This window comes from Setaria viridis, chromosome 3 (assembly GCF_005286985.2).
Source record: "Setaria viridis chromosome 3, Setaria_viridis_v4.0, whole genome shotgun sequence".
Classification (NCBI taxonomy): domain Eukaryota; kingdom Viridiplantae; phylum Streptophyta; class Magnoliopsida; order Poales; family Poaceae; genus Setaria; species Setaria viridis.
Window position 1 is genome coordinate 12,885,790 of NC_048265.2, and position 72,089 is coordinate 12,957,878.

The following is a 72,089-nucleotide window of genomic DNA, read 5'->3' on the forward strand; positions in this document are numbered from 1 at the left end:
ACTTTATTGTATAAATTTTGGTTAAACTTGAGATGCTTTGACTCTCCAAGAAACTTATAATTTGGAACAGTGAGAGTATGATATTTTGGACCAGATAGGAAATGGTCTTATTTTATTTTTGTAATTTTTAGCAACTCTTTTATTTATTGTTTCGCAAAAAAGCTCTTTCGTTTAGTATTGCACGAATGAATTCATTTTTTTAGCACTACACGAATGAATTCCTGGGCCAACCCAGCGAGACTGGGCTGCGATCCCCTCACAGTATTGGGCTCAGGTTTCCCAATCTGCACCTAAACGGAAACTGGCCCACCCGATATCCAATGTGGTTCCGCCTCTATACTGGGCCTCTCCGGTTTCTGACATCAATTAATTTCTGTGCGGCTGTCATCGCTCCATCCATGCGCGCACACAAGGACGGTGTCGGCCGTCGACATGGGCACGCACAGCCGCCCAGGCAAGCAAGAAGCTGCATGGGCACGGGGACAAGATGTGCATCAGCACACTCGCTGCATTTATCGCTTTCGGCTGCTGCGTTGCAATTGCAAGGTTCCAGGTTCCAGCCATCTCGATCTGAAAGCGATCGATCAGCACACGCTCGCTCGCTGCATTGCCTCTGCTGGCTGCTTCTCCCACACACGTTCCTCATCCCTGCATTGGCGCACGTGATGGTCCATTAATCGCCGATCATTCTGATCATGTGACGTGATTGTGAATTTCTGTCGACGACGGTGCTCCGGCTATGTTCATATTACTGAATTATTAGGCTATGCCGGCAACGATCCTGGAAGGCCTATGGAGGGAATCCCAAAGTAAGAGTGTATGCCATTCAACAATCCCATACTACTAATTTGAGTTGGTGAATCTCTCACTTCTTTGAATTTGTAACTAAAGAAGAGAATGAGGCTTGGGTTACACGACGCGCACGCGTATTCGTTAACCAACCGTGTGACTTGTGACCTGCAATGCAGCGAGCAGCCAAGCAAGTTTATGTAAACCTTTTGCCATTTGTGTGTAACATTTAACAACTGTCATTAGAGGTGATAAGCACACAGTCAATGCATTAATCCTGAATTAATTGAGCAAAGCGGGGACATTTTATAGCGGAAACAGTCAGCAGAGGGCTGTCGTCTCCTCTATAAGAAGTCCTAGAGACGTCCAGGAACAATACACGCGAAAAACCCAGGAACTCCTTCTCTCTTATTTTCCATCTTGTGATTTGTGTTGTGGTACCGAGTTGCTGAATCTCGCCGTATCTTCTTCTTGGCGTGCACCGAGGAGGAGGGTGAGCAGTATCTCTGAGTTGTTGTTGTCGAGAAGCCTACACGAGGGGCGCCAGTAAGGTTTCTGGGCAGCGCAACTACGCGATCGCTCGAATCGATCAACTACGTTTTGCGCTGCCACATCTTCGATCTGCACTGCATTGCGTAATCCTCCAGCGAGTCTACACGAGGACGAAGCGCTAATTTGTAAGTCCATAGATTGGTTTCTTACAGTTGTGGGTTACGCAAAATCCAGAGTGGTTACATTCTGTCATGGGTTACATGATGTTATATATGGTTACACTTCCTTTGCGTACACTGCTTTTACGTACCGTTTACTTGTTACGGTTACGTCTGTCCGTTTAAAATTAGAATTAGGTAACATAGCAGTAGCAATGATTTACATAATATGCTTTATGTTTAAATCTAGTAGATGTAAACGCATATTTCCAACAAATAATGCTAGCTCGAAATGGCAATCAAAAGCGGTGGACATTGTGTAGGAGTAAGAATTGATTCAGCACGAGATAGCTTTAGAGGATTCGGAATTATTTCTCGCCACCTTGCAGATACAAGTTCTTCAAAATATCTAACTCCTAAGCTACGCCTATCTAAAGAGATGTATTTTGCATTGCACATGGTGTGCCCTGCCAACCCATAAGCCACCCCAGAGCAGATAAATCAAGCCAAGCAGAAGTCCTCCGATGCTGCACACCACAAATCCGGCCGCCGCCGCCGAGGTCCAGCAGGGCAGCACTGACGATAAGCAGTCATTGCTGGATGCCAGCTCGAGTTCTGGCACCACACCTTCGGCTACGTCAAGTCCATGGCCCTCAAAGCCGCACTGGACCTCCGCATTGCCGACGCTATCCACCGCCACGGCGGCACCGCCATGCTCGCCCAGATAGCCACCAGGGCCACGCTCCGACCCTCCAAGCTCCCCTGCCTGCGCCTCCTCATGCGCGTGCTCACCGTCACCGGCGTCTTCAGCAGCTGTATCCGACGACCGTCGGTCGACGATGGGGACGAAGACGAACGTGCTTACTACTACGGTCTCACGCTGGCGTCCCGCCTCCTGGTCGGGTTGCCGAGCGTGACCCTGTTGGGGAAGAGGACTTCGCACAGCACCCCCTCCCGCTTTTCGAGATTTTGCAATGGGCTAACGTAACGGGTTCGTGGAGAAGTGTTGTGGTTTATCACGTGCAGGAACGAAGAGCTGGTGTGGAGGAATGACTTCGCCATCTCAGTGACCGGTCAAGGCAGCGAAAGGACTTTGGGCTCGAGTGGGACTCACGAGCTAGGGTGGAGCGAGAGCAGTGAAGTCGTCAGCTGGCGATGGAGACCCGGGAGGCTACTCGAAATTTCAGCAACCAGCGAAGTGGTGATGACATCTTCGTCATGCTGGCCCACACAAACCCAGCTGTAAAGTGATGAGTTGTAAAAGAGTGTGGTAAAAGTGGCATAATGTTACTGTAATACCCTTGGATATGCTTTGCATAAAGTGATAAAGGAGGGCGATGGGTTGTAAAGTGTAAAAATTACTGTTGACGCTAGATTTTGACACGTATGGATCGGCGTCAAGGGAAGAAAGGATTGGCCGATGCGGCAGATTAAAAGGTCACGACTGGGAATCGGCCGATTGGTGCTACAGTTGGGGATCGGCCGATTGGCGCTACAGTGTTTTGGCGGATGGAGTTGGTGGAGGTCGGCCGATTGGAAGGCTGGAGCGATTGGGCCAATATGGGCTTAAAGTAGGTCAGAGGAAGAAGGTGGAGAAAGATTGGCCCGTGGGAGTATAATAACCAACTTCGATATGAGTTGTGTTTGTAAATATTCATTTTCGTTTAAGATTAGAGATAGATCCTAGTCGGTTAGGAAATTGGTTGTAACAGGCTATAAATAGCCATCTTCAGAGATTTGTAAACAACACATCAATCAATACAAACAAATCTACTTTTTCATCATACTTTACTTTCAAGTCAGCGACTTCGCCAATACTTTTCTTCTTCGTTTAGATTTATTCACCAGTTATCAGTATTTACTAGAATTATAGGTTTTATCTATCGTTCTAGTTTTATCACCAGTTATCCAGCTTGAAATTTGAACTGTCGGCTTTATTACTGTTATTTTCATTCATCATTATCGCATAGCCGATTAGATCTATTTCAAGTGTTGCCTTCGCAACCTTGTCTAGTTTACTCTAGTAGTTTTCTTCGTAATCGCTACGTGATTGTCGGCTGTATCATAGCCGATTATCTTTTTATAGCAAATCAGCCGATTCGTTGATACGCTTTTCGAGATCGGAACCTTAGCCGATCGGAACCCCTGGAATTTGACACATTTTCTTCCTTGCCAATCAACAGGTCAGATTAGCTGGCACGCCGCGCGAACCGCACCAGGGCGATCACCCGAACAGGAGTTAAGTAGATTCTCCCGGGTCGTGTGTCCGACGCTGAGGGTCAATCGGCTGACTTTTAGCGCCAACACACTTTTGGCACGCCCGGTGGGACCACTTCAACATCCACCATGTCAAAACCTGCCGAGATCTCCGAAGACAACATCATCGAGGTCACGGAAGCAGATCTCAAGGACGACCAGAAAGAAGAGTTGGCAAAGCAAATGGAACAATACAAGAAAACATGCTTGCAATCTTTCAGTCGTACCAGGAGCGGGGAGACCGTCAAGAAAGCTCCCTTGCAATCTTGCCATATCTCATGACACAAACGAATGCAAAATCTTCCGTCAGCAAATACGGTCGGCCATTGAGTAAGGCAGACTCAAATTCGAGGTTCCGGTGAAGCCAGTGAAGCCAATGAAGATCGATCAGCATCCCTTCCCCACTAACATGGTTGACACGGGAAGGAACGCGCTTCGAACCAAGGTACTGATGTCAGAATCGGCTGAAAGGAACGGCGCTGTGGACCCCAGAAATCAAGCTATGGTCGAAGATGTCAAGGAGAAAAGACGAGTCGAAGACAAAGGTGAAGGTTCGGGGAGACCGCGTAGACCCATCACCTCCCAATTCTTACTCAGCAAGTACCAGCGGCAGCAAGAAAGTTTGAGACATCAAGAGGAGATGATGTGACGACACGAAGATCATTGGCGATGTCCTTTCTTCATCCACTGCTGGGAAAATAACCTTAGGGTACCATCGGTCGATAATTGCCCGGAGTGCAGCGGTCCGTATCGCGACAATCGCCCGTTTAAGAGGTCCTGCTCCAGAGACAGAGGATCAGAGCCAATCAGCAGAAATTGGCGCGAACAGAAGGATCGGCGCCTTTTAGTGCGTGATTGGCTGGGGGGCAGAGTTGACTGGTATGATCGGCCAAGGGGCAGACTTGAACAGTGTGATCGGCCGGGGGGCAAGATTGACCAGCACAAGCGCCCGGGGGGCAGAGTCAGCGCACACGATCGACTGGAGGAGATGGCTGATGCCAGGGTGTCAGATGAAAACCTTCTAGGATGGGAACCGGACTGGGAACGTGCCAGACCGTTGGCCAAACTGGTGAACCCCAGGTGGTGCCCTGATGGATTGACCAAATCTCAAAAATGAAGGATCCAACGTCTACGCTAATGGGAACAACAAGAAGAAGAACAGAGACAGATGCTGGATAAGAAAGATGACAGGTCTCAAGTCTGGCGCCCTAAAAGAAACAACAATGAAGAAGGTGACAATCAGGAATCGGCAGCTGACGTCAGCATGGTTTTCATCTTGCCGATGGAGTTCATGGCTCCTGTCAATCGGGACGACACGACAAAGATGGAAGAGCAGATGGCGCAATTGGCTTTGGAGCCAATGACAGCCACTTTTGAGAAGCCCAAAGATGATAAACGGCAACACCTCAAGACCCTATTCCTCAAAGGACACGTCAATGGGCGACCTGTCACAAGGCTACTGGTGGACGGAGGCGCTGCAGTCAACATCATGCCGTATGCCATGTTTCAAAAATTGGGCAAGAGCGACGAAGATCTGACCAGGACGGACATGATGCTCAAGGACTTCGAAGGCAACGTGTCTCCCGCCCGCGGGGCGCTCTGCGTCGACCTCACCATCGGCCGTAAGACCCTCCCCACCACTTTCTTTATTATTAATGGCAAAATGTCCTACAATATGTTGCTCGGTCGCGATTGGATACACACGAATTGCTGCATCCCGTCTAAAATGCACCAATGCCTCGTACAATGGGTCGGCGATAACATCGAGATAGTCACCGCCGATTCCGCCTACAGTGTTGCTGCGGCCGATATGCAGCAGTGGAGCTGCAAACACGTCAAGTGCATATCCGGAAGAACTTGGGACACTGATTTTCTGAGAGTGTCCGATTTTGGCCTACAGCCGATCCGAGTAGTCGGCTCAGAAAATTCAGATTAAATGGATCAATTCGTCCGAGAAGATGGGAAGCTGGGGCACGGGTTTACGTCGGCCTATTCATTGGAGATGGTAGATTTAGGTGATGGCACCAAACCAAGGCCGACGTACATTAGTGCTAACCTGGATCCCGAGTATAAGTGTAAATTGACAAATTTATTAAAATAATTCAAAGATTATTTTTCTTGGGAATACCATGAGATGCCTGGTCTAGACCGGTCCATTGTTGAACACCGGTTGCCTATAATGCCAGGATATCGACCATATCAGCAGCCCGCATGACGATGCAATCCTAAAATTCTACCTGATATAAAGGTCGAGATTACAAGACTGATTGAAGCAAAATTTGTTCGACAGTGCCGTTATGCCGAGTGGATCTCTAATATTGTACCCGTATACAAGAAAAACAGAAAACTGTGCGTATGCATTGACTTCAGGAACCTTAATCAGGCTACGCCGATGGATGGGTATCCAATGCCGACAGCCGATGTGTTGATAGATGCCGCCGCAAGACATAAAGTCATCAGTTTTATGGACGGTGATGCTGGGTACAATCAGATATTAATGGCCGAAGAAGACATTTCAAAAATGACTTTCAGGTGTCTGGGCCACCTCAGTTTATTCGAATGGGTAGTAATGACCTTCGGATTAAAGAACGCCGGCGCTACATATCAACGGGCTATGAATTACATCTTCCACAAGCCCATTGGTGCCTTGGTGGAAATCTACATTGATGACGTCGTGGTCAAATCAAAAGGACATCAGGAACATCTGGCCGATTTGCGAGAGGTGTTGGAGTGCACGAGGAAGCACGGTTTGAAAATGAACCCGAACAAGTGTGCATTCGGCGTGTTGGCTAGGCAATTCCTAGGATTCATGGTACACGAGCGTGGAATAGAAGTCAACCGGAAGATCATAGCCGCCATCAATAAAGTTGTAGCCTCGCAGAACAAAACTGAACTGCAGTCCCTAATCGGCAAGGTCAACTTCATCAGAAGATTTATATCCAATTTGTCCGGACGTATTCAAGCTTTCACTTCTCTATTGAAGTTAAAACCCGATCAGGAATTCGTGTGGGGAGAAGAATAGCAAAAAGCATTGGAAGACATCAAGCAATATCTGATTTCGCCAGCAATATTAGTCTCGCCGCAAGCTGACAAGCCATTCAGACTATACCTATTGGCCGATGAGTGGGCTATCGGATCGGCGCTGGTACATGAATTCGAAGGAAAGGAACGGGTAATATATTACGTCAGCAGAAGACTTCTGGACGCCGAAACAAGATATTCCCCAGTGGAGCGGCTATGCCTATGTCTATATTTCTCATGTACCAAGCTCAGGCACTACCTGTTATCGGCAGAGTGCATAGTCGTATGCAAGGATGACGTGGTAAAGTACATGCTGTCATTGCTGATTCTGAAAGGACGAATCGGAAAGTGGATCCTAGCTCTGTCAGAATTTGACCTGAGGTCCGAGTCAGCTAAAGCTGTCAAATGTCAAGTCATAGCCGATTTCTTGGCTCAGCACTGCGGACCGGAAATCGCTGTTGTTGAACCAGTTCCATGGGCTCTATACTTCGATGGTTCTTCGTGTGGGGCCAGGTCAGGAATCGGCTGTAGGGATACGAGGTAGGCTACACTAGCGCAAAACAAAATTTCTACCGCGTATAACCAGGAAGAACTGCCGTATAAGGATCACGGGATTACCACTCGACGCACTACTGGTGCGGAAGATGTAGATGTGCGTCGATGCAGTGAAGACGATCACGTAGTCGTACGTAGTCGATCAACGTAGCCGTACGTAGTCGATCTCGTCATGTCCAGTAGCTCCTCAGCAGCTCGTCCACGTGCAGCAAGATCGCCTCCGGTGTCGCGGCTCGTCGTCGGCTCGTCGTGGCTCGTCGGCGGCTCATCGATGGCTCGTCCAAGTGCTGCAGGCGCAACACCTCCAAGGTATCCACACGTGCAGGGAGGAAGCGTCGCAAGCCGGACTGCTAGATCCGCGAGTTGCAACAGGCGAGGGCGTGGGAGGTGCGGCAGGTGTGTTTTGTCAAAAGGTGTAAACCCTAGGGCGCCCCCACCCCTCTATTTATAGAGGTTCCTGACGGGCCTCTGGGTCCGAGGCCCATTAGTACTTCTAAACCTAATCCAACTCGGATCAGATCCGAATTTGGGCTTCCAGCCCCTTAAGTGTGTGACCCTATGGGTTCGGATACGTATAGACATGGCCCGAGTACTCCTATTCGGCCCAATAGTCGGTAGCGGCCTCTAGCAAGACGTGCCAACTCCTATACGCACACGAAGATCATATCAGACGAACCATCACAACATAATATACATGCTATTCCCTTTGCCTCACGATATTTGGTCTAGCTTCAAGCCGACCGCTCTTTCTCGATCCTGTGATTCGGAATCCCTTTGTAGGTTAACTCTTAACTGTACGTAGCATGGCCATGCATTTTCGGATCCGATCACTCGAGGGGCCCAAAGATATCACTCTCAATCAGAGAGGGGCAAATCCCATCTTGATTGACCATGTCTCATAGCATGCTTCTTGACAAACCCAAAAGCTATCTTTATAACTACCCTGTTACGGCGTAGCGTTTGATAGCCCCTAAGTAGGTCGATCCACATCTAGAATACATGCGACAATCTCAGGTCTAAGGACAAAGCGTATATGTTGTTTAAAGAGAGAACTACTTCTCGTGTTGGGTCAGTCCCAGCACAGGTCTCCACATGTGTCCACATTATTAGTTCAACATCTCCATGTCCATGACTTGTGAAACATAGTCATCAACTAATACATGTGCTAGTCTAATATTCATGTGTGTCCTCACATGAACTCCGACTAGGGACAACTTTAGAATAACCATACAAGTAAAGAGTTTCACATACAATTCACATAATTGCAAATCAATTCAAATAGCCTTTAATGGATATTCAATGAACACAATATACAAATCATGGATACAAATGGAATATCATCATCTCTATGATTGCCTCTAGGGCATACCTCCAACAGTCTCCCACTTGCACTAGAGTCAATCTAGAAGGTACCTAATACCCATAGCTCTTACATGCGCATCATGCTTAGCCTGCGGGAGTGGTTTTGTCAACGGATCAGAAATGTTCAGATCCGTGTGTATTTTGCATATCTTGATCTCACCCCGGTTAACGAAGTCTCGAATGAGATGAAATCGCCGCATTACGTGTTTGTTCTTCTGGTGGTTCCTTGGCTCCTTTGCTTGCGCAATTGCCCCATTATTATCACAGTAGAGATTCAATGGGCTGGACGCATTCGGGAACACACCAAGCTCAATGAGGAAATTCCTTATCCAAACACCTTCCTTCGCGGCTTCCGAAGCCGCGATGTACTCGGCTTCTGTCGTAGAATCGGCCACCGTCTCCTGCTTGGAACTCTTCCAACTAACAGCACCACCATTCAATGTGAACACAAATTCTGATTGTGACTTTGAATCATCTCTGTCAGTTTGGAAACTAGCATCGGTGTAACCTGTTACAACGAGCTCCTCCTCACCTCCATAGACGAGGAACATATCTTTAGTCCTTCTCAAGTACTTAAGAATGTTTTTCACCGCTGTCCAGTGACTCTCACCTGAATCAGATTGGTGTCTGCTTGTCATACTTAGCGCATATGAAACATCTGGGCGAGTACTTATCATTGCATACATGATAGATCCAATAGCCGAGGCATATGGCACTCTACTCATGCGATCCCGCTCATCAGCAGTCAAAGGACACTGAGTCTTGCTGAGATGTATGCCATGTGACATAGGCAAGAACCCTTTTTTTGCCTCTTCCATGCTGAACCGCTTCAACACTTTGTCAATGTAAGTATCTTGGCTTAAACCTATAAGCCTTCTCGATCTATCTCTATAGATCTTAATGCCCAGAATATATGCCGCTTCCCCTAAGTCCTTCATCGAAAAACTATTTTTCAGTGAAGTCTTTACGGACTCAAGCATAGGAATGTTATTTCCAATCAGTAATATGTCATCCACATATAAGATTAGAAATACTACAGAGCTCCCACTAACCTTCTTGTAAACACAAGACTCTTCTTCGTTCTTGGTGAAGTCAAACCCTTTGACCACTTCATCAAAACGAATGTTCCAACTCCTAGATGCTTGCTTCAATCCATAAATGGATCTCTGAAGCTTGCATACCTTTCCAGCATTTTTCGGATCGACAAAACCCTCGGGCTGTATCATATACACGTCCTCAGCTAGGTTTCCATTCAGGAAAGCTGTCTTAACATCCATCTGCCATATCTCATAGTCGAAATATGCAGCTATAGCTAGAATAATCCGAATGGACTTAAGCATCACTACGGGGGAGAAGGTCTCGTCGTAGTCAACTCCTTGAACTTGTCGAAAACCTTTTGCGACAAGTCGTGCTTTATAGATGTGAATATTTCCATCCATGTCCTTTTTCTTCTTATAGATCCACTTGCACTCTATGGCTTTAACACCATCAGGCGGGTCAACCAAGTTCCAAACTTGATTGTCTCCCATGGACTCTATTTCGGATTGCATGGCACTCTGCCATTTTTCAGAGTCTGGGTCCATCATTGCTTCTGCATATGTCGCAGGCTCATCATTGTCCAACAATAATATTTCCCGCATTTCGCGGAGCCTTGCTGACCTTCGTGGTTGTGGCGGTGCTTCTCTTGCCATGGGTATCTCAACTTGTTCTGCTACATTAGCATCACTCATTGGTTCTTGCCCGATCGGCTCATCTTGAACTTCTTCAAGATGCACTGTCTTTCCACTCTTTTCTTCTTTGAGAAACTCTTTCTCTAGGAAAACCCCGTTCCGAGCGACAAACACTTTGCCTTCTGATCGGTTGTAGAAATAATATCCCAAAGTTTCCTTTGGATATCCCACGAAAATGCACTTATCCGACTTGGGTGTGATCTTGTCCGACTGAAGTCGCTTGACGAAGACTTCACATCCCCAAATCTTTAGAAAAGACAAACTAGGAACCTTTCCAGTCCATATCTCATATGGTGTCTTAACTACGGATTTAGATGGTACCCTATTAAGTGTGAAAGCTGCTGTTTCTAGAGCGTATCCCCAAAATGACAACGGTAGGTCCGACTGGCTCATCATTGATCGAACCATGTCTAACAAAGTTTGATTACGTCGCTCGGATACACCGTTTCTCTGAGGTGTTCCAGGCGGCGTAAGTTGTGGAACAATTCCGCAACTCTTTAGATGATTGCTAAACTCGTGGCTCAAATACTCGCCTCCACGATCAGATCGTAAGGCCTTAATTTTCTTGCCACGCTGATTTTCAACTTCATTCTGAAATTCCTTGAACTTTTCAAAGGTTTCAGACTTGTGCCTCATCAAGTAGATATAGCCATATCTACTAAAATCATCAGTGAAAGTTATGAAGTATTGGAATCCTTCTCTAGCTGTCGTGCTCATTGGTCCGCATACATCACTATGTACGAGTTCCAACAAGTCTACTGCTCTCTCAGGAAATCCTGTGAAAGGCGTCTTGGTCATCTTGCCTAGCAAGCAAGCCTCACATGTCTCGTATGATTCAAAATCAAACGAAGTTAGAAGTCCATCAGAATGGAGCTTCTTCATGCACTTTTCACTTATATGACCCAAATGACAATGCCACAAGTAGGTAGGACTCAAATCATTAGGCCGAGGCCTTTTAGCACTTACGTTACAGACAGGTGAACCATCAAGATTTAAAACAAATAATCCATTCACAATGGGTGCAAAAGCCATAAACATATCATTCTTAGAGATCACACAACCATTGTTTTCACTCGCAAATGAGTAACCATCCTTCATCAAGCATGAAGGAGACAAAATGTTTCGACTTAAACTAGGAACGAAATAACAATTATTCAACTCCATAATAAATCCTGACGGGAGGTGGAGTTGCATCGTCCCGACGGTCAACGCAGCAACTCTTGCATTATTGCCCACGCGGAAATCAACTTCTCCTCTTTCCACGCTTCTACTTCTTATCATTCCCTGCATCGAATTGCAAATATGAGCAACCGATCCGGTATCAAATACCCAAGAATTAATAATTGTATCAGCGAGAAATATGTTGTCTATAACATTAACAACAAGCGTACCTGAGGTAGAAGTACTCTTACTTCCGCCATTCTTCAAGGAAGCTAGGTACTGCTTGCAGTTTCTCTTCCAGTGACCAAGTTCATGACAGTAAAAGCACTCTTTGTCTGGAGCAGGTCCAGGTCCAGCTTTAACCTTGGGCGGTGGGTTTGGCTTGGACGTTCCAGCCTTGCCCTTCTTCTTCCAAGAATTGCCCTTCTTCTTAAAGCTAGGCTTGTTTTGTATAGCCATCACATGGCTGGTACTAGCGCTTTTCTTGATGTCAGCCTCTGCTGTTTTAAGCATGCCACAAGCTCATTCAAACCCTTCTCCGTCCCATGCATATGGTAGTTCGAGATGAAGTTCACATAGCTAGGCGGAAGAGACGAAAGAATGAAATCAGTGGCCAACTCTTGGCCCAGTGGGAAGCCCAACTTCTCCAACCGTTGAGTGTAACCAACCATCTTGATTACGTGTGGTCCTACTGCTGCGCCTTCTGCTAGCTTGCTCTCAACAAAGGCCTTAGACACATTGAATCTTTCAGTCCTGGCCTGTGTTTGGAACATGTCTCTAAGCGCCACGATCATATCGTGCGCCTCATGGTTTGTTTCAAACTGCATCTGCAGCTCGGGTTCCATGCAAGCAAGCATAAGGCAGCTTACTTCAAGGTTAGCATCACATGCTTTCTTGTAAGCATTCTTAGCAGCAGCGGGTGCATCATCAGCAGGTTCTTCTGGTAGTGGGTTGTCTAGAACATCTTCCTTTTTCTCAGCCCTGAGAACAATTCTCAGGTTACGGATCCAATCCGAGTAATTTGTTCCATTCAACTTGTCCTTCTCAAGGACCGAACGCAAAGCAAACGGTGTAGTGCTGCTAGGTGCCATTTAATCTACAACAAAGTAATGCAAAATACACTAAGACAAACGTATCCATGATAGAGTAAATCATATTAAACTATTTTAACAGAATCTACTCCCACTAAAATCAATATCCCTCTATTGAAACTTAGTGATTCAGGATCCACAACTAACAAGTCTACTAGTGAGCTTTAGCATCACCGCTAGCAAACGAGGTAGATCGGTAAGCAACTTTTGCTAATCATATCACATATGACTCCTGTTGTTGGGTGACATCTCTATGTCTCGGCGCCCAACCTTTATGCCCCAAGGTCCTTAACCGTTAAGATAACCTTGTTAAGCAAACCAACCCTTATGCGTGTAAGTGTCCGACACAAACCCGTCTAGTCAAGGAAAACTAGTGGCACCCTAATTTCATAGACCCACCACTAATTGTACAAGACATGGGACGGTGCAAGTTTTAGTTGGGAGGGCATACTAACTTAAACTTTGTGAGGGATCGTTCTACTTCTAACATCACAGCATGCAGAAAGTAAAACATAAACAGAATAGCATTCACACAGTTGTGACACAGTATGACCCATTTTCATATGGCGATCTCCATCTCCATAGAATCTGTTCACCATGGTGATCTCCATCTCCATGTTCCATGTGCGCCATCCTTCTGGTGATGAGTCCTCCAAGAACTAGAACATGCTATTACGCCTAATAGCTAGTAAGGAAGCTAGTAATGAAGATTACATAGTTGCTTGGATCATCACAGAATTGTACGCAGACCATTAAATACATTAAGGTGACAACACTTATGGCTCCTGCCGTGTTGCCGTACGCGCGACACGCAGGTCACGAATGAGTTACACACATGCATCACATACACAAAGGGGCCATACTGATCACAAGATACATACATCCTGCAAAACAGAGTTAGGCGTTCTAACGTTCCAAACTTCAGAGGCCCGAAACTCCATCTTAGAGGCCGAATTTGGGAAATCTAATTTCGCCAAAACTGACAAAGTCAGTTGTAATCACGTCTAACTTTTTCTGTAGATCAATTTTCATATACAATTTGCCTCAATCCGAGATCGTACCGAAAAGTTACGGCTATTTTACCGAAGCACATGCACACGGCAAAATTCCGACCCCGGTAGTAGATCCCATCTACTATTGCACATCTCATGCGCCTGGCGTATGAACCTGGATTTCGATTCAACCAATCACATTGATCTTTGCTCACTACAACTGGAATTACGTGTATCACTTAACTCCGATGGCGGAAACCGACCGGTAGGAGTATGTCGTTACACTACCATTGCAGCAAGGGCACGAAACCAGGACATAGATCAAACGGAAAACTCGCATATCTCCATATGCACACATCCCGAATCCAAAACTAAGCAGCTACGGCTCTTGATACCACTGTAGGGATACGAGGTAGGCTACACTAGCGCAAAACAAAATTTCTACCGCGTATAACCAGGAAGAACTGCCGTATAAGGATCACGGGATTACCACTCGACGCACTACTGGTGCGGAAGATGTAGATGTGCGTCGATGCAGTGAAGACGATCACGTAGTCGTACGTAGTCGATCAACGTAGCCGTACGTAGTCGATCTCGTCACGTCCAGCAGCTCCTCAGCAGCTCGTCCACGTGAAGCAAGATCGCCTCCGGTGCCGCGGCTCGTCGTCAGCTCATCGTGGCTCGTCGGCGGCTCGTCGATGGCTCGTCCAAGTGCTGCAGGCGCAACACCTCCAAGGTATCCACACGTGCAGGGAGGAAGCGTCACAAGCCGGACTGCTAGATCCGTGAGTTGCAACAGGCGAGGGCATGGGAGGCGCGGCAGGTGTGTTTTGTCAAAAGGTGTAAACCCTAGGGCGCCCCCACCCCTCTATTTATAGAGGTTCCTGATGGGCCTCTGGGTCCGAGGCCCATTAGTACTTCTAAACCTAATCCAACTCGGATCAGATCCAAATTTGGGCTTCCAGCCCCTTAAGTGTGTGACCCTATGGGTTCGGATACGTATAGACATGGCCCGAGTACTCCTATTCGGCCCAATAGTCGGTAGCGGCCTCTAGCAAGACGTGCCAACTCCTATACGCACACGAAGATCATATCAGACGAACCATCACAACATAATATACATGCTATTCCCTTTGCCTCACGATATTTGGTCTAGCTTCAAGCCGACCGCTCTTTCTCGATCCTGTGATTCGGAATCCCTTTGTAGGTTAACTCTTAACTGTACGTAGCATGGCCATGCATTTTCGGATCTGATCACTCGAGGGGCCCAGAGATATCACTCTCAATCAGAGAGGGGCAAATCCCATCTTGATTGACCATGTCTCATAGCATGCTTCTTGACAAACCCGAAAGCTACCTTTATAACTACCCTGTTACGGCGTAGCGTTTGATAGCCCCTAAGTAGGTCGATCCACATCTAGAATACATGCGACAATCTCAGGTCTAAGGACAAAGCGTATATGTTGTTTAAAGAGAGAACTACTTCTCGTGTTGGGTCAGTCCCAGCACAGGTCTCCACATGTGTCCACATTATTAGTTCAACATCTCCATGTCCATGACTTGTGAAACATAGTCATCAACTAATACATGTGCTAGTCTAATATTCATGTGTGTCCTCACATGAACTCCGACTAGGGACAACTTTAGAATAACCATACAAGTAAAGAGTTTCACATACAATTCACATAATTGCAAATCAATTCAAGTAGCCTTTAATGGATATTCAATGAACACAATATACAAATCATGGATACAAATGGAATATCATCATCTCTATGATTGCCTCTAGGGCATACCTCCAACATCGGCATCATCCTCATATCGCCTCGGGGGGTAAGTTATGATTTCTCTCTGCCGATAGAAACATCCGCAACCAATAATCAAGCAGAGTACCGAGCCATCTTAAAGGGCATTCAATTATTGAGAGAGATCAAAGCCGACGCTGTGGAGATTTTTGGGGATTCCATACTCATTGTAGACCAGTTAACAGGAAGATCTGAATGTAAAGACGACGTCCTGAGGATTTACTATGAAGATTGCCTCTAACTTTTAAAAGAATTCAAGTCCGCGGTTATCGAGCATATTCCTAGAAACTATAATGAAGAGGTCAATAGGCTAGCCTAACACGCGTCTGGGTATCGGCCGATTCAAGGCACTATGGCTCTGGAACTCACGGCCGACGACTGGCGAAAGGAAATCGCCGATTACTTGAAGGATCCATCCAAGAAAGTGGATCGGCGAGTGCGCTTTCAAGCCACAAAGTATGTACTACTCGAAGATGATTTGTTTTACCGAACGATTGGTGGAGTTCTGCTCAAATGCCTGGGGACGGAAGAGGCGAAGATCCTGATGGGAGAAATCCATGAAGGCATGTGCGGAGCTCACCAATCGGGTCATAAAATGAAGTGGATGATTAGAAACAACGGGTATTATTGGCCGATGATACTCAAAGACTGCTTTAAATATTATAAAGGGTGTCAGGACTGTCAGAAGTTTGGCAAGGTGCAACGTGCGCCAACATCGGCCATGAATCTGATAATCAAGCCATGACCATTCAGGGGTTGGGGAATAGACCTCGTCGGACAAATTTATCCTGCATCAAGTAAGGGACACAAGTTCATATTAGTAGCCAGCGATTATTTCACCAAGTGGGAGGAGGCAATCCCATTAAAGGCCGTGATATCGGCCACTATGGTCGATTTCGTAAGGGACCACATTGTCTATCGTTTTGGTATTCCTCAAACCATCACAACCGATCAAGGGACGATGTTCACTTCAGGAGAGTTTGAGGAGTTCATCGCCGATATGGGAATTAAGTTGTTGAATTCTTCTCCGTATTACGCTCAAACTAACGGTCAAGCCGAATCGTCCAATAAGGGGATAATCAAGTTGATCAAGAGGAAGATAGAAGAACAACCTAAAAAATGGCATTTGTGTTTGACCGAGGCTTTATGGGCTTACAGGATGGCCTGGCACGGGGCCACTAAAATATCTTCTTATCAATTGGTATATGGTCACGAGGCAGTTTTGCCTTGGGAGTTTAGGATGGGGTCAAGACGCACATCGCTTCAAGATCAGTTGACGGCCGACGACTATTCCCTCCTCATGAAAGGAGAGCTTGATGATTTGGTAGGTCAACGACTGAGGGCCCTGATCAGCATTGAGGAGAACAAGAAGAGGGTGGCCAGGTGGTACGACAAGAAGGTCAAGGTCAAGCAATTCTCCCAAGGAGATTTGGTATGGAAGTTGGTGTTGCCAATAGGGTCTAAGGATCCCAAGTTCAGTAAATGGTCGCCCACTTGGGAAGGGCCGTATAGAATCGGCCGGTGCGCTCCGGGAAACACATATATACTTGAAACGATCGAAGGAGAGGAGTTTACAAGGGCTTTGAATGGAAGATATCTAAAGAGGTACTATCCTAGTATATGGGTCGATGCATAACTAATAATAGGGTGTATCAAGACAATGTGGCCAACTCCTATTGGCTCTTATAGCCGATGCAAAGATAACATTGCCTTGAGAATAGAATACTTGTCGGATCTGGCCGATTTGTTATTCGGTACGAATGACAGGGTACATGGCCGACATGGTACAAGTCGCCCTTAGAACAAAAAAGTACCAACACATCTATTGACCACGCTTTTTCTTAATCTCCCTCTCTACCCGACCTAATTCTATCAAGAGGCAGATACTCTTTTCCTCCAAGTCGTTCATCGTGGCTTCAGCCTCAACTTGACAACGGTTCTTCACGATGAGCTCTGATAAAATCTTTGTCCGCCTGTGACAACGGTTCATCGGAATGCATGATCTCGATCGCCCGATCCAGTTCAGGACTAAGGCATCTCGGCTGAAAATCAACAAATAACCGTTCGACGTCAGGTCGATCAAAATGTTAGGCCGAGGAACGGAGAATGAAGGAAGATCTCGTACCTGGTTGACGAAGAAGGAAGAGAAGGAGGAAGACGAAGAAGACATCTTGGTGAGTAGTCTGATGGTATGAACTACTAGGGGAGAAGAGGATGGGCGATGCGAATGCCTTTGGAAACAATACGGGGCCTCATACTTATAGAAGGATAAGGGGCGAGAGTTTGGTAGGACACGTCCCATCAAAGTAAAAGGGGTAATAAATGAAAGACCGCCACGAAGGACGGGTCAGGATTGGATTTACACGTCAACAGTCAAAAGACATTAATGTTTTTACAGAGCGGCCAGTACTTTTACAATTCATCCAAGGAGGGCATTAATAGCCGCAATCGCTCGTTGCCTAACCTGATCGGCTGAATCTAAGATTCTCTGGTCGTCATCAGCCGATCCTGGGACTTTTGGCATGTGGCGATGGAGTTTGATTGCTTCGTGGGCCAGACTCTATCTCTCTTGCTTCAGCTCGGCGATGATGGAAGGGAGGTCCTGGAGTCTTTTCTCTTCAATGGCTATGTCTCTGGTCACCTGCTCCATCTCCTTGGCGAGCTTTGCCCTTCGGCGTTTAAGGCGATCTATAGCACCAACAATATCCGAGCGGGAGCTTTCGAGGAAATTGATTCGATGATGCACCACTTGGGCTCGATGTTTGTAGGAATCTTCTTCCTCACGAGCTTTGGCTAGCTTGGCGCGATCGGCCATGTGGCGCAAGGCTCTGAATACTGGGATCTGCATTGATTCAATGTATGCGGCAGGCGCCAGAGCTTCTTCTGATTCCTCGGGAACCCGGCCTCTAACATCGCTGAAGAGTTGCCGAATCAACGAAGCGTCCTCTATTAATCGGCCGATATCATCTTGGAGGAGGGTCCGTATGCTCTCGAGCTTGGCGCGGATGTCGTCGGGAACTGAGCTCAGTGTGACTTGACGTGAAGCAACCTCCTCGTCATCAGAAAGTGCGACCGCGAAAGAGAAGAGACTGTTATTGGGAGTATCTTGTTCCTACGAGAGAATAAAATAATGAGTATCGATTAGCCGATTATAATAGGGAAATCGGCCGATTCGGGTGACAAGTCTCTTACCTCTTTGAAGTGGATCTCTTCTGCTTGCGCCGGTGGGAGTGCTGCCCTCAGCTCAGGAACTGGTGCGACCGGTTCATCGGAGGAGGAAGATTCAACGATTATTGGTGCCCTGCTTGGACCGGCCTCCTGAAAAGGTACGAGGAGCAAATTCTTGTGAGTATGATGCGGACTATTAAGTCTGATGATATGTGATGATTGCTATACCTCCGAGGGTCGCCCGGCCGATGGCTGTTGGAAAGGTACAATTGACGTGCCAAGGGTAGCCTACACAGAATCGGTCAAGTTTTGATTAAGTGTGAAGAATTGAAATAAAGGATTCTCTACCTCGGTGGGAGGAATTATTGGCGCTCCGATTTCTGCTTGGAGTGCGGCCGATTGCTGCGGAGGTTGTACTGGAGCGACTTGAGCGGCCTGACAGAAAGAAGTTAATATCGGAAGAATACCCAGAAAGATATGAATACGAGGTTACCTGAACAGCTTCTACTAGCAATGATGCAGCGGCCGCTCCAGCTTCTGTAGTAGCTTGGGGGTCAACTTCTTTGATGATCGGGAGAGTCGGCGCAGCTAAAGATTTAGCCGATGCTGCCGCCGACTGATCGGCTGATTCTGTGCGGGCGCGCACTCAGCGGCTCATCTTCTTTAAAGTTTTCTTCGGCGTCTGTTTCAATCGGCTGGTGGTGATATCGTCAATGGTTGGGGCATGATGGCCGATGAGTGGGAATTCCGTATATGGGTAGCGATTCTCTATCGACCTGCTACTTTGGCTGCGTGTTGGAGGAAGTTGACTCTCGGACTGTAAAAGAAAGTGAGAGTTAGCGATGAAATTTGTAGCATAAGAAAGAAAACGACATCGAAATCAGCTGAGGGAAAAGCAGTACCGCTGCATTCGGGTCGATGTTGTCAGGATCCAGAATGTTGCAGTATATCACGGGAGATGCACAAAAGAGATGCTGCTTCCATTCTGCCCACCATAATTTGAATGGTTGGACAGCAAAAGGAGCTACTATCCAGTTGTTCAAATCGATGGTGCTGGAATCGGGCACTTGGTCGCACAGCCGACTGTAGTCAAGACCCTTCGTGAGCTCGTCTCGAAATTTCACACGGCCAGCAAAGTAGACTTGAATCGGCAGCTGAGCTAAGCCGAACTGCCGTGCTGCAACTGATGGATTGTAAAACTCATAAGTAGGGGCATCCTTCCCCGAGAAAAAGTTCGCCGGTAAGATCCCTGGCTTGATCAAGATGTCCGTAAGATCATTATCAAAGGTGTTGGACGTCGAATCATAACAGAAAGGGAGTTCAAAAAGCGGCTCTGATCTCTGGTACGGGTACCAGCTGGTGGTTTCTTCGCTAAAGCCATTGTAAAAATATCTGAAATATTCGGCTACTTTGGTGGTGGTGAGATGGCAACCAGAGAAGACTGACGCTGCTTCGCCGAAGGAGGTGCATCGACGCCGTACGGTGGGGTTTTCTTAATATTGGGGAATGTTACGTGCTCTACCCGCTGCTGTGAGATCTTGCTCATATACAAATTGAGCCAGAGATTGATGAACCACCAGGGGCCACCTGGATTTCCAATTGGCTCTCCCCTTGATAGTTTGACGCCGATTTGTTGCAACATATGATAGGCCGATCCTAGTAGATGCTTCCCGAGGGGGACGGCGACTCCTCTTGATAGTGCTTCGGCCAAAGCTTGTGTATTGGAAGAAGGGCCGACTACCCTGCCGCAGAAAAGATGTTTCTCCAGCCACATCATTAAGAAGGCCGTGTATTCTCTCTCTAAAACTGTCCCGGTCTTCATGTTATTTTTGATGTACCCCTTCCACCCGCCGATTCCTTTTGTTTCTAGCCGATGGGTCAGCTTGACCAAATAATGGAAGGGAGTATCGGGTGAAGAAATGTCAAGGCCGGTCAACATCACAACATCGGCCAGAGTGGGGGTCATGGGCCCATGTCCGAAAAGAAACGTGTTGAGAGCGTCAGACCAAAAGTAGGAGGCTGCTATCACTAAGGGTTCATTTCTCTCCATTTGGGACAGAGAAAGATTGATGCATTGGCCGATTTTTCGTTCATCCCATTGAACTCTCTTGGAGTTGGCTATTCTTTGGTACCACTCTTTCCAACCGGGAGTTTCATTCGGCCAAGATCTAAAAGTGCCTGACCAATGATCCAAGTTCATAGGCGACTGCTTAAACGGAATCCTATGGGTTTCCAAGTTGATTAGGTCGGTTGGGTCTGGGTTCCCCATAGGGCCTAAACAAATGAGACCAGGAGCTTTAAAAAGACAGATGGTTATTTGGTGTCTGACTGCCTAAAAAAGGAAAAAAGGGAAGAACTAAGAACGGATCTAAAAAGATGCGTGGACGGTAAAGTAAAAAGGAACGTTCCGGATGAGTACCTCTGGGATGAAGGTCATCGTTGCCGACAGGGCTGCTGGTGGAGCTGCCGCCGATGATGAAGCCACCGGTGGAACCTCTGTCGCTGATGGAGCTGCTGCCGTTGCTGGTGGAGCTGCCGGCGGAGCCTCTGTCGCTGGTGGAGTTGCTGATGGTGCCGCCATTGGGAAGATGAAGCAGAATGCGGATGAAAGGGGGATCGCCGGAGAATGCGGTTGGAAGCTAAAAGGGCGTCGGAAGAAGATGGAAACTAATGTGCCGGGAAGGAAGTTACTGGCTTGTGAAGAAAAAATACATGGCATGCCAGTATTTAAAGACGGTCCGAGAGGGGTAAAGGCGGGATTTTTACCACGCCGTCTACACGAATTTCAGGGGAGCGGTTGTCTCAGGCACCCATTTTGAAAAGATTGCAATCATCAGATAGGAGACCGTGAAACGGAAGGAGATTTTTGACGCGTTTGTTTTGGAGGAGAAGTTAAAAAAAGAATTTTGAAGTAAAAGTTAGGTTTTAGTCCGAAACTGGGGGGTATGTGTTGATGCCAGATTTTGACACGTATGGAATCGGCGTCAAGGGAAGAAAGGATTGGCCGATGCGGCAGATTAAAAGGTCATGATTGGGAATCGGCCGATTGGTGCTACAGTTGGGGATCGGCCGATTGGCGCTATAGTGTTTTGGCGGACGGAGTTGGTGGAGGTCGGTCGATTGGAAGGCTGGAGCGATTGGGCCAATATGGGCTTAAAGTAGGTCAGAGGAAGAAGGTGGAGAAAGATTGGCCTGTGGGAGTATAATAACCAACTTCGATACGAGTTGTGTTTGTAAATATTCGTTTTCGTTTAAGATTAGAGATAGATCCTAGTCGGTTAGGAAATTGGTTATAACAGGCTATAAATAGCCATCTTCAGAGATTTGTAAACAACACATCAATCAATACAAACAAATCTACCTTTTCATCGTACTTTACTTTAAAGTCGGCAACTTCGCCAATACTTTTATTCTTTCACGAGTTCGTACGGATTGGCAAGGCTGCATCGACACGATCTCCGGCCGATTCTGTAAGTTCCGTTTATCGAGTAATATCTAAGCTTTAACTTCGGGTGCATCGCTGTTGTTTCGTTTAGATTTATTCACCAATTATCGATATTTACTAGAATTATAGGTTTTATCTATCATTCTAGTTTTATCACCAGTTATCCAGCTTGAAATTTGAACTGTCGGCTTTATTACTGTTATTTTCATTCATCATTATCGCATAGCCGATTAGATCTATTTCAAGTGTTGCCTTTGTAGCCTTGTCTACTTTACTCTAGTAGTTTTCTTCGTAATCGCTACGTGATTGTCGGCTGTATCATAGCCGATTATATTTTTATAGCAAATCGGCCGATTCGCTGATACGCTTTTCGAGATCGGAACCTTAGCCGATCGGAACCCCTGGAATTTGACACGTTTTCTTCCTTGCCAATCAACAGGTCAGATTGGCTGGCACGCCGCGCGAACCGCACGAGGGCGATCACCCGAACAGGAGTTAAGCAGATTCTCCCGGGTCGTGTGTCCGACGCTGAGGGTCAATCAGCTGACTTTTAGCGCCAACAATTACGTTCCTATAAAATAGGACTGAGAGGAATGCAAACGAACATGTTCTGGATGGAGGGGGAGTTCTATTAAGCTCTCCCGAGGTCTTTCTCAGTTTTTCACCCTGTTTGTTCTTTCCATTTAGAAACTAGTTGGCCCCTCTTCGAGGACGGTTTTCTACCCCAACAGTTTTGGCGCCCACAGTGTTTTGTTCTTGTAACCGTGATGGCACTGACCAAGAAAGCAAAAAATACCAATCCATAGATGCTGCTGATGACCCATCGACAGCAGCAGCGAACCCCCTGGACATCGTGCCAAGTTCAAGGAGGGTGCAAAGACAAAGTGAAGATGAAGTTGAGGGTGAAGACATCACTGATGGCCAGTTTCAAGTTGACTTGACCGATGCGGGAGTGGAAGACGAAGACTTGGCTACTCTCAAGTGAATCGAAGCAAGATTGTTGAAGATGTTCCGAGATGCACAGTCCATGTCCAATGTCCAAACAAGAGGACAAGCCAAGGCAGCCATAATGAAGGCAAAAGGCAAGGTAACCCAAAGGGAGAAAAACTCAAATACCAAACTATGTTAAAAGAAGTAGTGAAAAAGAGAAAAGTGCTAGAACAGTTGCAGAAAGAGAAAATGCAGGATACTGTAAGGCAAAGAACAGAACAGCTGCAAGAGCAAATAAATGTATTGCAGGCATATATCAACTCTTTGCAGGCGCAAAATGATAACAACCCAATTCAAGTTGAAGAGAGTCAAGGTGACAGCGAAGAATATTGGAAAGATGATTCAAGTCTTGAGGCGTTTGGTGGAATGTACACCGCAGTGGCAGCATAAGAAGGGAATTGCATAACCTTACAAGCCGAAGCTAGTTTCACCTCTAACAATCAAACTGGAGTTGGCAGACTGGCCTCCAAGATTTAGGGTGCTAGCGTCGATGCCAGAGTACGATGGGGAGTCAAACCCGAGGCACTTCGTCTTGAGGTACAATGCTGCAATTTCTTCGGGAGGTGGAAATGATTGCGCAAAAGCTAAAGCACTAGTGATGGCGCTCAAAGGCTCAGCTCAGCAATGGTATGCATCATTGCCAAAAGGGAGTATTCTTCATGGGATCAACTTCGGGACAAGTTGTTTGACAATTTTCAAGGATTTCAGCCTCAAGAGTACACTTCGGGTGATCTCCATAACATCAAGAAAGGAGAAAAGGAATCTTTGCAAGAGTACATGAGAAGGTTTGTGAAGGCGAGAGTGAAAGCACCTTAGGTACTAGAAAACACAGTGATTGATGCTGGTATTAGAGGGCTAAGGTTGGAGCCCTATGGAGAGTACTTGGACAAACGAAGGCGTAAGTCCGAAAAGCAACTCTTTGACATAATGCAAGAGTACTGCAAGTCTGATAGAGGAAGACAGAGGAGAAAAGATGAATACAACGCATGAATGAGAAATGACAAACCAAAGCAAAATTGGTAACCGCAATAGTCGAATAGCCAAAAATTCCAAGCGTACCCAGCGAAGCCAAATTTTTAGCAGCAAGAAAATACTGTTAATAACGTTTCTACGCAGCCTAACTTCCAAAATTCTTCATATCAGTTCTCTAGAACGAGAGGGGGCCGAGGGAGGGGGGTCGTACGAGTTCAAGAGGAGCCCACTTAGGAAGAGGATCTGCAGTAAACAAAATACCGTGCTGTTGGTTGCATTGGAAAAACAAAGGTCATTGGACAAATGAGTGTAGAGCAGCACTAGAGGTGAGGGAAAAAGATGCCACAAAGCAAAGAGAGCTAGAAGAACAGGCGAAGTTAGTGAACCACACTTCGTCCACCTTTCAGTCAGCTGCTTACAGCTCTACACCAAATTGGCACTCAAAGTAACAACCAAATTACTTCACACAAGGGTTTTATCCACCTCCTCCACCGTACAGTCAAATGAGACCGCATATCCCAGTTCAACATCAAAATTACAATATACCGCAGCACCTAAGGTAGATCCACCCCAACAAATGCCTTCGCAACAACACCGTATCAAGGAACAAGATCATTCGGGCCATAGAGTAAATGTGATCAATGCAATTAGAGGGGGCTGCAACTTCCCGGTGTTTGAAAGCAAAAGGCATAAAAAAGATCACATACGCGAAGTCAGTCAAGTCTCTTCAGGTTAGGCATTTCGATCGAAGTGGTCTCACATATCAATAATATTCACAGAAGCAGACATGAAGTTGAACAAGTTCCCTCATGAAGATCTGCTGGTAATCAGAGCCATCATGGGCAAGAACGCAAAATATTTATTGGGAAACAATGTGGGTGGAATCTTGGTAGATAAGGGGAGTTCAGCTGATGTCATAACTTACAATCTATTCAGCAGGATGGGTTTCAAAGACACTCAATTGAAAACAACTATGAAGTCATTGTATGGCTTCGAAAACAAAAGAATGGAGGCTCGTGGAACGATCAAAATGAATGTGAGCTCTGAAATGATTAATTTCGACGTGATTGGCATCCCGTATTCCTACCTAGCGATTTTTGGCAGAGGAGTCATCAACAAGTTTGCAGCCGTGATTAACATGCCATTTTTATGCATGAAAATTCCTACATATAACGAAGTACTCACTATGTACGGAGATCAGGAGGATGCTAGGAAACGAGAGCACAATACTGGGACATATAAGAAACTAGTTCACATGATAGAAGAGGAAGAAGAGGAGATAAAGTTCAAAGAGCAAGATGAGAAATCAAAAGACAAAGAAAGAGTTCGTCCCATTGAACATACCAAAAGAGTACAACTGTGCAAAGATGTTTTGGACAAGACAGTCATCATAGCAAGAGACTTATCTGAAGTAGAAGAACAACGCTTAATAACTTGCCTTAGAAATAACCAAAATGTGTTTGCATGGAGCCAAAAAGATTTGCAAGGTGTCCTTTGAAGTGTAATCAAGCACAAGTTTGAAACGGATCCAAAACTGCCACCGCGAAGATAGAAATTGAGGGTGTTATCCCCAGAGAAAACTTTAGCAGCGCAAAGCGAAGTCCAGAAGCTGTTAGATGCCAGAGTAATACACGAAGTGCATTACACTCCCTGGCTCTCGAACATTGTCATGGTCCCGAAGAAGAATGAAGATTGGAAAATGTGCATATATTTCATATTGTTGAACGAGGCGTGTCCTAAAGAGGACTACCCCTTTCCAAGAATACATATACTAGTAGACTCTGCAGCAGGCTACAAAATAATGTCTTTACTTGATTGTTTCTCTGGGTATCATAAGATTTGGATGAGAAAAATTGGCGAAGAAAAACGAGCTTCATTACACCATTTGGAGTATTCGGTTTTGTGAGAATGCTGGAAGGACTTCGCAATGCCGAACCAACATTCAATAGAATGATTCAAATAGTGCTGAGCCCTCAATTGAGAAGAAATGTCTCTGCGTATGTTGATGATGTCATTGTGCAAAGTAAAAAAGAAAGAAGACCACATCGCAGACTTATGTGAAACTTCTGCAAATTTGAGAAAGTATGGTCTCAAGCTTAATCCAAAGAAGTGTGTCTTCAAGATAAAGAAGGGAAAGTTGTTAGGCTGCATGGCGTCAAAGTCTAGCATACAGGCAAATACTGAGAAAATTGAGGCGATTAGAAAAATGAAGCAGCCAAGAACAAAAAGAGATATCCAGAAATTAATAGGAAGAATTGCAGCTTTGGGACATTTTATTTTGAAGTTAGCAGCAAGAAGTTTTTCTTTCTTCAAACTACTGGTAGTGAAGAACAAATTTGTTTGGGGGGCTCAAGAGCAGAAAGCATTCGATGAGTTGAAAGCGCACCTAAAAAACATGGCAGTTTTTACAAGCCCAGAAGAAAAGGCGAAGTTGTTATTGTACATCGCAGCGTCCAATCTGGCGTTGAGTGCGGTGTTAGTAGAAGAAAGAGAGGTTGACGGTAACATGAAGCAGTTACCAATGTACTTTGTTTCTAAGGCTTTGGCGGGCACGAAGAGGTTTTATTCTGAGATGGAGAAAATGGCTTATGCAGTTGTGATGGTTTGTAGGAAGCTAAAACATTATTTTCAGAGCTATACAATCATTGTGCCAAGCTCTTTCCCTTTGAGAGACATGTTTGAAGATAAAGAATCTTTTGGCAGAATTGAGAAGTGGGCAACTGAGTTGTCACAATATGTAGTGAACTTCACTTCGCGGTTCGCAATCAAATTGCAAGTTTTAGCTGACTTTGTGGCAAATTGGACTATGTCTGATGAGTACAAAGAAAATGTAGAGCCACAAGAGAAACCTTGGGAAATGTATTGTGACGGGGCATATTGTGATGATGGAGCGGCAGCATCAGCTGTATTGTTGTTGCCTTCAGGAATCAAGTTGAGGTATGCCGTGCGCTTGAGCTTCGCAGGACACACAAATAATGTTAAGAAGTATGAGGGATTGTTGTTGGGACATCGCAAGGCAAGAGCACTGGGGGCTAGGAGACTTATAATTAGAACAGACTCCGAGCTTATAGCAAACCAAACTGGGAAATCATACAAAGCAAAAAATCCAGAGATGACAAAGTATTTGAAAATAGTGAGATCAATGGAAAAATACTTCTTCGGTTTCACAGTCCAAAGAATACCAAGAGAAATGAACGGTGAAGCAAATGAGCTAGCAATGAAAGCAGCAATAAAAGAGCCATTGCCACTAGATGTGTTCTCGAAGTGGCGAAGTACAAATCCATAGATTGCGATGAAGCCCTAGTAAAACTTGTGAATGCTATCACGAGCAAAGATTGGCAAGCACCCATAATCACATTTTTGTGAGGTTATTATGAGCCAGAGAGTGAAGCAGGTAGTAAAATAATGGCCTTGAGGGCAAGAAGTTATTTGATAAAGGGGGAAGGGTTATATAAAAGAGGAGTATGCTCGCCATTGTTAAAGTGTGTATCCACAGAAGAAGGAAAGAACTTGTTGCAAGAAATACACTCAAGAATGTGCTCTTCGCACATTGGCACTAGGGAATTGGTGAGCAAAGCTTTTCATCAAGGATTTTACTGGCTAATAGCAATTCTAGATGCTGAAGAGATAGTGTGGAAGTGTGACAATTGCCAAAAACATGCAAACTACAGCAAGACTTCATCATATGAAATACAACTGCTTCCACCGGTTTGGCCATTTGCAAGATAGGGCATTGACATTGTGGGTCAACTGCCAGTGTGTTGGGAAATAAGTCTCAGGGAGACTAACACATGACAATGTTGGGAAGCACTCGTGGTTCAACTCGAGAAAATGAGCATACGTTTACATCGGGGTAGGGCTCCCTTTTATACTGTCTCGGAGGACACTTTACATTCCACAATTACCCTTATTCAATGACTACATTCCTAGAATATGCCATACACGAAGGTCTTTTGGAGATTACTTGTACGACTTGGTCTCCTACGGCAAGTCATGCTTCTCACACCTCCAATCAGCCCCGTGAATTGCGCTCTCAAGCGATTCTGCGAATCACGCCTTCACATTTCCAAGTCCTTCACACTTTTAACCTCGGACCTGAAGCCATTTTAACCTCGAGCTTTGAGACTGTCCTAACTTCGCATCGGAGAGGCGCCAACTGTGTGCCCTGATCCTTGTTTCAACAACCCTGCACAAGACAGCAAACAACTCAGTGCTCGGGGTTAGCTTCGAGCATTCGAGGGCAAGCTTAGTTATTGTGTGGTGATCAGCGATTGTCTCTTAGCTTTGAGGCAGAGCTCTTAGCAGCGCAACGAGGCTATAACTACTCTTTCACGTCAGATTTGTCCCCTGAGGTTAGGGACCCTCGCCCGAAGCTACTTATTTTGTGGGGCTACGTTAAACATGTTAACGTAACGACCTCGAGGTGACTATATTTTTGGGCGATCCCCAATAGTAGCCCCTCATGGGCGAGGCTCGACACCGACGACCAAACCCGTGACTTAAGGATCTTCTCCCAAAAAACGCCACCCTCGAGCGTCGGTTAGAAATGAGCCAACGGTTACCTTTTTGGTCTTACGTGTTGATTTCCTATTGGATGACTTTTCATATTCGGCTCGAGGTTCCAGGCGCTGTTTCGCGCCTTTTACCGCGCCCATAAAAGGGGTGGTACGGGTTGCTTTCATTTTTCCCCTCGCGGCTCAGACCTTTGTGCTCCTACTTTGCTCGTTGCTTTTGTTCTTTGAGATTCATGTGTTGTATGCTCTTGTCCTTGGCCTTGAAGATCTCGAAGGTAATGATGTTATTTGCATCTCTCTTTTGTTGTGAGTTTTTACCTTGTTTTTATTTCTGAGATGATGTTTTGCTGCCTTACAGCTGGCTCGTATTATGCAAACTACAAGGCCCATGACAGCAGAGGAGTTTGCTGAGCAATCTGGGCTTCGCAATGAGGCTGAGGAAGACCTGGATCTGGGCAAGGCCGTTGAGGACACCGTGAAGTTAACCTACGGTGACGAGGGTACCGCGGGTAGCGGTGACTCCGAGGCTGGTGCTGATAGTGATGAGGATCTTTCTAGCATCAAGGCCGACTTGTCAGAGCTGATGCTAGGCAAGGAAGTATATGTTCCCACTATGCGGTTCGGGAAGTCGACAAGGGTTACTTCCCAGAGGGTGTTGCCAGGGCACCTGGTGATGAAATCGTGCTGACGCCTAGGGTAGGCAAGGCTATTATGTTTAAGGATTTTTTCAATGCCGGATTGAGATTTCCATGTGACAAGGATTTGCACAATATTTTGGACTGATACAGGGCAAGGCTTCAGCATCTCACTCCAAATGCATTTGTTGCTCTTTCCAAGTTCTATTGGGTGCAGTGTACGTTCGGTGGTCACATCGACGTTGATGGGTTTGCGAGGTTGTTCGAACTCCACATCCAGCGGAAGAGAGTTACATTTGACGATGAAGAAGGTACCTTTGAGACACAGTTCGGGTGCTGTACCTTCGCGACTCGAAGAAAAAATGAGAAGCAAAAAATCACGAGGGTTGAGCTTTCTTATGCACAGAAGAATAGATGGGATGACGATTGGCTAAGCTACTGGTTCTATATTAAGGTTGACATGGCTGATGCATCTAGTATCAGTCGATCTTTCTATCCTTTCTGTGCTCCCTTGGGCCTTATGGAAATATCTACTACTCCTACATTTACGAGGTCCAAGGTTGTCAAGGAGTGCGAGAACGCTTTCTTCATAGCCTCAAAGTCGATCTTCGAGCGAGATCTTGTTGAAGAGTTTTTGGCAGCTAACATCTGACCCCTTTCCGATGGGTAGGGTCCACTGGAGATTGTGCCAAAGGAGGTCCCGTGGAGCACTAGCCCGCTCCCTTACCCTTGTTTCGGAGTGGAGCTGCCTGAGGGTGCCAACCCCAATCTCTTTGCAGAGGATGTTGAGAGACACGCCATAAATATTATTGGTCCATACACAGAAAGTAAGCTTTCATCCGCTCGAAGGATTGTTGGACATGAGCTTTGGGTTAACCGCGTTTTTGTGGAACATGGAGTCGAGGTTGCGCCTCGCCCGAAACCTCATAAGGTTTCGAAGTGAATGCGAGAGGCCAGCACGATAGGCTTGGAGTAGATTGGTGGCAGTGGTAGGGGAAAAGGAGGAAAGCCGAGAGCACAGCTCCTAAGGCTGCGGCAGTGGCCTCAAAGAAGGATGATAGGCAAGCGAGCGTCATGCTTGAGGCTACGATAGTGATGCTAAAGACCTCCAACCTCGAGGCTCAAAATAAGAAAGAAAAATTTGGACAAGGCTCTTCGGGTGAGGCTGCAAAATCTTCCGCACCCCCTGCCTCCAAAGTTGTTCCGGTTGCGACCAAATTCGGGGTCGAGGCTGCCGGCGCACTTGCCGGTATGAAAGTGAAGAAGTCCATGGAAAAGTCTCGCGTCGGCAAGGCCATTATGATGATGATGATGTTCTTCTGGATGTGGACTTATCTTTGGTCCCTTTCTCGGTCCCCGAGGCTAGCACCCCTCCAAAGGAAGCTCAGACCAAGGTTGCTGTGCCCCCTCTGCACCCCGAGGCCAACCCTCCAAGGGAAGTGATTGTAGAGACCACTTAAGAGATTGAGGCGTCTGCTTTGGAGCCAATGAAGCTAGGTAAACATGTCACTGTGCGTTTGCCTAGGCTGAGATTTTTTGATTGCAGTGGTGCCTCTTTGAAATTTCTGATGGAGTTCGAAAAAACCATTAGTGCAGCTAGGGGGATATACATGGAACATCCTCCAATGTTTAGAGTAAAACCTTATGCTGCAGGTTCTCAGTTGCCTTCATCCTTGGAAAGCTATAACGAGGCCTTTGGCACCAATCTTAGAGAGGAGCTTGTGTCCATACATGTGCCGGGGTCAGGTGAGGACGATAATCCCTACAACTTACCTTTGTTGTGGGGAGCTAAGGATGGGATGCATGCTGTAGATAAAGTGGCTAGGGAGGTTTTTAAGAGGTTGGAGGGGGATGGCGACGAGGCGGATGGAAAGGAGGCTCCTACTCGAGGTTCTGGGAAGTCCAAGGCTCCTACTGAGGATGATGACGAGGACAGATCTTTTAATCCTGAGAGTAAGTGCTCGGTTCTTAGCTTGGTTTTGTTTATACTTAATCTCTGCTTTGCTATTTCTTGACATGCCTTTCTATTGACAGAGTATGAAAAATCAGTTATGCGTTTTGAGCCAAGCAGCTTAGCTAGGTCGTAAGCCACCCTCGGGTATAAGGTACTTTGTTCGACACCCGCTATTTTGTTTCTTATCTTTTTTGTTATTTTAGTTTTTTCATTTTTGATGTTTTGATTTTGCAGTCTGTTATTCTTGGCAAGGTCGCTATGAACAAGCTGGCGGTGAAGGAGAAGAACATGCTTGCCAAGAGCACAAAGATGATGCAACTCGAGGCTAGAGTTGCGAGGCTTGAAGATGAAAATAAGATTTTATGTGGCTTAAAGCATGAGCTTTCTGAGTCGAACTCCAATCTTAAAAGAAACAATGTGTTGCTCATGAACATTTGCAGGGAGCTTGTCCAATAAGTTGAGAAGCTAGAGAACAGCGCTGAGGAAAATCATGGTGTTTTGGAGAAACTCCGAAACACATTAGAAAAGGATGAACAAGCCATTCATATCCTCGGCAAAAAGCTTCAGGAGCAGAAGACCATTCATTGTGGAGGCGGAGCAGACTCTTAAGAAAATATTTGTCGAGATTTATGAAGGATACAAATCTGCTCTTTTGGAGTTTGGTGTAGAGCCTCTTCCATTTCCAAGTGGTGAATATGCTAAGGCAATGTTTGATTGGATGGATAAGCAGTTCAAAGGCTTGCCTGAGGTTATAACTGGCATTAGTGACTTTGCTGCTTTGTTTTGCCTTGATAGCGTGTTGCAGCTTCTTGAAGAGAATAGGTGCTCTCATTTCTTGACGCTTGCGGCTCGCTCCCACAAGTTCCCCTTGGCCTCCGAACTTGGCGCAAGGGAGAAGTCAAAAAACGTGAGGGCTACAAAGATGAATTTTTACAAATAGCTTTGGGCTACCTTTGGGCGAGAATACACAAGGCTGGTTGCTCAGGAGCGGCTTGTGCAGGTTGGAGTTCACATAATTTTGTATTTCTTTGGCTTGTTTTTTTATCACCTGATGTTGTTCTTTATATGTTCGCAGACCAAGGCGGAGGAAGCGAAAGGCGAAGGTGGGAGTAGGAACGATGATGATGATCAAGGAGGGTAGTGACTGTTGAGGCTACCTAGGAATTTGTGTCTGTGGTTTAGGACGTTGTTGATAAATTCGATACTTGGTTGGCTGCTTTTGCGGGCCAAATTGTAAATATTTGTTGCTCGACCGGAACTTAAGTGCTTGAGGCTGGTTACCTTTAGCGTTCGTACCCTCGCGGATCTCTTTTTGTCTCAACGTTTTTGGTTTGAGTGAATTCACTTGCTTGGCAATGAAACTGTAGCATAAAGGAGCGAGTGCTGTTTGTTCTTTTTGAAAACGTCATCCCCCTGCTCTACGCTCGCAGGTCTTACTCTGGGTTGTTTCTTCACGGAAAGAGGATGAAAATGATTTTTGTTCACCAGAAAATATCACCCCCCCTTTTCATTCTTTTCCACGAAAGAGATTGGGCTTAGATACTGCTGCCGAAGATCTTGTTTTTATGAATAGACTACAAAAGACAAGAGTAGCAAACTTTATTTTTTCTGAAATAAACGTCACCCTCGCCCTTATCATCTTTTGCGTGAGCGAAGCTAGGTGAATCTTGATTATCTTCAAGATAAGTCAACGGAAAACTTGTTTTCAAGTTTTGTTGACTTAAAAATGCAACGACAGTTTGGTTGATATCGCAACCCTTAGTTGCTTCAACCATGAAATTTTACAAGGTTATGAATTTGTGTTGGTTTTACCGACTTCGTGGCTTACACTACGAGGTTTATTTGTGGCTTAGCATGCACTTTTGGAAAGTTGGAACTGAGCTGCCGTAAATCATAGTTGGGACCGAGGCTAGGACCTGAGAAAATAGGGAGCGATGATGCCTTTTTGGAAAAAATGTCACCCTTCCTACCCTGCTGTGAAATTTTTGGCCGAGGCTAAATCCTTCGTGCAAAAGGACAAAATGAATTTTTCAGTTGAAAAACGTCACCCCCCGTTTTGTCCTTTCACGCGGAGGGGGTTTAGACTGAGCATAGCTCTGTCTGAGTGTTACCGCAGCCTTTGGTTGCTTATTGCCACCTCTCTATTTTCTGACTTGCAAGTTTGGGCCTAGTCGCCATGACCCTTGAGTGAAAATATAAGTTTCTACGCATATAGTGCGCATTCAATGCTAGGCTATGCAACTTCTTGCCACTTTAACATATCTTGCGTAGAAATGCAAGTTTTTCATCGTGCAGAAACACGAGGTTATGCAACTTGTTGTTGCTTCAAGACTTGCACAGAAACACAAGTTTTTCATCGTGTAGAAACGCGAGGTTATGCAACTTTGTTGTTGCTTCGAGACTTGTGCAGAAATGCAAGTTTTTCATCGTGCAGAAACGCGACGTTAGGCAACTTGTTGCATCTGAGACAAAGATCATAAGGGGAACTTCATTTCATTGAATAGTGGAAATTTATAAGGATTTACCTCGTTAAAAACCTTGCCTCCAGAAAGGAGCCCCCCCTAGCAAGGAAAAGAGTGCAGTCCAAATGCGAAAATGTAAAGTGCAATGAAGTAAATTCGTTACCCTCGATGTTGTTTATACCTTCACAAGCCGAGGGTAGTTTGAACAAAATGTTAAGGGTAGTACTTACGCAAGCTATCGACGTTCCATGAGTGTGGCAGCTCCGTGCCAAGCTGGTCCGCAAGATGAAAAGACCCTAGCCTATTACTTCGTGTGACAATATATGACCCTTCCCAAGCTTCCTGTAGTTTCCTGAGGTTCTCCCAATTTTTCTTCCTCTTGATGACAAGGTCACCCACTTTGATTTCCTTGTGTACCACTTTTTTGTTTCTCCACCTCCTTGTTTCTTGCTGGTACTTATCAATGTTTTCTGCGGCTTGCAATATCTCAAGCTCTATCATATCTTTTTCAATTTTTATATCATCTGGGTTAACCTCGGTCTGCAACACTCTCAAACTATTGTTTTTTATTTCCTCTGGTGTCATTGCCTCGGAGCCAAACAACAGTCAAAAGGGTGTAAAGCCTATTGCTCGAGATGTTGTGGGACCAGATTACCCTTGGGAGCTCATCCACCCACTTTCCTTTCTTTTGATTGAAGAGGCATTTCTTGATGGCTGAGAAGATTAGGCCATTTGCTCTTTCCACCGCCCTATTTGATTGGGGATGATACACTGAGGCAAACTTTACCTTTGTACCAATGCTATCACAAAACTCCTTAAAATCATAGTAGTCAAATTGCTTGCTGTTGTCCACAGTTAGTTCCCTGGGTACTCCGAATCTACAGATGATGTTCTGCCAAAAGAATTTTTGGACTAAGCTTGAGGTTATGTTCGCCAGCGGCTTAGCCTCGATCCATTTCGTAGAGTAGTCAACTGCTACTACAACAAACTTGCAATTGCCTTGAGCTATTGGGAGCGGGCCGACTAGGTCCATACCCCATCTTTGTAGAGGCCAGGTTGGTGGGATAAGTTGTATTGGCAGCGATGGTGCATTCTGTTGGTTTGCCGTCTTTTGACAGGCTTCACAGCTTTGTATGAGGCTTTGTGCGTCATGAATTGCGGTGGGCCAATAGAATCCTTGCCTTAGTGCTGTACTTACCAAGGCTTTGGATCCTATATGCGACCCGCAAAAACCTTTGTGAATTTCATCTAGTAGCTCTTTCTTGCTTTCTGTGTCTATGCACCGAAGACAAGGGGTTGATTTTCCTGACTTGTATAATTCTCCATCAATTATTATGTAGCCCCTGGTAAGGCTCAAAGTAACCTCTCATGTAAGCCATTATTTGGGCTCTCTAGTCAAAGCTTTCAATTGCGTTTATTATTTTCAAGGCTGACTCTTTTGTCGATGGTGTGTGAATGATTTTGTAGAATACGTCGGGGGAGGGGGGCATAGGCTGACTTTGTGCTGCTGCTTTTGCAAGTGTGTCTGCCTCATCATTCTCCGCCCTCGGGATGTGTTGTACAGTGAAACCTTTGAAATGCTTTTCCATTGCTCTTACTGGTGCAAGATACTTGACTAGCTCCGACTCTCTAGCCTCGCTATTCTTTTCTATGTGCTCTTTAATTACTTTAGAGTCTGTCTTTATTATGAACACTTGTTGACCTAGGGCCTTCATTTTCCTTAGTCCCATGAGCAGTGCTTCGTATTCTGTGGTGTTGTTTGTAGGCCTCGCATCACTTGCGAAGTTGAGCCTTGCAACATATCTCATCTTGACGCCCGATGGCGAAGTTACAATTGCCGAGATTCCAGCCCCTCTGTCACACCAGGCACCATCACAGTGTTTATACCATGGAGTCTTGACCTCGTCTTGGCTGGCACATGGACACATCTAGTCTACAATGAAATCCGCCAGGACTTGTGATTTTATGGCACTTCTTCTCTCGAAGTCTACAACATATTCTGACAACTCTGATGCCTATTTAGTGATCCTCCTTGAAGCTTCTCTATTAGTAAAGAGATCTTGTAGAGGTTGGCTTGTGACTGCCATGATTCTATGGCCCTCAAAATAATGTCGCAGCTTGCGCGCTGCCATAACTACTGCATACGTTATTTTCTCTAGCTCCGAATAGAACAGCCTTGAACCTGATAGTGCTTCCGATGCAAAATAGACCAGATCTGTTTCAGCTTGCCATCGATTTCTTTTTCTTGAATCAGGGCAGCGCTGATAGCTGAGTTTGAAGCTGACACATATAGCAAGAGAGGTGATTTTGGCTCTGTTGGGCACAATTTGGTCATGTTTGTCAAGTATTCTTTGAGCTGTTGGAAGGCCTCACTTTGTTGTTCTCCCTACTCAAACTTTCTAGAGTTTCTCAGGACTTGGAAGAATGGTAAGCTTCACTCCGCGGCTCTTGGAATGAACCTGTTAAGGGCAGCAATTCTTCCTATCAACCTCTGGACATCCTTCACCGAGGCTGGCTCCCTCATATCAACTAGTGCCTTGATTTTGTTCGGGTTGGCTTGGATGCCCTTCGTTGAGACTAAGCACCCTAGAACCTTGCCTTGCTGAACTCCAAATACACATTTCTCTTGGTTGAGCTTTAGATTTGCTGCTCTTAAGTTGGCAAACGTTTCGGCAAGGTCGAGAATGTGATCTTTCCTCTTATCACTTTTCACGATTATATCATCGACATAAGCTAGGATATTTTTGTGAAGCTGTTTGGACAGGATGATTGCTATCATTCTTGAGAAGGTTTGCCATGCATTTTTTAGCCCCTCTAGCATCCTTACGAAGCAAAAGGTTCCGAAAGGTGTTACGAATCCCGTTTTTCCCTCATCTTCTTTTTTTATTCTAATATGATGGTAACCCGAGAATAAATCCAACAACGACAACATTTCACTATTTGCAGCATCGTCCAGCACCTTGTCTACTCTTTCCAACGGGTAGTCATCGTTTGGGCAAGCCTTGTTTAGGTCAGTGAAGTCTATGCACATTCTCCACCTGCCATTCTTCTTTTTGACTGGTACGGTGTTGGCCAGCCATTAGGGGTAGATAATCAGTCTATGACATTAGCCTCGAGGAGCTTTTCAACCTTGGACTTTACTACTTGGGCCTTTTCATCTGACATTTTTCTGAGCTTTTGCTTTTTCAGCTTCGTGCCAGGCTTTATGTCGAGGCCATGCTCGATTATCTCTCTGTCAACCTTTTGGAGGTCACTCGCGGACTAGGCGAAAACATCTTTATTTTTGTTTAGGAAATCAATTAACTCCTTCTCTTCCTCAGGCTCGAGGTTAGCCCCTATTGTGACATATCTGTCTAGGATGTAGTCATCTAATAGGACTCTTTTTGTTTCACCATCCACGCTTATTTTTATCTTCTCTTTGTCCCTCTTGGGCTCAACATATGGCTTTTTCTTTTTCTGCTCTTCAGCCTCGTTAGGGGTTGTTAGATGGTGGATATTCTTTTGTCCCTAGGTTACACCCTTTTCTATATTTCTAGCGGTTTGTTGGTCGTCATAGACTGTGATGACTCCTTTCAAGGCTGGAATTTTCATACATAAAAACAACTGCCTGATGCATCGAACTTGTTAATGAACCCTCTCCCAAGGATGGCAAAGTAGGGGTAGTACATTTCAACAACATCGAACATTATACGCTCTGTTCTTGCATTATCGAGGTTTTCAAATGAAACTGGTAATGCTATCTTTCCCAAGGCTTTAACTGGCCTCCCCCCGAAGCCAAGTAGTGGGACTTTTGCTGGCTCGAGCAAGTGTGGGTCAATTTTCATCTCCCTAAAGGTGTTTGCGAAGATGATATCCGCAGAGCTGCCATTGTCCACTAGGACCTTCCCTATCTTCCAGCCAGCAATGATGGCTTCAATCACCATCGCATCGTTGTGCGAGGCTGTTTTCAATTTGAAGTCTTCTTCTGTGAAAGAAATTGGCATGTGTGCCCACTCTGCCTTAGCTGGGGGACCGTCAGGTATGATTGTGTTCACTTGCCTGAAATAATCTCTTTTTTGCCTTTTATTTTCAAACTCAAGGGAAGACCCTCCGGTGATTGGCATTATCATGCCATAGGTTGGTAGAGCATTTGAGCTATCCTCGTGACGTTCGGATTGTGAGGACCCCCCGAGATTGGCATTATCATGCCGTATGTAGGTAAGGCTTTGGGATTGTTGTTTTGTGGGTTAGGCTAAGCTTTTGGAATTTCATTGGGTAGATTTGGTGGTGGTAAGGGTATCTCTTGAAGAGGTTGGAAAGGTATGAAGTTTGTAGCCTGCGAGGTTAATTGAGTTTAGGGGTGAAATTGCGGTGAGTGTTGCCATGCCATGGTGGGCTGGAAAGTTGCGAGGTTGGGGCTTGGGTAGTATGGTGGTTGTGGCCAAAAGGTGGTATGGTGGATGGTTTTGAGTGCTTGGGCCGCCTTCTTTTCTTCGGCCATTCTTTTGAGGGTCTTTACCGCCTCAGGGCAAAAATCAGTTGCATGGTCAAGTTGTTTGCCATGAAACGTACAGTAGAAGGGTCCTTTTTTGTTGGCTACTTTGGTTACTTGGCCTCGGAGGCCCTCTGCCTCAGCCTTTTCCTCTTCCAGCATGGCCGCTCCTCTGGCCGTTGCCAAAGTTTGGTTGATATTGGTGGTTTCAGTTTGGGTTTTGGTTTTGGCTTTGGTTTTGGTTTTGGTGCGAGGGTTGGTTACCCTCGATCGCCAGCACTTGTTGGGTTGGGTGCGAGTGGTGGTGGTGCTGGTTGTTGTAGGGTGAGGTTTGCCAGTTTCGGTCTTTCTCAGTTTGCCTCTGGCGGTTTCTCTCTGCCACCCTCCTCCTATGGTCTTCATCCGATCTACAATATTTGTCCAGCTCAGCGAACAGGGTTTCCATTATTTTTGGCTTTTTCCTTGATAGCTTCGAAGCTATTGGCCCTGGATTGATCCCCTTGATGCAGGCCGCTATGGCCACGCTATCCTCCACATCTGGAGTTTGCGACTTAAGTTGGACAAATCTTCTCACATAACCTTCTAGAGGCTCTTTATGTTTTTGCACACAGTTGAATAGGTCCATCTCATCAGTCATGGCTCTATGAAAGCCTTAGAAGTTTTGAATCAGCTTGGTTTTAAGATCGACCCAGCTATATATGGACTGTGGCGGGAGTAAAGAGTACCAATTTAGTGCTGCACCCTCACACACTATGATGAATGACTTTGCCAATACCACATCATCTGCCCCTGCCGAGGCTATGGTTGTTTCATAACTCATGAGGAACTGGCGAGGATATGTTTGGCCATTGAACTTTGGTAGTGCAACTGCTTTGTAGGTTGTGGGCCATTGGGCTGTTTGCATGCCCAAGGATAGTGGGGAACTTTTGTCGATAGTTGTATATGCGCTTGTTGCCACTGGGGTGTTGTGCCCAACGAGGCTAGGATTTGGGTATATGATGGGTGTATCATTGGTGTTGAAAGTTTGAAGTGGTGGCTGTGGTGGCTGTTGTGGTGTGTTGCACAAGTATTGCAACTCGTTCAACTCTTGCTGCAACTCCGCTAGTTGCCTTTTAGCCTCATTTAGTTTTGCTAGCTTGTTGGCTGCTAGTCTTTATGCCTGGAGCTCTTGAGCAAATTTCTCTTTTTCTTTCTTTAACGCCTCTAGCTGTTTGAGTGCCGAGGCTAGCTCTTCTTCTGTTTCACTGAGGCGTTCATCATGCGTGATTGTTTGCTGAAGTGTTTGGCTCGTGGTCCCCGCCTCAACTCTCCCTTTCTGTGATCTTGTTCTTAGATTAGCCTCAATTCTTTTTAGCTTTTCTGCCTTATCAGTGTTAACTTGCTCAACCGAGACAAGTTGCCTTTCTTCCCCTGCCTCATCTTCTGTGATTCTCGACACGACAATGTTGGGAAGCACTCATGGTTCAACTCGAGAAAATGAGCATCTGTTTACATCGGGGTAGGGCTCCCCTTTTATAGTGTCTTGGAGGACACTTTACATTCCACAATTACCCTTATTCAACGACTACATTTCTATAATATGCTATACACGAAGGTCTTTTGGAGATTACTTGTACAACTTGGTCTCCTTCGGCGAGTCACACTTCTCACGTCTCCAATCGGCCCCGTGAATCACGCTCTCAGACGATTCCGCGAATCACACCTTCACGTTTCCAATGCCTTCATGCTTTTAACCTCGGACCCGAAGCCATTTTAACCTCGAGCTTTGAGACCGTCCTAACTTCACACCGGAGAGGCGCCAACCGTGCTCCCTGATCCTTGTTTCAACAGCCCTGCACAAGACAACAGACAACTTGGCGCTCGGGGTTAGCTTCGAGCATTCGAGGGCAAGCTTAGTTATTGTCTGGTGATCGGCAATTGTCTCTTGGCTTCGAGGTAGAGCTCTTAGCAGCACGGCAAGGCTAAAACTACTCTTTCATGCCAAATTTGTCCCCCGAGGTTAGGGACCCTCACCTAAGCTACTTATTTTGCGGGGCTACGTTAAACATGCTAAACGTAATGACCTCGAGGGTGACTATCTTTTTGGGCGATCCCCAGCACAGTGGCACCAGGAAATTACAAGTATGCAATTGTGGTAGTAGAATACTTCTCAAAGTGGATCGAAGCCAAACCAGTACAAATGATACCTTCATGTGTGATTGAAAAGTTTTTCTGGCAAAACATAATATGCAGGTTTGGTGTGCCGCACGAAGTCACAGTTGACAATGGAAAATAGTTTGACAGCTTAGAGTTCAGGGAATTCTGTTTTTAGGTGGGAACGAAGTTATGTTTCACCTCTGTATATCACCCGTAGTCAAATGGTGCAGTAGAAAGATCCAATGGAATAATATTCACGGGGATCAAGAAAAATATAACTGACATGCCAAGGGGCAAGTAGGCCGAAGAGTTGCCAAGAGTGATCTGGTGACATAACACAACAGAGTCAAGAGCAACAAGTTCTCTCCTTTCAGGTTGCTATATGGAGAAGATGCAATGGTCCCGAAGGAAATAAAGCTAGGTTCACAACGGGAGACATGGTGCTGCGAAGAAAAGCTAAAGCCATGTGAAAATTACAGTCTAAGTGGGATGGACTGTTCCTGATGGTAGAAACAAGACCGGGGGCCTACAGACTCCAAACTAAGGCGAAGAAGTGCCATACTCCTGGAACAAAGACATGCTACAGAAGTATTGGGTATGAAGGAGCTGAGTCGAAGAAGAACGAATTTAGTATTGTTTCTAGGTTCCTTTTATTTTTAAGCTTTTGTAATTTAAATTCTACAATCTTTGTATCAGAAACGTTGAGCGAAGCCATACTCTTTTCCTCATGGGGAGAGTCTTCGTTGGGATGCAATGTCTCAGCAAAGATGTGAGGTCTTTAACGAGGTGGACTTCTTGTGTAATATCTCCTTGTGAAATATAAACAAGGGCTCCCTAGAAAAAGAACAAAAGAGCAGAAATACAACATAAAACGCCGAAGTGACAAATCTCTACAATTCGAAGAGGACTCACTTTTGGCAAACCAGAGTCAAAGACTCATAATAAGTGAATCAGTGAACAATGGGGTAGATAGCCTTGAAGTCCATGAAATTCACTTAAGCACACGGAAATGTGACACTAATTTTGCTAGAAACAGCGAAGTGAAAAGTCTATCATGGAAATATGACAGCCCCTCATGAAACGTGGAGGGAAAAAAAGAGTCAAGTCGTGAAACGTGAATTTGCACGCAAAAATTGAAGTCAGGCTGACGAGCCACTTCATGTATTCTCACACAGGTACATCATGAATTAGAAATCTTCTATTGACAAGTCAAATAGAAAATAAGGGGGAGGCACTTCGCGAAGAACAATTTTATCTTCGATTTGCAACACAAGATTTCTTTATTAAAACATCAAAAAATCAGTCTTCGTTACATACGATATTACAACACTCTTCGATCAAATGCTTTACAACAACATCAACAATCTCATTTGCAACTGAACGAGAAAATTTTCATCAATTACAACACCTGAAAATGTGAAAGGAAATAAATCAACAAAAAGGAAAATTACAACTCGATATATTTACTCACAAGAATGCTTGTGAATAAATTCAAAGCTAGAGTCTTCAACGAAGTCAATAGGTTCAGGTTTTGGATCGAGCAGATTGAATCGCCCAATGAAGGGAAGCCTGAGGCTAATGCCATCAAGATGGCGAAGTTCTCTCTCAACATAGCGGTGGTGAAGAATATAGTCATGCTCGTGTTGGTTGTGAGTGGATTATTGGAAAAACGACCTTGCAGATGCATTTCATTCGTCATATTTTCAGATTTTATAAGACCAAAACTCATGAAACGAAACTATGGGAAACTTAGTGTGGAATTTACACCATAACGAACCAAACATAAAGTAGTCACCACGATTCATAGTCACTGGCAACACACCTTTAGTAACTTGCGTAGGGACCAACTCTGGCACCTGCGTAGGAACCACTATTGTTTTAGTACAAAAGAAGTGAAATCCAGCCACAATGTTTACAAGCCAAGAGCTTAAACAATATCCCTCACACCTCTCCACTATGACTTACATCAGTAGAAGGTTCCGTAGAAGCAGCAGCAGTGGTAGCGACAGGGGCTCCTTGCAAAGTAGTAGTCGTAGGATCTGCAGGTGTCATACCGAAGGGACCAGCTCTAGCGCTTGGACCTCGTTGTTGTGCAAAAAGAAACAACGTATAGATAAGTAAAGAATGCAAGGAGTAACAAGCAAAGGCTAAAGTGAAAAGAAAAGAAAACCTGTTGAAAAAGACGACGTCCTTCTTCTACAGTGAGTGCATAACCAGCTTGCTGAAAGAAACCCCGCATAAAATTCTTCGCGATGTTCTTAGGAAAGGGAGGAATCTTGTCAGCAGAGACATTGTTAGGCCAAGCATAATCACGGTCGTGCAGTCGGCGCAAGTCTGACTTCGAGATAACCAGCTCGCTGCCATCTATGGGTGTAGTCATGAGTGAACAAATAGCATGAGCAAGAGTTCGCGCAGATATACTGCAGCAACCAAATCCCCAAATGCACGCCCATTGACTCCAAGGGACTGAATGCCATCCACAACCCATTTCAGAATGTCACCGATCATGTAGTCTTTAAGGTTGAGTGGAGGAGGAGCTGAACCAAAGCCAGTGAATGTTTTCTTCATTTCAGCATGGATATAATGGAAGCACTCATCAATAGCATCAGTATATTCTTGATGATCTTTCTTCAACTTCTTAAACTCCGATCGCAAACACATTAATTGTTCAACCTCTTGCCACTTCGCGTCAAGATAAAGTTGGAGCTGGTCAGCACGAGACTTTTCATTCTCAGCAGCTTGTGCAAGGGCGCGAAGTCTCTCAACTTCGGCCTCAAGCTCTTCGTTTCTATTCGAAAGGGAATTTTTCTCAACCTCAAGCGAAATAGATTTGTTCTTTTCAGTGTCAAGGGCAGTAGCCAAAGTCTCTTTCTCAAACTGAAGTTTTTTCACAACTTTGATCTCTTTGGAGAGCGCACTTTCAGAAGATTGTTTAGACAACTCACTCTGCCGCAGGTCTTCGCGAACGCGCCGTTGAACAACATGGCAGGCAACGAATGCCTTCAAAGACAAATCTTGGGCATGCGTCAATATTTCTTCAGCACTCTCTTGGCCAAGGTCCTCTTCCATAATGAGAAAGCTAAAGCTATCTTGAGCTTTTTGTAAATCACTGCGTACCCGGTGACCACTAGAGAAGTGCAGCACCTTGCGTTGAGTACCACCAAAAAGAAGTGTGCCCTCCGCCAGGTCAAGTCGATTAGCAGCGGCAGTAGGGGGCTCTGCGCTCATGAAAAGGGCACTACTAGGATCATCACTTTCTGTCTCCGAATCAGAACCCTGATCATGCTCTGAAATGTCCTGAGTAGATCGCCCCGCCAAGGTCACAATCCCTGCAGTGACGACTTGTTCAGCAGAAGCCTCCTCTTCGTGAGGTACAAGTGCCAACTGACCAGGTACCACCTTGGGCGCAGGGGCGCGCGGCTTGGGTGGAGGGCTGCGGTCGCGAGATCGACGAAGTGGAGGCTCGTCATCACTATATTGGATCTCAAACGGCTTGCTAGCGGTGCCAACAGTAGCTTCAGCAGGGATAAGTGGGCGAGAAACCTGGTCTTCGGTACCATGTTGGGCTGCGGGCGAAGTGATCTCAATATCATCTTCATGACTGGGACTCGCATTCAATGCGTCATCTAAAAAATTCCTTTTGTCTTCCTCGGGGTCAGAACCAGCACCTTGATTCTCGCTCTCTTCGGGGCTGGATTCAACAACTTTCGTCGAAGCAGTAGGCTTAGAGCGAGAATGCTTTTGAGCGTGAGGAACCGAAGATTTCTTCCGTTTACTCTGCCTTTTGCCACGAGGGGCTGGAAGAGCAGCAGCTTCATCTGTAGTGGCAGTGCCTTTCTTAAGGGCGCGTTTTAGCGTAGCTTATTTGTGAAGTAATGTGGCTTCACGTGTGCCACTCGAACTTTTGAAGAACTCAAAGACTCAATTACTGCAAGAACCGTCTAGCCACTTCTCTAGCTCATTGTACTCTTTGGCGCTTTCTGGGTCCAAGATGATGTTGGCCCTCTCCTCCACGTCTTTGACATCAATGTCTGCGAAAATGTTCCAAAGGAGTCAAGAATGATGAGCAGAAAGACAGAGTTGACATAAAGAAGTTAAGCAAAGAGAAACAATAGTAAAAACACCTACCATCCTTCGTCAGGTTAAAACTACGAGCGAAGTCAGGAATCTTGATTGGGCTAGAGAATTCTTTCCAAGCAGCGATAGCCCAGCTGGCTCTCACAGGAAAAATCTTAACAGCACAATACTCCTCAACCAGGTCCCGCGTGCCATACGACTTCGCCAGCTCTTGAAAGGCAAACATAAAAAGCCGAGAAGTGTCCTGGTCTTCAACCTCGCAAGACATGTCTTTGGGTATTTCACGAAATTGCTTGCAAACGAGAGGATTGGTACCAGTCTCAGGATTCACTTCGACAGTATGGTAGAACCAAAAACAGTTCCAGTCATCATCCCATTTATTCTTGTATGAGATCACGGGGGTAGAGCTCTCGGCCCTGTAGCAGAAGTTGAGGCATCCAAACTGAGCTTCTTCTTTAACTAATTTACCATTCTCACCAATGCGCTCAATGTATTTGGGTTGCTGATGAACCACGTGAGCTCGAGAGAAGTTCTCGGCGGTGGGAGCGACACCCATAGTCTTGCACACCCACATGAAGACGCTCAAGCGAAGTACTATATTAGGAGTCAACTCATGCAGAAATGTTTGGTACTTGAGCAGAATTTCTATGACGACGGGGTCAAGAGGAAAGCGAAGTCCGGCATTGAATAGATCTCGGAAAACAACAACTTCGTTATCCTGAGTAAGAGGAATAGTTTTAGATCCGGGAGCCCTACCACGACCATCTTCAATTAACCCAGTCGTAGCAAAGTCACGTATCATCTTTGGAGTGACACGACTTCGCCTGAACACAGTGGTCGGAGGAAATTTAGGAGTCTTTGGAGCCTTAGGAGGGGCCATCAGATCAAATCTACAAGAGACGGTCACCGCACGAAGTGTTTAAGAATAAACTCAAAGCCAGAAGAACCGAAGTAAAACGAAAAATGAAAACAAAGTAAAAAGAAAAACATATAATATAAATACACGAAGAAAAATACCTGAGGAAACAAAAGTCGCGGGGGCAAACGTCTATCCCACGAGGGCTCGGGACGTTTGACTCCCTATGATAACCCGACCTTTTATAGGCAGGGGAATGGGCGCGAAAGTCGAAATGCCGGCAGTGGTTAGCGCGATACGAGGAGACATCTTATCGATAGGATACATATAAAAAACACTGCACGAATGAGTCGAAATGGGGAGGTGCTTCGGGGGTCCTGCCTTCCCCAGCGCAATGGGCAAAGTCGCTAGTTCGGCTCGTCGAAGATGATCCTCACTAGCGAGGGGCTACTGTTGGGGAAGATAACTTCGCACAGCATCCCCTCCCTCATTTCGAGATTTTGCAATGGGCTAACGCAATGGGTTCGTGCAGAAGTGTTGTGGTTTATCACGTGCAGGAACAAAGAGCCGGTGCGGAGGAATAACTTCATCATCTTAGTGATCGGTCAAGGCAGCGAAAGGACTCCGGGCTCGAGAGGGATGCACGAGCCAGGGCGGAGCGAGGGCAGCGAAGTCGTCAGCCAGTGACGGAGACCCGGGAGCCTACTCGCAATTTCGGCAACCAGCGAAGTGGTGACGACGTCTTCGTCATGCTGGCTCACACAAGCCCAGCTGTAAAGTGATGAGTTGTAAAAGAGTGTGACAAAAGTGGCATAATGTTACTGTAATACTCTCGGATATGCTTCGCATAAAGTGATAAAGGGGGCAATGAGTTGTAAAGTGTAAAAATTACAGCCCTATAAAATGGGATCGAGAGGAATGTAATCCAACACAGTTCTGGACGGAGGTGGAGTTGTGTTAAGTTCTCCTAAAGTCTTTCTCAGTTTTTCGCCCTTCCTGTTCTTTCCATTTAGAAACTAGTTGAGCCTCTTCGGGGATGATTTCCTACCCCAACAGACCCCTTTCCTGGCACTGATACTCGACGGCACCTTCGTCGTGTCCCCGTTCCTCGGCCTTGGCGCTTGGCTCCAGCGCGACGAGCCGCCGGAGCAGCCGTCCCTCTTCGAGACGGTGCAGGGGAAGAACCCGTGGGATCTGGCCAGCCGCGAGCCAGCCTTCGGCTCGCTCTTCAATGAGGGTATGGTCGCCGACAGCGGCTTCATCATGGACATCGTCATCAAGGAGTGCGGCGACGTCTTTCGAGGGGTGAGCTCGCTGGTCGACGTCGCGGGAGGGCTCGGCGGGGTGGCCCAGGCCATCTCGAAGGCGTTCCCTAACGTCAAGTGCAGCGTGCTGGATCTCTCTCACATCGTGGCCGATGCTCCTGCTGGCACCAACAGTGCCATGTACTTGCATTGTTTTCTTTGGTCAAATTTATCACGATAACGCTAAGACTGGCATGCAAATGACTTTCCTCTAGTTCATGAAAGAGACATAAACACACTATATATTTGTTGTTAACAATCTCAAGTGCTCAAGTTGTGTAAGATGTTCACATAATTTCTCCAATTTGTTTGTTTGGTTTCAGTGCATTTGCACGATTGGGGCGACGCCGAGTGCGTCAAAATATTGAAGAACTGTAGGAAGGCTATACCACCAAGAGAGGAGGGAGGGAAGGTGATAATATTGGATATGGTGGTTGGAGCAGGGTCATCTGACCTAAAGCATAAGGAGACGCAGGTCTTGTTCGATCTCTTCATCATGTTTGTCAATGGCATCGAGCGAAATGAACAAGGCTGGAAGAAGATTATCTTCGACGCTGGATTTAGTGATTATAAAATCATACCAGTCCTAGGTGTTAGGTCAATTGTTGAGGTCTACCCTAAAAGAATTCGTTGGCAAAGTGCATACGAAATTAATTATGAATTGCTAAGCCTAAGGAAGTGTGTGTTTAGCTCAAGCTCTCATCTTTCAGTGCAGCACGTCATAGCGCTTGCAGGTTTCCATAAAGCTTTAATCAATGCGTCCATCAACAAGTGTCATATGTGAGTACGATCCTGTACGTTTGCGATTTTTTACGGGTCAACGAAGGGGAACAGATTTCCCCACCGGATTATATTGCAAAAGGAGAACAATCACAAACGCCAATCGACATCAGATTACAGCAACATTTTGGGTAGGAGAGGAGTTACATAAGGCACATACGAACTACATATTGGGAAACATTGCTAAATACCAGAGTTCACCACCCAAGCATCAGCTGCTGAAATGGTCTATGTTTATGCAAAATTTAGGGTTGAACAAAAATTCAAGCAAGGAGACAAAAAAGATAAAATAAGCATGTAATCGGATTGGATTGTCGGATGCACTGTTCATTATTCCTTGGTATATTTTAGATTGTTTTAACGATAATTTTTTTTTGTTCCATGGTGTATTGAGTTGTTATAGTAGTGAATCATACAAAATTGTAGAGAAAAGAGAATTTTGGATCAGACACAAAATATCTAGAGGAGGATAGAGGGGAGAAGAAAAATAAAAGAAGGAAAAGAAAAGAAAAAAGAGAGGAAACCTGCAACTAGTAAATGAGCTACAAAGTCCCGTGATAGGGCCGTCCCAGCAGCCTTTTCTAGCATGGCAGCCCAATCATCCTTACCCTAGCCTGCTCCCTCTCGAGTTCTCGAAAAAGTGACATATAGCTGTGCCCACTATAGAAGCTCTCGTAGCACCTGATTTCTTTTCCTCAATACAATGTTAAATCTAGTCCAAGCCATAGATCTTAAATTAGAATAGTTGAAAAATAAAAAATGGAAAGCCTTAAAACACTCCGGTGTAAAATGAATGATGCATATCTGCCGGTGAATCATAAAAAAAAATTAAAATTGAGTAGTCCTGCTTGCCGAAAGGACTGAGTTTATGTTAATTGGACAAGAGGAAAAGGGAAAAAATGTGGCTAGCCATGCCCTTTTGTTGCAAATTATTATTCTACCGCTATAGTTTAACCATGCTTTTCAAAAATTGTCCTACAAATAAAGATTAAACGATATCATGGGCTCCCTCTACTATATTCTTTTTTGTTGCAAGAAGTCTAATCCAATGTATTTTGAATGGGACGATTTCAGCTAGCTGGATACCTTAAATCCTTAATGACCCCAACATGTTGCAAGAGTCCAACGACGCTGAGAGCAAAAGACAGCAACGCAAAAGGCCGTATCCAAACATAGGCCCGGTTCTCTCTACTTTTATTGTTTCTTAGGCTATCCTTAATAGGAGTTTTATTTTTATTAAGTAGAGTGACACGTCATTATTTTTGTGATGTGGCAAAGAATTGATAAAAAAAGAGGTGAAATGAGTTGCATTGTGTGAAGCTATTCCAACTATATATGAATTAGATGGCACCTTGCTTATATGGTATTTTTGAAACATAAATATGAAATGTCCATTAAGAATGACCTTATAAGGAGTTTTATGGCTAAAACAGTATACTAATTTGAGCTCTTTTACGGTACACAATACTACTACTTAGTGGTATATAGTATATATAAGATCTAACTGTTCATTATTATGTATAATTTAGTAATTATTACATTGTATAAAGCGATATTTCAAATGGAATGATATTTTAAACTTTATGCTAGTGTCAAAAAAATTAGAGTGATGCCATTTGTGTTTTTTTATCATGATATCCTTCTACTACCTATATTACTCAAATATACTACCTACCCCATAGATGAATCTTTCAGTAGTATATAATTAATCTTGATCGGCGGATATTTTTATATTGGTCTTTTTTGAAAGGTGCAAAAGAGCTCACTAATTTAGAGGTTTAATTATGGGTTCATTGTTCATCTAGTCTGTTGCCCTAGGGATGCTAGCTATCTCCGGTTACCGCCTGCCCAATATTCGCATCGGTCTTGCGTCAGAAATTTATGGCAACTAGGACCATGCACAATGCTCTCTCAGCAAGTCATATTCCACTGCCCTTTGTGCCACTTGCCAGACAACTTGGCAGCTCGCCGCTGGTGTGCTTGGCAGCTGCGGATTTCTTATGGGTCACAGATTTCGTCGGTGTCGCCCGACTCTTTCTCTTCCAAGACCAAGATGATAACAGCTGATGCACGCCGGAGGGGATGTCCTGCGGCTACAAGCTGGAGGTCTCGTCAGGTACCTTGGTGGAGCTCTTCTCGTAGCCGTTGTGTCTCTTCTCCGACTCCGGTGGCGATGTGCAGGAGCTTTGTGTGAGGATCAAGAACTTCAGTTTTAAATTTAATATTTGTTAGGGTCCTGTACATAATTTTACAGTTTTGGAGGATCTGCGCCGAGAACTTGGTTGTAGTTTTTAATTCCTCCAGCGTGTTTGTTGGGGGGAAATATTAACGACCTCCTAATGCCGCTTAAAACAACAGTCATGAAGGGCCAGGCCCACCTGCGGTAATTACGATTACCGCCGACCCAGTAGAGGCAGAGAACATCCCACTCCGTCTCGCCCGACCCAGGGCCCCGAGGTCGGACAATCCCGACCCCTCGGTGGCGGGACTCCGTCTCGCCCGACCGCGGTCCAGGGTCGGGAGCGCCTGACCCCTCGCCGCAAGGGTCCGCCTCGCCCAACCGCGGTCCCAGGGTCAGGAGCGCCCGACCCCTCGCCGCAAGGTTCCACCTCGCCCGACCGCGGTCCCAGGGTCGGGAGCGCCCGACCCCTCGCCGCAAGGTTCCGTCTCGCCCGACCCAGGGAACCGGGGTCGGGAGCGTCCGACCCCCACCACAGAAGCTCCGCCTCGCCCGACCCTGGGCGCGGGGCTCGGACTCACTCGGGTCCACAAGACGGATATTCGCCTCGGCCGCGGACTGGAGGATTAGGATAACGATCTCGTGGGCCCCCCTATCGACCTCGCCATAAATGCGCCGCGGCCCTGTCAAGCCAAAAGGGAGCGGCGTCCCCAACGTAACCGGTCACGAATACCGGTGCGCGGCCGTGCGGCGCGGGCTGCAGTGGCCGTGGCTCCTTCTGATTCGCCACAGAGTACTCATGAGCTGCGCCGAACGGCACAGGAGGGCGCATCGCTTGCTCTCGCGCCCCGTGCTCCCAACGACAGTCTCAGGGATGCGACATCCGGGTCTTACGGTAATCTGCGGGGCAATAGAATCGGACTTCCTCCCCGGCGGGCACGGATGCCGAGGCCGAGGATCATCATCATCACGCTCGACGGCGACGGCGACCAGGGAGATCATCGATAAGATCGGGAAGGAATCGCCCTCCCTCGATCGGACGTGCTGACAGGGACTGGTGGCCGGAGCAAGAGCGGCGGCCTTGGGACCCTCCCCTTGTATTATTTTTCTACTTAGCTTATCCTTTCTACCTCTCCTCCTGACGCCTGTCTCAACTATAACCCCGAGCTCCTTCTTGCGCTATAAAAGGAGGACCGGGGGTCCTAAGACAGGGGGACGGAGACTCTTTTCCTCAAGCCAATAGCACACTCTCACACTCCCTTAGAGCAAAAGCACCCTCAAGAGACCTGGGATCAGTTCCCTCTCTCGTCCATCTGTAACCCCTACTACAGAACCCCGCGTGGGTAATACGAGCAGCCTCGATACTGGACGTAGGGCCTCCTTCGCCCGAACCAGTCCAACCCCGTGTCTCCCACACCACCATCTGAAGCCTTACGTGCATAAAAGAAATTTACTAGTCTAAGTCTTGATCCGCAAATCTTGACAACGACAGTTGGCGCGCCAGGTAGGGGACCTTTGCGCGTACGTCTCTGGCTTCAGATGGCCAGCCACGAGACCAGCTTCGCTCCGGGCTCCTTGATCCGCTTCGGGAGTCTGGACTTCCTCGCCACCGGGGAGGGGATCGAGCTGATCCCTCTCCTCGTCTTGCCCGCTCGTCCCGCCATCCCCGGCCCCGTCGCCGGGACAGCGGCGAGCGGCCAGGCGCGCGCCGGAGGGCCCTCCTCAAGGGGTCGGCTCTTCAGGCTGCGCAATGCCGTGGTGACCTACGGTCATCTCCTAACGCGGTCGCTGACCGTGTCGCTCACGAGCAACAAGCTCGCAGGCATGGCGAGGACAATCTCCGACACCGGCTCCAGCAACGGGAGCCGCCACCCCTCCGTGAGTGCTTCATGGCCGACATGCACTCCGAGGGGTCCAACGACGACGGCGCCGAGGGGAGACAGAGGACTCCACCCCGCGTGCCGCGGCTACGACCAGGGCCTTGCCAAGGGCCCCGGAGCACCTTCGGCAGCCGGAGGCGCGCGCGGCGTCCCGCCAGGAGGTCGAGCGCCCCCGCCACGAAGGCGGAGCGCGACAGCGGGCACGCGACGTCCAGCAGCGCATCTGCGCGGACGAAGAGCGCCCTCAGCTCTTCGCTCGCGCTAGCCAGAACGTCGCAGCCACGGCGGCCCTACTCCGGCAACTCCCCGAGCCGGCGATGCCCGAGGAGCGATGGGCGCGCCAAGAGATGCGCGACTTGCTCGAATGCGCCGCCATCCAGCAGGTGGAAAGTTCCGCATCCCGTCGACACGGGCAAAACGCCAACAGGACGGCGCCCGACGCGCCTCCGGAAAGACGGGGGGAGTCTGTCCACTAGCCTCCTCCTAGGGCAAACCAGGCTGCGTCCGCCCGGCGGACACCACCACCCGCGGGAGGCGGGGCTCGATCCGTTCATCGACGCGTCAGCCCCGTCCGCGACGCCCGCGACACCCTGGACGCGCAGAGGCACTCCCGCGCGGATAGGGAGGACGGGGTAGATCGCGGCTACCACGTCCACCGCGGCGGGCGCTACGACAGCGAGGAAGACCGCAGCCCGAGCCCCGACCCAGCGGGGCCCCGGGCCTTCTTCGCGCGCATCCTGAACGCGCCTTTTCCGCCGCGCTTCAGGCAACCGACGAACGTGGCCAAATACTCGGGGGAGACAAACCCTGGGGTTTGGTTCAGCGACTACCGGCTCGCATGTCAAGCCAACGGGGCGGACGATGATCTGTTCATCATCCGCAACCTACCACTCTTCCTGGCCGACTCGGCACGAGCCTGGCAGGAACATATCCCTTCGGGACGGATCCACTGCTGGAACGACCTGAAGGAGATATTTATAGGAAACTTCCAGGGCACGTACACACGCCCCGGCAACTCCTGGGACCTCCGGAGCTGCCGCCAGGGATCGGACGAGTCCCTCCGGGACTACATCCGGCACTTCTCCAGGAAGCACACCGAGCTCTCCAACGTCGCGGACGCCGACGTCATAGGGGCCTTCTTAGCGGGAACCTCCTGCCGACCCCTCGTCCACGAGCTAGGGCGCCGAGGCCCGCGAACCACGGAGGAGCTCCTCAACATTGCCACCAGCTACGCCTCGGGCGAAGAGGCTATTGGAGCGATCTTCGACTGCTCCAAAGGCAAGGCAAAGCAGGAGGAGGATGCTGACGAGGGCACCTCCAACCGCCAGCAGAAGAAGAAAGGCAAGCAGCGGCGCAAGGCCCCCCTCGTAGCTGCTGTCGAGCGCAAGCGAGGACAGCCGCCCCCGGAGGGTACTCCTGGCTTCTTCGACAAACTGCTTGAGGGACCATGCCCGAACCACGAGTTCCCCACGAAGCACGCCTACAAAGACTGCAACCTCATGAAGAGGTACTTTGTAGGCAACCCAGTGAAGGGCGATCGGAAGCGGAAGCCCGATGAAGAGAAGAAGGGCGACAAAGAGAAGGAAGATGGCTTCCCCAAGGTGGACGCCTTCTTCATGATCTTCGGCGGCCCGGCGGCGTACGACTCCAAGCGCCGTCAGAAGCTGGAGCACCGAGAGGTCTACGCGGCCGAGCCGGCAACGCCGGCCTTCCTTGACTGGTCGGGACCAGCCATCACCTTCGATCGGTCCGACCACCCGGGACGCGTCCGGCATCCAGGACGCTACCCCCTCGTCGTCAACCCCATCGTCGGCGCGACGCGCCTCACCAAGGTGCTCTTGGATGGAGGCAGTGGCCTCAATATCCTCTACGCCGAGACCCTCGACGCTATGGGGATTGACCGCTCCCGCCTCCGCCCCAGCAAGGCGCCGTTCCACGGTGTCGTGCCGGGAAAACAGGCGATGCCTGTCGGGCAAATCGACTTGCTCGTCACTTTCAGGACCCCCTCCAATTACAGGAAGGAGGTCCTCACCTTTGAGGTGGTAGGATTCCGCGGAACCTATCACGCCATCTTGGGGCGACCATGCTACGCGAAGTTCATGGCCATCCCCAACTACACCTACCTCAAGCTCAAGCTGCCGGGGCCCAACGGGGTCATCACCATCGGCACGTCTTTCCAAAAGGCGTACGAGTGCGATGTGGAATGCTGCGAGTACGCCGCAGCCATCACCTTCACAGGCGATCTGGCGGTCCAGCTCGCGGAGGACGCTGAGGACCAGCCCGACTCCAAGCAGTCGGCCACCTCCTTCGAGGCCACCGAAGGCATCAAGGAGGTCCTCCTCGACCCCAGCAGCTCCGACGGCAGGACCGTGCGGATCAGCACTACCCTATCCCCCAAATAGGAAAGCGCGCTCGTCGACTTCCTCCGCGTGAACAGCGACGTCTTCGCGTGGAAGCCCTCGGACATGCCCAGCATTCCGAGAGAAGTCGCCGAGCACTCCTTGAACATTAAGGCTGGCTCCAAGCCAGTGAAGCAAGGATTGCGCCGCTTCGACGAGGAGAGGCGCAAGGCTATCGGTGAGGAGCTCCAGAAGCTTTTGATGGCCGGATTCATCAAGGAAGTGTACCACCCTGAGTGGCTAGCTAATCCTGTTCTTGTACGAAAAAAGAATGGGAAATGGAGGATGTGTGTTGATTATACCGGTCTCAACAAGGCGTTCCCAAAGGATCTGTTTCCTTTGCCACGCATAGATCAGATAGTCGACTCGACTGCCGGGTGCGAAACCCTTAGCTTCCTTGACGCGTATTCCGGCTACCACCAGATCGCGATGAAAGAATCTGACCAGCTCGCTACTTCTTTCATCACCCCCTTCGGCCCCTACTGCTACGTTAAGATGCCATTCGGCCTCAAAAACGCGGGGGCTACGTTCCAGCGATGCATGCTGAAATGTTTCGGGGACCTCATCGGGTGGACCGTTGAGGCTTACGTTGACGATATTGTAGTCAAATCCAAGAGGGGCGACCGGCTCGTCCCTGACCTCGAACTAGGCTTCGAAAGGCTGAGGGATAAGCGTATTAAGCTCAATCCCAAAAATTATATTTTCGAAGTTCCAAGGGGCATGCTGCTAGGCTTCATCGTCTCCGTGCGCGGCATCGAAGCCAATCCGGAGAAGATAGCGGCCATCAGTGACGTGGGGCCAATCCGAAACATAAAGGGAGTCCAGCGCGTCACGGGATGCTTAGTGGCCCTGAGCCGCTTCATCTCGCGCCTTGGCGAACGGGGGCTTCCTCTCTATCGACTCCTAAAGAAGGCTGACCGCTTCGAATGGAGCGACGAGGCCCAGGAGGCACTTGACCGACTCAAGGACCTCCTGACGAAGGCCCCGGTCCTGGTCCCGCTGACCGACGGCGAGCCCCTCCTGCTCTACATCGCGGTGACCACCCAGGTGGTTAGCGCGGCCCTGGTGGTGGAACGAGAAGAGGAGGGACACGCTCTCAAGGTGCAACGCCCAGTGTATTTCGTCAGCGAAGTCTTGTCCGAGTCCAAGGCACGCTACCCGCAGATCCAGAAGCTCATCTACGCCGTCCTCATCACGAAGAGGAAGCTGCGCCACTACTTCACCTCCCACCCGGTAATGGTTGTTTTGTCGTTCCCACTAGGCGAAGTGATCCGGAACCAGGACGCCACGGGACGGATCGCGAAGTGGGCGCTCGAGCTCATGGACCAGGGCATCACCTACGCCCCCCGCACCGCCATCAAGTCCCATGTACTCGCCGATTTCGTGGCAGAGTGGACGGAGATCCAAACGCCATCGGCGCTGGAGAAGCAGGAGTACTGGACAATGTACTTCGATGGGTCGTTGATGAGAGCCCGTGCCGGAGCGGGCCTCGTCTTCATCTCTCCTCTAGGCGTGCGCATCAGGTACATGATCCGCCTCCACTTTCCTGCGTCCAACAATGTTGCCGAGTACGAGGCCCTCCTCAACGGGCTTCGCATCACCATCGAGCTGGGCATCCGTCGGCTAGACATCCGGGGTTACTCCCAACTAGTCGTCAAACAAGTTATGAAGGAGTGGAGCTGCCACGACCCCAAGATGGCAGCCTACTGCAACGAGGTTTGCAAGCTTGAAGACAAGTTCGACGGGCTGGAGCTCAACCATGTCGCAAGGCGCTTCAACGAGGCCGCCGACGAGCACGCGAAAGCAGCATCCGGCCGAATGCCCGTCCCCGACGGCGTCTTCGTCAGCGACTAGTTCAAGCCTTCAATCCGTTACCAAGAACCGGCGAGGGTCGGCGAAGCGCCACCAGCTTCGGGCTCGGGTCCCGACTTAGGGGAGGTCGGCAGCGCGCCACCTGTCCCAGGCCTGGGCACCAGCCCCGACAGGGTCGGCACCGCTTCGCCTGACTCGGCCCCGGAAGCCGACCCCTCCAGCCCCATGGTCATGGAAATCGCGGCGGACCCCGCGGTAGGGCCCGACCCCCCAACCGATTGGAGAGCCCCATACCTCGATTACCTCGTTCGCGACACGCTCCCGGCGAACAAAACGGAAGCCCGTAGGATCGCGCGTCACGCCAAATCCTTCGCCGTTATCGATCAGGAGCTCTACAAGAGAAGCCACACCGGCATCCTCCAGCGCTGCATCCCGATCGAACAGGGAAAGGCACTGATCCAGGACATCCACGCCGGAGCCTGCGGCCACCACGCTGTGCCAAGAACCCTCATTGGTAACGCCTTCCGGCAAGGTTTCTACTGGCCGACGGCGGTCGCCGATGCCACCCAAGTAGTCCGCACCTGTGAGGGCTGCCAGTTCTTTGCGCGCCAAACCCATCTGCCCGCGCAGGCGCTCCAGACCATCCCCATCATGTGGCCGTTCGCGGTCTGGGGGTTGGATCTCGTCGGGCCCTTCAAGAAAGCGCCCGGGGGCTTCACCCACCTGCTTGTCGCCATCGACAAGTTCTCTAAGTGGATCGAAGCAAGACCGGTCGCGCAAATCAAGTCCGAGCAGGCGGTACAGTTCTTCACCAACATCATCCACCGCTTCGGAATCCCCAACTGCATCATCACCGACAACGGCACGCAGTTCACTGGAAATAAATTTCTCCAGTTCTGCGACGACCACCACATCCGGGTAGACTGGTCGGCCGTGGCACACCCCTGCACGAACGGGCAGGTCGAGCGAGCCAACGGCATGATACTCCAGGGTCTCAAGCCATGGATCTTCGACCGCCTCAAAAAGTTTGGCGGACGGTGGGTCGCCGAGCTTCCCGTAGTCCTGTGGAGCCTGAGGACAACCCCCAGTCGGGCGACTGGCTTCACCCCATTCTTTATGGTCTACAGGTCCGAGGCCATCCTGCCCACCGACCTGGAATACGGATTGCTGAGGGTTAAGACGTACGACGAACAAGGGAACCAGGCATCGCTCGAAGACGCACAAGATCAGCTCGACGAGGCGTGCGACGTGGCCCTGCTGCACTCGGCCAAATACCAGTAGGCCCTACGACGTTACCACAGCCGCAAGGTGCAAGGCCGAGCCTTCAACGTTGGCGACCTGGTGCTCCGCCTCATCCAGGATAATAGGGGTCGGCACAAGCTGACTCCCCCCGTGGGAAGGTCCTTTTATCGTCGCGCAAGTACTACGGCCAGACACCTATAAGCTAGCGACCCCCGACGGGCAGATCTTCGGCAATGCTTGGAACATAGAACAGCTAAGGCGTTTCTACCCCTAGTTTTCATTTCCAAGTTCTGTACATAAACTTTTCTGTAAAGTTGAAGATTTCTTTTTACGGAAAAAGGAATTTCAAGCCAGTTCTGTTCAACACTTTTTCCGTCAAGCTTAGGGATATCCGACCCTGGCTTTGCTCCAGGGTCGCATATCCCTCGGGGGCTATCAAGGGCTCCGGCCCAAGCCACTTGGCACCATCTAAAAAATGTTTTTCCCTTCCGAACCGAGCCCCCCTTTCTGAACTTTTGGGCATAAAAAGGAGAGAGTGCATGAACGGTGTTCAGGCAAGATTGATCGGACTGCGAAAAAACCTACGCCCCAGCGGCTACGGTGCCCTCACTCATCAAAGCTTACTGACATGCCCGACAACGCACTCCAAACTTTCCAAGTCCAAAAAACAAGAAAGGGAATCAAAAACTTTTTTACGACAATCCATAGGAAAAGCCCTTGTGGCCATTACAAAATGAGTTTGGAACTAACGTATTTACAACTTGGGCGCCAGCCCGATACAGTTAGCTCGCCGGGGGATCTTCGAGAGGGACGGCCTCATCCTCCAAGAGCTTCGCTAGGGCTTCCACCGGGTTGAACACCAACGCGTCGATCTCATCCAGCTCGGCCTCGGAGTAGCCGGCGGCGTATCCTCCGCTCATCCCGGCGTTGATGCCAGAGTAATGGGAGCTGAAGACCCCGAAGGCTTGCCGCACGCCGGTGTGGAGCGCATCCACGGCAATCTCGCGGGCCCGGCGGTACGTCCTGAGGACACGAGCCGTCAGCGAGCTTGACCCCTCCCCCTGGAACACGCCGAGTCCGTCGCAGACGACGCGGACCGCATCCCGCAGGGCGCCGTGCTCACCACGCTCCGCGTCGAGTAGCTCTCTCAGCTTGGCAATTTCGTCTGCAAAGAACCACTCGGAAAGACCCACCAAGTTAGAAATCACCGCAACACCACGGAGACACAGAAACGAAAAGGAGTCTCACCGTCGGACCGGGCCTTCAGCTCACGCTCCCGGTCGGCCCCCTGGGACATAGCGGTCTGGAGCCCCTGCACTTGTGCCTGGAGCTGACCGACTTCCGCGCCAAGCTCGGCCGCCATCTTCTCTGCCTCGTTCTTCCGGACCGCCTCGGAATCCCGCTCCTGCCAGGCCTTTTGCCGCTCGCGCCGGATGCGCTCGACGGTCTTCTGAAGGGCATCAAGATCCCCCCTCAGCCGTCCGAGCTCCTCGGCATCAAGGCGGGCCTTCTCGGCAGCAGCAGCCTAGAGTTCCTTGCGGTCGAGGCGGGCCTTATCGACAACGGCTTGGAATTTGGCCTCCGACCGCTGCACGTCCTCCTACGCCGCTTGCTCGCGCCTTGGCAGGTCGTTGATGACCCCCTGGGCGGCAGCAACCTGCATGGTTAACTCCCTGGTTTGCTCCCTCTCCAAGTTGAAGCGCTCCCAGAGCCCCCGCTCCAGCCCTAGGAAATTAGATTTCCCCCGACTGCATTCTTGGAGAGCCTACAAAGCAGTACACCATCAGGGGCAAGGCAATGGGAAAAGGGACAATCACCAACAGGAGAGGTAACGTACCTGACTACCAGGGAGGACGACGTTGTCCAACTCCCCCAGCACCAAGGACAGAGCCGCACGGGTGTTGGCGAGGCTGCCTTGCACCCCTTGCCACTTGCGCCACTCCGCGGCGTCATCCAGGGTGAAGAGGTGCCTCGACGGATCCTCACGGGACGTCCAACGCAGGACAGACCCTCTCCACGCCCTGGGAACGGTAGCAGCCAAGGCCGAGGCGGGAGCCGACCCCGACGCCGCCGTCAAAGCAGGCTCCATCATCCCGAAAACCGCCGGGTTCACCGACGGTCCCGGCGCCTGCGCACCTGTTGCCGTCGGGGCTATCGCGGGCCCACCCGACGGCGCCACCGCCTCCGACGCAGGCGGCGGAACAAGTATCCCCGCGGCTACCTCGCCCTCCACTGCAACCACCAAGGGAGGCTCCTCTGCCCCTGCCAGAGCCCCTAGAGCGGGCACCTCCGCCTCCGCCATCGGTGCCACCTCCGCCGGGACCTTCGGGGCGGAGGTCCCCGCCTCCGTCACCGCCGCCTCCTCCGCCGCGGTCGCGGAGGCAGGCCCTCCCTCCTCTGTCGCCGCCGCCGTCCCCGTCGCGGCTGTAGGGACATCCGTCCTTGTTCCCATCGTCGCCATTCCCTCCGCCTCGTTGGCGTCAAGGTCGATCACTTCCCCGGCCTGAGGGCCCTGGGGAACGACGCTCTGCACCGAAGGGTCGGCCGAAGAAGCAGAAGGCAAAGCGGGGTCCACGCCCTCTCCCGCGCCCGATGGCGCCACCATTCCACCGGTCGTCGTCACAGGGGCCGTTCCCGCGGCGGGACCCGCGACCTCACCGGGGACCCTGCCGCTCGCCGCGGGCGGGGCCGCGGTCCGCTCCGCAGAGGCGGACAGCACCCGCAGCGCCTTTTTGGGTGCCAGCTGCAGAACGAGACCACGGGGGGCGGCGCTGTGAAACAACAAACAAATGTCAGCGGAAACAAACGCAAGGTGGGGAAAGGAGCGAGGTTCACGAGGAAATCCAACTCACGTTCCTCCGGAGCAAGGACGGCGCGCGCGCTTCGCCTTCGAACCGGACGCCGACCCCGGGGCATCCGGTAGCGGCCGCTTGTCGCCGCTCCTCTGCTCCTGGGCTGCAGGCGCGACGGCGGGGGCGGGCTCCGTAGACCTTCGGGGAGCGCCCCGCGCCGACTCCTGGGGGACGCTCCGCGCCGACTCCTGGGGGGTGCCCTGCGCCGACCCCTGGGGGGCGCTCTGCGCCGACTCCTGGGGGGCGCCCCGCACCGACCCCTGAGGGTTGCTCTGCGCCGACTCTTGGGGGGCACCCCGCGCCGACCCCTGAGGGGTGCTCCGCGCCGATCCCTGGGGCATGGCCCCGGAGCCTTGCGGAACCAAGCCCCGGGCGGACGGTCCGCCCGCTTCATCCCTCACGGCCGTTTGCGGGCGCGCCTCCCGAATAACGAGCGCACCCGACTGAGGGGATAAGGCAAGCTCTTCCTCCTCCTCATCATCCTCCTCATCTTCCTCCTCATCGTCATCATCGTCGTCATCATCGTCGTCCGACATGACCTGCCCTCGCCGCCACCGTTGGAACTCCTTGGCGGCCTTCTTCTTCTTTTTCGCCGTCTCCTTGTCCTTGTGGCGCTTCTGCTCTTCAGCAAGGAGACGGTTTTGCAGCCGCCGATCGGCGTCCTCCGGCACCGGCGGGTGCGAGTCCACAACCCGGGTCAGCATGCCCTGCAAACACAAAATGGCCCCGCGTTAGAGCGACGAACACAAAAAAAAGGGAGGTCGACGCTCAAATTCCTTACCAAGTCGATGAAGCCCTCGTCCGGGCGCATTGGCGGGTGCCCGGGCACCGGGTAGTCGGCGTCCTTGTCCTCCAACGCCTCCCGAATCTGCTGACGGATCTCGGAGGTGGTGAGCGCACCCGTCGCCAGGACGGTACCCTCGGTCGACGCGCCCGGAGTCATGTCGGCGAGCGAACGAGCCCGGAGCATCAGCGGCGCCACCCGCCGGGCATGGTACGCCCCGATGACCCCGGCTCCGGTAAGCCCTCTCCTCTTCAATTGCTCGATGGCCTGCAGCAGGTCGAGGATCCGCTTCTTCTCCTTCTCGACCGGTCCATACGCCCACACCTCCGGCGCCACGTCGATAGTGCGGCCGGTGAACTCCGGCAGGGGGGAGTTTGAGTAGTTCTTCACATAGAACCACTAATTGTGCCACCCCTTGTGGGACGCCGCGGTCTTCACCACCATGTACTCCTTGGAGTGGGTATGGTGGAGATGGATCCTGGCGCACCCAATCGACACCGGGGGCGACCGCTGCTGGTTCCCCCTCCTCTCCATCTTCTGGTACAGGCTGACTGTAAAAAAGTACTTCCACAGCGAGAAGTTGGGCTTGATGCCCAGGAACCCCTCGCACAGTGCGACGAACGCCGTGATATGCTGGATCCCGTTGGGGTTGAGGTGCTGCAGCTCGAGCCCGTAGTAATGGAGGAGCCCGCGGAAGAAGCGGCTCAGCGGAGTCGCGAACCCCCGCTCGTGGAAGTGGGCGAAGGAGACGACATAGCCGGCGGGAGGCATCGGCACCTGCTCCGACCCCGGCAGCTCCCACTCACCCACCTCCGTCCTCTCACTGAGGAGGCCCTTCCTCACCAGGCCTTCGGCACGCGAGGAGTTGAAGTGGGAAATGCCCCAGGATCCCATCGTCGAAGGAGGAAGGAACTCGACGGGGATGGGGAGAAAGGGCGTAGCGCTGAGCGGAGGAAGATGAAGCGGGCGCGGATGAGCTGAAGGCGAGCTAGGTAGGAGAAAAGACTTGAAAGCAGAAGGCGGTCGGAACCTGCGAGGTGAAGCCTTCGCTTTATAGGGAAGGCGCGAAGCGAGCGGAACTGACGCCCTTGTCGCCATAAATGCGGCACCAGGTACGCCCCCATCACGCCCACTTTCCTTTCGGAAACCGCGCGCATGATCGGCCGCAGAGACATCCTCTCCTCCTCGATTCGCGGGTCAGCGCCCTCCATAACTCCGTCTCTCGGAAGACGCGCACACAACATCTGCCCCGATTCAGCCCAAGGCCCACCGAAAGGTAATAAGGGATACGGGGCTGGAAACGCCCCTACGGCCCATTTATGATCCAGAGGTTCGAAGGCTGGCCTGCTACGGGTTCGACAGCCGCCTCAGGATGCCCACAAGCAAGGGGTGAGAAGGGACGGGTCCGCTAGCGGCCACCACCCAGGCGAGCGAAAGCCAAGGGCGTCCCGACCTCACGTTCGAGCCCGGGCTGGCGTCTAAGTTCATGGTTTTTCCCCGAAGAAAGGCAACGAGCCCCCGAATCCGATCGAACGGACTCGAGAACGGTATGAACTGGCTAGCTAGAATCTGGAGTACGCCACCAGCTTAGCCCGAGCCGGACCCCCCCGAACGGGGACCGGGACTCCACTCGAACCGACCAGTTCGCAGCTCAACGAGCACCACGGTTCGTCCAACGAGGATAGCGTGGCACGGCTCATCCCCTCCGTCCTAGTGAACGGATGCTTGAGGAGTAATGATTAAAAGTCGATCTAGCCTCCCGAACGGTCTCCTGCAACACGCGAGGGCTCGGGGGTTAGCGTCGCAACCGACGACCACGCGTGTGGTCGCGATTTGAGGACTCGAGGCGGGAGTGCCCTACGGAGCAATGAGGAATCCTCCCGCACCAAGTTATCCACAGGACACGTCTCCTGATCAAACTCCCTAGCCAAGCCGGACCAACAACACTCCCCATCCCTGATCAACCGCAGCTTGCAGGGCGAGCAGAGATCCCCGACGAGCGACGAAAAAAGCCTCTGGAGGAGCATCTTTGCTCCACCACAGGCTCGGGGGCTACTGTTGGGGGGAAATATTAACGACCTCCTAATGCCGCTTAAAGCAACAGTCATGAAGGTCCAGGCCCACCTGCGGTAATTACGATTACCGCCGACCCAGTAGAGGCAGAGAACATCCCACTCCGTCTCGCCCGACCGCGGTCCCAGGGTCGGGAGCGCCCGACCCCTCGCCGCAAGGGTCCGCCTCGCCCAACCGCGGTCCCAGGGTCGGGAGCGCCCGACCCCTCACCGCAAGGTTCCGCCTCGCCCGACCGCGGTCCCAGGGTCGGGAGCGCCCGACCCCTCGCCGCAAGGTTCCGCCTCGCCCGACCCAGGGAACCGGGGTCGGGAGCGTCCGACCCCCACCACAGAAACTCCGCCTCGCCCGACCCTGGGCGCGGGGGTCGGACTCACTTGGGTCCACAAGACGGATATTCGCCTCGGGCGTGGACTGGAGGATCAGGATAACGATCTCGTGGGTCCCCCTATCGACCTCGCCATAAATGCGCCGCGGTCCTGTCAAGCCAAAAGGGAGCGGCGTCCCCAACGTAACCGGTCACGAATACCGGTGCGCGGCCGTGCGGCGCGGGCTGCAGTGGCCACGGCTCCTTCTGATTCGCCACAGAGTACTCATGAGCTGCGCCGAACGGCACAGGAGAGCGCATCGCTTGCTCTTGTGCCCCGTGCTCCCAACGGCAGTCTCAAGGATGCGACGTCCGGGTCTTACGGTAATCTGCGGGGCAACAGAATCGGACTTCCTCCCCGGCGGGCACGGATGCCGAGGCCGAGGATCATCATCATCACGCTCGACGGCGACGGCGACCAGGGAGATCATCGATAAGATCGGGAAGGAATCGCCCTCCCTCGACCGGACGTGCTGACAGGGACCGGAGGCCGGAGCAAGAGCGGCGGCCTTGGGACCCTCCCCTTGTATTATTTTTCTACTTAGCTTATCCTTTCTACCTCTCCTCCTGACGCCTGTCTCAACTATAACCCCGAGCTCCTTCTTGCGCTATAAAAGGAGGACCGGGGGTCCTGAGACAGGGGGACGGAGACTCTTTTCCTCAAGCCAACAGCACACTCTCACACTCCCTTAGAGCACAAGCACCCTCAAGAGACCTGGGATCAGTTCCCTCTCTCGTCCATCTGTAACCCCTACTACAGAACCCCGCGTGGGTAATACGAGCAGCCTCGATACTGGACATAGGGCCTCCTTCGCCCGAACCAGTCCAACCCCGTATCTCCCACACCACCATCCGAAGCCTTACGCGCATAAAAGAAATTTACTAGTCTAAGTCTTGATCCGCAAATCTTGACAACGATAGTGTTGGTTGTAAAAACCTGACTTTCTTAATATATGGGATCAAGCTATTCGGTATAGCTTCTTGCATCTGTGCTGCGGCTTCAGCCAGGCAGCAGCGCTGCAACGTCTCCCTACTTCTAGTGCTGGGGAAGGGATATGAGAGTTGGGAGCGCTCGAGAGTTAACCTGTGGAACGAGATGGAGAACGGTGGACATAACAGCGTGGGCTGCTCGCTGCCGAACGGCTGGGCTGTTTTACAGCCGCAACTGCAGGCCCAAAACATGGCAGCTTGCCGTGGCAAAATGAAAACCAACGGAGTTCTCATCATGCGCTGAGTCTCGCAGTCTTGCTTATTTAGATACAAGTCATTCTCCGGAATATAATTGTTTGATGCTACGCTGATTCGATCGTCCTTGCCCTAGCCTGCTTCCTCTCGAGTTTTCTCGCAAAAGTGACATATAGCTGTGCCCACTATAGAACCTCTCGTAGCACCTGATTTCTTTTTCTCAATACAATGTTAAATCTAGTCCAAGCCATAGATCTTAAATTAGAATAGTTGAAAAATAAAAAATGGAAAGCCTTAAAATACTCCGGTGTAAAATGAATGATGCATATCTGCCGGTGAAGCATAAATTTTTTTAAAAAAATTTGAGTAGTCCTTCTTGCCGAAAGGACTGAGTTTATGTTAATTGGACAAGAGGAAAAGGGGAAAAAAATGTGCCTAGCCATGCCCTTTTGTTGCAAATTATTATTCTACCGCTATAGTTTAACCATGCTTTTTAAAAAGTGTCCTACAAATAAAGATTAAACGATATGATGGGCTCCCTCAACTATATTCTTTTTTGTTGCACGAAGTCTAATCCAATGTATTTTTCATGGGACGATTTCAGGTAGCTGGATACCTTAAATCCATAATGGCCCCAACATGTTGCAAGAGTCCAATGATGCTGAAAGCAAAAGACAGCAACGCAAAAGGCCGTATCCAAACATAGATCCGGTTCTCTCTACTTTTGTTGTTTCTTAGGCCATCCTTAATAGGAGTTTTATTTTTATTAAGTAGAGTGACACGTCATTATTTTTTTGATGTGGCAAAGAATTGATGAAAAGAGAGGTGAGATGAGTTTCATCACTATGAAACCCTGCATATACTATTTCCAAGATATCTTGTGTCTTGCATGTATCCTTGGAAGTAACAAACAATGAAACTTTGCATTTTGTGAAGCTATTCCAACTATATATGAATTAAATGGCATCTTGCTTATATTGTATTTTTATATAAGATCTAATTGTTGATTATTATGATAATTTAGTAATTATTACGTTGTTAAAAGTGATTTTTCAAATGGAATGGTATTTTAAACTTTATCCTAGTGTCAAAAAAATTATAGTGATGCAATTTGTGTTCTTTTATCATGATATCCTTATACTAGCTATACTACTCAAGTATACTACCCATAGCATATGTGAATGTTTCAATAGTATATAATTAATCTTGAGCGTTGGATGTTTTTATACTAGTCTTTTTTCGAACACTAGTATAGCCTAGTATTGGACACCGTAAAAAACTCACTAATTTAGAGGTTAATTATGGGTTCATTGTTCATCTAGTCTGTTGCCCTAGGGATGCTAGCTATCTCCGGTTACCGCCAGCCCGATATTCGCATCGGTCTTGCGTCAGAAATTTATGGCAACCAGGACCAGCACAATGCTTCTCTCAGCATGTCATATTCCACTGCCTTTTGTGCCACTTGCCAGACAACTTGGCAGCTCGCCGCCGGTGTGCTTGGCAGCTCGCAGGTGGTGTGCTTGGCAGCTGCGGATTTCTTCTGGGTCACAGATTTCGTTGGTGTCGCGGGACTCAAACTGTTTGGCTGGACTTATAAGCGGGCTGAAAAGCTAAAACGGCTGATTTGTTGTGAGAAAAAAACACTGTTCGGTGGCTGATAAGCCGGCTGATAAGCTGAAGCGAACAGATATATATTTCTCTTCCAAGACCAAGACGATGATGGCTGATGCAAGCTAGAGGGGATGTCTCGCGCGCGGCCACAAGCTGGAGGTCTCGTCGGGTGTCTTGGTGGAGCTCTTCTCCTAGTCGCTGTCGTGTCTCTTCTCCGACTCCGGTGGACCTCGAAACGTTGCGATGTGCACGAGTTTTGCGTGAGGATCCAAGAACTGCAGTTTTAAATTTGATATTTGTTAGGATCCTGTATGTAATTTTACAGTTCTGGAGGATCTACGCCGAGAACTTGGTTGTAACTTTTAATTCCTCCAAGGTGTTGGTTGTAAAAGTCCAGCTTTTTTAGTATATGGGATCAAGCTGTTCGGTATAGCTTCTTGTGGCTGTGCTGCGGCTACAGCCAGGAGCAGCGCTGCAGCGTGTTCCCACTTCTGATGCTTATGAATGGGGAAAGGGATACGAGAGTTGGGAGTGCTCGAGAGTTAGCCTGTGGAATGGGATGGAAAACGGTGGACATACCAGCTGGGCTGCTGGCTGCTGAACAGCTGGGCTGTTTTACAGCCGCAGCTGCAGCCAAAAGTAGCTGAAGCGAACCGTGAAAAAATGAAAACCGACGGAGTTCTCGTCATGCGCTCAATCTTGCAGTCTCGCTTATTTAGATACAAGTCATTTTCCGGAATATAATTGTTTGATGCTACGCTGATTCGATCATCCTTGCCCTAGCCTGCTACCTCTCGAGTTTTCTCGCAAAAGTGACATATAGCTGTGCCCACTATAGAACCTCTCGTAGCACCTGATTTCTTTTTCTCAATACAATGTTAAATCTAGTCCAAGCCATATATCTTAAATTAGAATAGTTGAAAAATAAAAAATGGAAAGCCTTAAAACACTCCTGTGTATAATGAATGATGCATATCTGCCGGTGAAGCATAATTTTTTTAAAAAAAATTGAGTAGTCCTGCTTGCCGAATGGACTGAGTTTATGTTAATTGGACAAGAGGAAAAGGGATAAAAATGTGGCTAGCCATGCCTTTTGTTGCAAATTATTATTCTACCGCTATAGTTTAACCATGCTTTTCAAAAAGTGTCCTAAAAATAAAGATTAAACGATACGATGGGCTCCCTCTACTATATTCTTTTTTGTTGAAAGAAGTCTAATCCAATGTATTTTTCATGGGACGATTTCAGTTAGCTGAATACCTTAAATCCTTAGGCCTCGTTTGGACACCAGAGGCTAAGCTTTAATCCTGTCACATCGGATGTTCAGATGCTAATTAGGAGGACTAAACTTGAGCTAATTACAAAACTAATAGCAGAACCTCTAGGCTGAATTGCGAGACGAATCTATTAAGCCTAATTAATCCATCATTAGCGAGTGGTTACTGTAGCACTACATTGTCAAATCATGGACTAATTAGGCTTAATAGATTCGTCTCGTGATTTAGCCTAGGGGTGGTGCAATTAATTTTGTAATTAGCCTATGTTTAATACTCCTTATTAAATGTTCAAATATGGGGCTAAATTTTAGCCCTGTTCCAAACACCCCCTTAACGACTCCAACATGTTGCAAGAGTCCAACGACGCTGAAAGCAAAAGACAGCAACGCAAAAGGCCGTATCCAAACATAGACCCAGTTCTCTCTACTTTAGTTGTTTCTTATGCCATCCTTAATAAGAGTTTTATTTTTATTAAGTAGAATGACACATCATTATTTTTTTATGTGGCAAAGAATTGATAAAAAGAGAGGTGAAATGAGTTTCATCACCATGAAACCCTGCCTATGCTATTTCCAAGAAACTTTGCATTTTGTGAAGCTATTCCAACTATATATGAATTAAATGGCATCTTGCTTATATTGTATTTTTGGTATATAAGATCTGACTGTTCATTATTATGGATAATTTAGTAATTATTACATTGTAAAAAGCGATAACTGTTCATTATTATGGATAATTTAGTAATTATTACATGGTAAAAAAGATATTTTCAATGGAATGATGTTTTAAACTTTATGCTAGTGTCAAAAAAATTATAGTGATGCAATTTATGTTCTTTTATCATGATATCCTTATACTACCTATACTACTCAAGTATACCACCCATATCATATGTGAATATTTCAGTAGTATATAATTAATCTTGAGCGTCGGATATTTTTATATAATCTTTTTTCGAACACTAGTAGAATTTAGTATTGGGCACTAGTATACTACCCATACCATATGTGAATATTTCAGTAGTATATAATTAATCTTGAGCGTCGGATATTTTTATATAATCTTTTTTTGAACACTAGTATTGGGCACCTAAAAAAAGCTAGGTTTAATTATGGATTCATTGTTCATCTAATCGGTTGCCCTAGGGATGCTAGCTATCTCCGGTTACCGCCAGCCCGACATTCGCATCGGTCTTGCGTCAGAAATTTATGGCAACCAGGACTATGCATGTGTCATATTCCACTGCCTTTTGTGCCACTTGCCAGACAACTTGGCAGCTCGCCGCTGCTGTGCTTGGCAGCTCGCAGCTGGTGTGCTTGGCAGGTGCGGATTTCTTCTGGGTCACAGATTTCGTTGGTGTCGCCGGACCAAATAATCAGTACTAAAGGGGTATTTTTACCGGTTGTTTATACCAACAGGTACTAAATTGGCCGTCACATAGGCCAATTTAATACCGATCGGTATAAACAACCAGTGCTAAAGGTCCTTTTTCTTTTCTATTTCTTTTCTCATTTTTCTTCTATTTTTTTATTCTATATTAGTATTTCCTTTACGTATACTAGTTCTAATATGCTAATATATATAAAGTTGTATTTGGTCTATAATATTACATGTGATCGCGCAGCTTGCTCCTCATTGCGGATTGCAACAACATTGATGCTTCAACCAATAACAGTGCTGCAAAAACAACCTCGCGTCTCTAGTTTGTGACCTCTAAGAGGTACTCCACTGATTGATTGCTACCTCGAAACGGTTGAGTGCCGTTGGTTGATTTCATCTTTTTTTTTCCACTTCCCTTCTACTAAACTTTTAGTATTTCAAACATATTTTGTGCTTGGGACCATTGTGAAAGCTGGCTTTTTCAGTCGCGTCCGTGGTCCATGGGTTGCTGTTGCTATCGATCGGGAGCAGGCCACACATCGTGTTGACATAGCAGCGTTCATGGCTGGGAAAGTGCCTTCAGTACAAGATCCTAATCCTATAGTACTAGTTATGCAACCGGTATTGCTACTTCGGCATTAAAAGGGGGCTTTTAGTATGTGTAGAATATTCATTTGGTAACTCTCTTGCAAGATCTTTCTTTTAGGAAATAGCCTTCCTTCGGTAGAATATTCATTTGGTAACCGGCTTGCATTATATTCCAAGATATTTGTTTTCAGAAATGGAAATAGTAAATCTCACAGAAAGACCTTTCAACTTAAAAGCGCAACATGCCTTTCAATCGAATACAAAATAAGTGGCAAGCATCACTACACGTCCAAATGGAGTCATGTAGATTTCAGGTCACTCTCTTGGACTATTGTGCAGAAAAAACTGAGCATCGACTCTTAAAAGCTCGCTCCAAGCACATCACGTTTCTCACCCCAAGCTCCCACGTGCTCCATATGGCATGTCCTTGGAGCCAGAGGAAGATGAAACCATGGCAACGTCAGAACAGGGACACAGCAACAGAATTGACTCTCCTCCCATGTGATCGTGCAGCTTTGCTCCTCATTGCTGATTGCAACAACATTGATGCTTCAACCAAGAACAGTGCTGCAAAAACAACCTCGCGTGTCTAGTTTGTGACCTCTCTAAGAGATACTCCACTGATTGATTGCTACCTCGAAACGGTTGAGTGCCGTTGGTTGATTTCACCTTTTTTTTTCCCACTTCCCTTCTACTAAACTTTTAGTATTTCAAACATATTTTGTGTTTGGGACCATTGTGAAAGCTGGCTTTTTCAGTCGCGTCCGTGGTCCATGGGTTGCTGTTGCTATCGATCGGGAGCAGGCCACACATCATTACTGGAATAATGACATCTAGGACCAGTTCATAACTTTTTAGTATCGGTTGTGCAACCGGTACTGATCAATCGGTACTAGAGGGGACCCTTTAGTTCCGGTTCAAATAACCGGTACTAAAGGGCTTCTCACGCCCACGCGAGGAGGTGCCCTCATTAGTACCGGTTGGTATCCCCAACCGGTACTAAGTTTTTTTTCTTTTCTTTTCATATTTCTGTTCCTTTAGTCTATATTCGTATTTCGTTTATGTTTCCTTTACATATACTAGTTCTAATACACTAATTTATGGAAAATTCTATTTATCGTTAATATAACATTTGAGATAATATTATATATATATATATATTGTGCATACACATATATGAATACTATTACAAATACTTCTTCAACAAAGGAAGTATTGTGACTAAAAACCTCTCAAAAGGGCACCATATATGAATAATATTACAAATACTTCTTCAATTACATATAATAATACATCTGGACGGGCACGATTACGAAACATACTTCTTCAGAACTGCCATAAACCTCTTAAAAGGGAACGTATTGTGTAGAAATATAGGATCAAGAACAAAAATCTCTTCAACAAGGTGGACTAAAATGTGGGTCATGATATTAAAGAAAGAAGGTGGAAAGACCATCTCAAAACTGATCAAGGCATTGCACCACATCATTCTGCAGTTTTAATAGATTGTTTGGATGGATTGCCTTCTGAGAAATCATGTTGAGGAATGCACATAGCTTCATGGTAGAATACCCCTCAGCAATTGTGTCATCAGGATGTGGTAGTCATGGGCCTTTAGATTTATGAATTTCTTCTCTTTAATATTTATTATTCCCTGTATATTCGAGGAGTAGTCCGATGGGACCTTGATACTATTCAAGCACCCAAACATGCTTTCCTTCTCTTCCTTGTTGAGAGTGTAACTGGCAGGATGCAAGTAATATCCATTATCACTCTTTTCTGGATGTAGGCCATCTCGTTGTTTCATATGTTTCAGGTTCCGACGTGCTTCAATTGTATCCTTTGCCTTTCCATATGTACCCAGGAAGCCAAGCACGTTCACGCAAAGATTTTTCATTAGTTGCATCACATCGTGCATTAGGGACCTTAAGGACCTTCCAATAAGGTAGCTCCCAAAATATAGACTTCTTCTTCCATATGGGTGCATGTCCGTCCTTGTCGTTCAGAACAGTTTGGCTACCAGAGCCCTTGCCAAAGACTACCTATCGGTGTTTTAACTCCGCAACCTATCAAGGGAGTACCTGAGATAGTGTTTTGGTTGGTGGGTGTCGCCGAAATCAAGGAGTCGATTGAACTTATATATCGGGGGAGCAAGGTTACAGGGTAGTCTTTTGTACAAGAGTACTAGTCGGATGTGACTAGAGAGCCCTACTCTAACTCAGCAGAGTAGTCCTACTCCCTTCCGACTAGTTCTTCAGGAGTCCATGTAGTCTACTTTCCCTGTGTAGTAGTCTTCATGTCCTAATATGTGACCGAGTACATCCTTTGTGTGAGTCCGTACAGGACTTCTCATGGGTCCGGGGATGTATGGCCGACAAGCCCCTGAGTACTTTGTAGTTAAATGAAGTAGTCCCGAGTACTCTGCAGGCGTTGCTTGACTAGTCTTTTGGTGCTCATTGAGTACTCTTGTCACGGCTAGCCTTCGAGTACTCGAGTACTGACATGCGACTAGAAGGTGTACGCAGCCCCCGAGCACTTGATCCTTGAAGAAAAAGAAAATTTTTGAGTACTTGCTTAATCCATGAAGAAAAAGAAATTTTTGTCCAATGGGCGAGGTGTACGCAACCCCCGAGCACTTGATCGACTACGTCCAGGCGATGAAGGGGTCAACCATGATCAACATGACCATTGGATTTCAATCTCGCGATAAATCTTGAGAGTATCAGACCGTTGCGAAATTACCGGCTGTGTTCCCAGAATCTCGGAGCCGTTTAGATCTGTTGCGCTATTATAAAGATAAGGCAGGTCGCCTCCGTAGGTTACGCCTCCCTTTTGCATCTGCTACTGCAACCCTAGTCCTTGCGCCGCCGCCGCCGCCGCCATTAGCCAAGGGAAGCCATCTTGAGTGCTACTATAGCCATCCTCCCTTGTGCAGCCTCCCAATTGTATGCATGTGAAGCGCCACGTCACAAGCAGGATGGGCAAGAAAGAGGGATCAAAGAAGGGTAGCAAGAAGGGCAAGGAAGTCCAGCCGCCGCCGCCTAAGTGCGGGCCGACCAACCAAACTGCGCCGTCCAATCAAGCTGCTGCTTGGAGGGCGTCCACCATGAAGGAGGAAGATATCCAAGAGCTAGTTGACGCAAAGCTATTGCAGGAGAAAGCCATTGTGAATTGGAGGCCCGGGTTCGCCAATGCCTGGAACTTCGAGACTCATCCCAAGGAGACAGTGATCTGGGCTCGATTTGTGGAGCGTGGGCTTGCAGTGCCGACATCAGAGTTCTTCAGAG

General features: G+C 48.3%; 1 protein-coding gene across 1 annotated transcript; it reads left to right on the top strand.

Annotated features, from left to right (window-relative positions):
* The first annotated feature begins 1,963 nt into the window (after positions 1 to 1,963).
* LOC117849057 (O-methyltransferase ZRP4-like) lies at positions 1,964 to 47,180 on the top strand. Its single transcript, XM_034730659.1, has 5 exons — positions 1,964 to 1,999; positions 2,047 to 2,360; positions 10,593 to 10,625; positions 46,184 to 46,548; positions 46,720 to 47,180. Exons 1-5 carry the CDS (start codon positions 1,964 to 1,966, stop codon positions 47,178 to 47,180), a joined length of 1,209 nt encoding a protein of 402 aa, XP_034586550.1.
* The last annotated feature ends 24,909 nt before the right edge of the window (positions 47,181 to 72,089 follow it).

Excerpts from the sequence above, each read along its gene's own strand:
- LOC117849057 (XM_034730659.1), top strand. The coding sequence starts at position 1,964 with ATGCTGCACACCACAAATCCGGCCGCCGCCGCCGAG. Across the intron at positions 2,000-2,046 it reads ATCCGGCCGCCGCCGCCGAG|CTCGAGTTCTGGCACCACAC; the intron begins GTCCAGCAGGGC and ends GCTGGATGCCAG. Across the intron at positions 2,361-10,592 it reads GGGTTGCCGAGCGTGACCCT|ACTTCACATCCCCAAATCTT; the intron begins GTTGGGGAAGAG and ends CGCTTGACGAAG.